The sequence below is a fragment of the Culex quinquefasciatus genome, chromosome 2 (genome assembly GCF_015732765.1).
Source record: "Culex quinquefasciatus strain JHB chromosome 2, VPISU_Cqui_1.0_pri_paternal, whole genome shotgun sequence".
Classification (NCBI taxonomy): Eukaryota; Metazoa; Arthropoda; class Insecta; order Diptera; family Culicidae; genus Culex; species Culex quinquefasciatus.
In genome coordinates this window covers 90,863,556-90,934,243 of record NC_051862.1, presented here as the reverse complement: position 1 = coordinate 90,934,243, position 70,688 = coordinate 90,863,556, and the positions used below count along the sequence as shown (strand labels likewise).

At 38.9% G+C, this 70,688-nt stretch overlaps 7 protein-coding genes across 9 annotated transcripts; 4 read left to right on the top strand and 3 right to left on the bottom strand.

Annotated features, from left to right (window-relative positions):
• Positions 1-12,434: 12,434 nt before the first annotated feature.
• Positions 12,435-24,336, bottom strand: LOC6041436 (RNA-binding protein lark). The gene is made up of 3 exons (XM_001850644.2): positions 24,178-24,336; positions 23,126-23,909; positions 12,435-13,365 (listed from the first exon to the last, which is right to left on the bottom strand). Exons 2-3 carry the CDS (start codon positions 23,792-23,794, stop codon positions 13,036-13,038), a joined length of 999 nt encoding a protein of 332 aa, XP_001850696.1. The 5' UTR covers positions 23,795-23,909; positions 24,178-24,336; the 3' UTR covers positions 12,435-13,035.
• Positions 24,337-24,446: 110 nt separating this feature from the next.
• On the top strand, positions 24,447-28,293 carry LOC6041437 (cytoplasmic tRNA 2-thiolation protein 1). 2 transcript variants are annotated; one of them, XM_038252499.1, is made up of 2 exons: positions 24,447-24,629; positions 27,205-28,293. In XM_038252499.1, the coding sequence occupies exon 2, from the start codon at positions 27,233-27,235 to the stop codon at positions 28,265-28,267; it is 1,035 nt and encodes a 344-aa protein (XP_038108427.1). In that variant the 5' UTR covers positions 24,447-24,629; positions 27,205-27,232; the 3' UTR covers positions 28,268-28,293. The 2 variants fall into 2 exon arrangements, with proteins under 2 accessions (XP_038108427.1, XP_038108426.1); XM_038252498.1 differs by having other exon boundaries at positions 24,448-24,629; positions 27,224-28,293.
• Positions 28,294-30,053: 1,760 nt separating this feature from the next.
• Positions 30,054-35,925, top strand: LOC6041438 (glutaredoxin-C4). Its single transcript, XM_001850646.2, has 3 exons — positions 30,054-30,274; positions 30,373-30,477; positions 35,631-35,925. Exons 1-3 carry the CDS (start codon positions 30,137-30,139, stop codon positions 35,724-35,726), a joined length of 339 nt encoding a protein of 112 aa, XP_001850698.2. The 5' UTR covers positions 30,054-30,136; the 3' UTR covers positions 35,727-35,925.
• Positions 35,888-40,768, bottom strand: LOC6041439 (group XIIB secretory phospholipase A2-like protein). Of its 2 annotated transcripts, none has more exons than XM_001850647.2 (4): positions 40,656-40,768; positions 40,011-40,264; positions 36,394-36,636; positions 35,888-36,341 (listed from the first exon to the last, which is right to left on the bottom strand). In XM_001850647.2, exons 2-4 carry the CDS (start codon positions 40,240-40,242, stop codon positions 36,043-36,045), a joined length of 774 nt encoding a protein of 257 aa, XP_001850699.2. In that variant the 5' UTR covers positions 40,243-40,264; positions 40,656-40,768; the 3' UTR covers positions 35,888-36,042. The 2 variants fall into 2 exon arrangements, with proteins under 2 accessions (XP_001850699.2, XP_038108428.1); XM_038252500.1 differs by lacking the exon at positions 40,656-40,768 and adding an exon at positions 40,356-40,636.
• Positions 40,769-49,350: 8,582 nt separating this feature from the next.
• Positions 49,351-51,517, top strand: LOC6041440 (hexamerin-1.1). Its single transcript, XM_001850648.2, has 2 exons — positions 49,351-49,438; positions 49,500-51,517. The coding sequence occupies exons 1-2, from the start codon at positions 49,351-49,353 to the stop codon at positions 51,476-51,478; spliced, it is 2,067 nt and encodes a 688-aa protein (XP_001850700.2). The 3' UTR covers positions 51,479-51,517.
• A 2,652-nt stretch (positions 51,518-54,169) lies between these two features.
• On the top strand, positions 54,170-56,453 carry LOC6041441 (hexamerin-1.1). Its single transcript, XM_001850649.2, has 2 exons — positions 54,170-54,315; positions 54,390-56,453. Exons 1-2 carry the CDS (start codon positions 54,219-54,221, stop codon positions 56,369-56,371), a joined length of 2,079 nt encoding a protein of 692 aa, XP_001850701.2. The 5' UTR covers positions 54,170-54,218; the 3' UTR covers positions 56,372-56,453.
• Positions 56,454-56,841: 388 nt separating this feature from the next.
• On the bottom strand, positions 56,842-62,062 carry LOC6041442. The gene is made up of 2 exons (XM_001850650.2): positions 61,891-62,062; positions 56,842-61,770 (listed from the first exon to the last, which is right to left on the bottom strand). Exon 2 carries the CDS (start codon positions 61,758-61,760, stop codon positions 56,922-56,924), a length of 4,839 nt encoding a protein of 1,612 aa, XP_001850702.2. The 5' UTR covers positions 61,761-61,770; positions 61,891-62,062; the 3' UTR covers positions 56,842-56,921.
• Positions 62,063-70,688: the final 8,626 nt, after the last annotated feature.

Genomic DNA, 70,688 nt, shown 5'->3' with positions numbered 1-70,688 from the left:
GATTGATTAAATGTAACATAAATTACTTTTTCAAGGTTTTTATTTTAATGATGCGATAATGGATTATATTGGATCAACAAGTTGGTTGAGTTAGTCCATAAGGAGCGACATGACATCCATTTTCAAAAGTGTGTCAATCGATCCTTGCGCTGCCATTTTGTACACGTTTTGTTATGTCTCACTGCTCACTGGGAAGTCGTAGGCATTAACCCCCCTCCATCGCTCATCATCCATCCCACTAATCAACCTACGGGTAGAGTTTTTCCAAGAAAGGTTATTATGCTTTCCTTTCAACAACTTCGCTGACGTCTGCGTTACAGTGGATGTTGGTAAGTTGTGGAGGTGTTGATAAAAATAAACCCTCCCTCCCACAACTCCATATTGTAGGGGGAACAGAACGACCTCGTTTGTCCTCGTGTGCCACGCGTCAATCAATCAAATTGACAAGAAAATTGGGTTTCCCCCTTGTTCGGTCCCGAACGTGATTATTTTCTACCCGACTTCGCGCAATCGACGCGCAGCGTGTAGCCGACGCATCGCTGCCAACCTGACAGCGCCGAAAGAGAGAGAAAGAGAAGAAGCGCGCAACGGCAAGCAGGAAAAGCGCGCGCTGTCAAAACTTTGCACACTCGCCTCGCGGACCGCGTACAGTGCGGACGTCTCTTTGTTTACTTTGCTTTAATATAGATTTTGTTTAGTTTTAGTAAAAGGTAAACGTGTTTTTCTTCTCCGGAACCGTCCCAACCAACAGTGTTACAGTCCACTAAATTCCGCCGTCATAATTCCACCGCCGCCCGAGGTGCGGCGGCAACATTGGTCCAATCGAACCGGATGGCCACCTGATTGGACGGTTCCAGGAAAAAGAAGAAGAACTGGCAAGGCAAACCGGCCTCTGCCACGGAACGTTCCCGATCCGCGAGTGACATCGTTCGAGGCAAACCGGCCTGCGAACCCGGACAGTTCCGCTGAGGCAAACCATTCTCAGAACCTGGAACGTTCCGGATCGCGTGTGAGGTTCGAAGCAAACCGGCTCCAGAACCTGTTCCGCGAGTGTCAAAGTTCGAGGCAAACCGGCCTGCGAACTCGATGTTCCGAAACAAACCGGCTTCGGAACCGTGGCGCGTGTGAAAGGGTGAGGCAAACCGGCCAAAAACCCCTGCCAGACGCAACCGCGCCGGAGGAAGAGGCAAACCGGCCTCTTAATCCGGGCGATTCGAAAGATTCCGGAGCAAACCGGCCCCGGATCTACCGCAAGAAGTGAACACGCGGCCTCCGGAAGTGACTCCGGCCGTAACCCGTGACACCAGCAACCCTGCTGCTGTTTCACGTTGTATGTGTGTGTGCTCTCGTGGTGAGCAAGAACAGTGCCGCTGAACAGAATCAGCCAGAAGTGAGAAAGTGTTGTGCGCATCGCCGTATCCGGAGTGGCACGGTAGAAGTCGACCGATTCTATCGTGGCCAGGTTGAATCTGCCCCTCAGATCAACCCACTCTAGGTCAGCGTACCCGTCGCTGTACCCTACATCGTCGGGCGATGTCGCGCAAACTGTAAGCCGTGAAGAACCATCCAGTGAAAAGTGTACTTAAAACAATGGCTGAAGAAGAGTTCTTGGTGTACAAGTGCGAGCGTGTACACGCACGAGTCGAGCGAATCCGAGCCCAGGCGAAACATGCGGAAGAGAATCCCCAGGAGGCGAACATGCCTCTGGTTCGACTGCTCTTGAAGAAGATTCAGGGAACCGTCGATGAGTACGAGGAGCTGTACATGGAGCTGATCGACGTGTGTGAACCTGCCGAAACCAGCGCGTACGAGAAGAAGCGAAAGGAGTTCTTGAAACTCTTCCGAGAAACCTTCCTGGCGATCGAGTCCATGGAAATCGCCCTGCTGTACCCACCGGTGCAGTACCAGCCCGCGCTCTACGTGCCTGTCCAGTTTCTGCAACCGCAGGAAACCCGCATCCATACCGAATCCGCCGTAGCACCAGGCGGCGGGCAGATCAAATGTTCGGTTGCCACGTGCAGCCAGGTCGTGGAGTCGACCGTAAACGAACCAACCAAGGTCAGCAAGGTAGGTGCCCCTTCTATACCACAACTGCTCGACGTCATCCCCGCGCATGACGTCCTCGATCAAGAGAATCCTCCGGCGGTCTCGGAGAAACATTCGCCGAAGGAAGACCCGCCGAAAACTGCTACCAGCTCGTGCGAACCCGCCGTGGCTGCTGAATCGGCGCCAAGTCCGACCATGTTGGACAGCCAAGTGACCGTAGCGACGAGTGCCACGACTGCTGCTCAAGCTACTCCGACGGACGAGAAAGGCTCGTCACGAAACTCCCGTGCATCCACCGCACACAAGAACCAGGCCAAGGTCGCAACAAATCCAAGCACCGTCCAGCGTGCCGTTGCGTCAACCATGGCAGATTTCCGGAAACCAGCGAGAGAAGAGTCTTGTCACGAGACTCTTCACCGAGATGATCTGCGACTCTACAATCGCGGGCCATCGAAAGAGCCAAGCTGCATCGGCTCCATGAAGCAGCAACGCCCACGAGATAGGAAGTGGCGTTACCAACCACCTCGAGCCCCGGACTCCACGACGACATCAGCTGCTGCCAACAGATACCAACCACCAGTTCCAGACTCCAACATTCCGAGAATCATCATTCGGCATCTCCAGCAAGCGAAAGAACCTCCTGATATCCGACCACTTCCGGAGTTTCCTGAAGCCCTTCAGCCTTCAGCCGGGGGAGGATGTTCGGTCCCGAACGTGATTATTTTCTACCCGACTTCGCGCAATCGACGCGCAGCGTGTAGCCGACGCATCGCTGCCAACCTGACAGCGCCGAAAGAGAGAGAGAAAGAGAAGAAGCGCGCAACGGCAAGCAGGAAAAGCGCGCGCTGTCAAAACTTTGCACACTCGCCTCGCGGACCGCGTACAGTGCGGACGTCTCTTTGTTTACTTTGCTTTAATATAGATTTTGTTTAGTTTTAGTAAAAGGTAAACGTGTTTTTCTTCTCCGGAACCGTCCCAACCAACAGTGTTACAGTCCACTAAATTCCGCCGTCATAATTCCACCGCCGCCCGAGGTGCGGCGGCAACACCCCTTGTCCCATGCTCTGTTGCTACTGGCAAATATGCTCGTTATTACTGAATCGTTAAGGGGGCGTTATGGGGGGTATTGCAGTAAATTGACTGCAGTTTGCTGCATTATTCTCACAAATACACATTCACATATGCGGGGATTACTTACTTGTTTTTCAGAGTTTGCACTGCAGTAGAGACACACGAATGCACACTCACTTCACCTTAATGTTTATTGATATTCTTGGTAAAATATATTAACTCACAATTAAAATAAACTAATATCAGCATCATCGTCTGTTGGAACTTCGACGCCACCATTTCTTCCTTCAAGAATCAAGGGATTCTGCCCCCTCGTTCCGGAAAAACACTGCCATACAAAAATCGATCGATTTCCTTAAAAGAACACTCCTCCTCGTCGACGAGACTCTGCCACCGACCGTTTCGTAACGCGAAAAATTTTCCACCCTTCACTGCAGAAGAAGTGGCTTTTGTCCTTGTTCCGAGAATCGATTCTCGGGACTCCTGGGCTGGAATGCTGTCCTTGGCTGTTTGCACAAGAACTTTATTTTTAGAATTTGGAAAACTGGGAATTGTTCAAACTTTTGGACAGGAATCGACAACTTAAAAACTATACTGAGCTGATGAGAAAAAGGCAAAATAATATTGGTCAAAATGTAACCAACTACGGGCCAGGAAAGCAAGACGCCTTAATGGCGTTGCTGTCTGTGAAAAACTGATTTTCCACAGCGCGAGAATAGCGACTAGAAGTCCAACTTTTGCTCAACTGATCGTTTTCCTCTCTGGCTCTGGCAGGGCTACTTATAGGGAAAAGCTATACAGGAGAGCAGTGGAAAGTTCGTGTAAACAAATCGTTTGTTGCCAGCCGGGACTGTTTTTTGGCATAGAACGCATGCGTTTGGGATTTCACCACCTTGGTCTGGTCTGATATCTGGAGTGGATGACCGTTGGTTTGACGAAATCCTTGAAATGATGCGTGTTATATCAGTACCGTAAGTTGGGGCAGCTGGTTAATGTTAATTTATTTTGATGTAATTTCAGTTGTAACGGAATATGTATCATAAAATTAGTGCATCGATTATAATTTTTGTATGTATGTATGTATGTATTAGTACCCCCGTCTTGGCAGGACTTGGCCATGACCACAGTATGTTTCAACTGAGACGGTTCGGTTAGTAACCGACTTATATCTTAAGGACCTTAAAAGCTTATCATTATCTATCCAACCATTTGTTATGATATGATTAAATAGACAATGACACTCATGTGACTTGGGCCAGGCTATCCACGACTCCCTCATCCAGTCCATAAAATATATGAAGGCCCTGGGATATTTTTTTTTTTGAGAGGGGTTAGTAATTTTTTTTTTGGGGGGTTAGGCGTTTGAAATATATGGAATATGGATATAATCAATATAATGAAAATAATAAAAAATTATATAATGTATTACAAATAATGGTTCAAATATCAATATATGCCAGAAGAACTTTACAAATTGTTTCGAAGCTTCTATCATATTGATTCAGATTGTCCAAAAAAGTTGAAATAAACCAACATAATTATATGGACAGACATATCTTGGGATGTAAATTTTATACAAATACAAATACAAGATATTTTACAAATTAAGATGATCATGAAACAAAACTTATCCAAAGCTGATGGAATTGAAGGGGCTAAATGACAAAAGCTTCGAAACAGCTGTCAAGGTCAAAGGATTTATTCAACTGACTCAATTTTGGAAGCACCAATTTTATATTGCCGTTGAAAAAAAAACAATATTACAAAAAACTAGACAAAATTCATAACTATTGAAAATGCTTCAAAAGGGCAATTCATCATATTGAATGATTTAATCTTGGAAAAATACCATTTAAAAAAAATATCAGTGATTCCAAAATGAAGAGATTACAAGAAATAACTACTGAAATATTTTTTATTGATGGTCTCCCAGATGGCTCCAAAACCAAAACTTGATCCTGTAACTGGATCAAAAAACTGTAAGGAAAGAATGTTGAATCGATTATCGAAACAAAAGTGATAGTTTTTTGGAATAAGGCTCAGATTAAATATTATGTTATAGACAGTTCCAATTTTGGCAGCATTAATTAATTTAACTTTTTGTTAAGAAAATATGAACGATAGAAAAACTAGGCAAAATCCTTTACAATTAGCCATCTAAAATAGTTCAAAAAGCGCAATAAATTTTATTTATTAGTGTGCTGTTTGCGCGTAAAATCTGTTTTTTGATGTTGGAAAACTACTTTTTGAAATATTAGTGATGCCAACATTGAAAAAAAAAATCATGATATAACATCAAATACATTCAATTTTAACTAGTTTCTAAGGTGGTTCCAAAAATTTTCCTAAAACTCAATGCTATAATTTATTTTGTAACTAGATAGAGTTCTTTTAAAAAATCAGTTAACTGAAGTCACCAGATGGATCCAAAACTATTGAGTTGAAAATTTGAATTATTATATATTTATATAAAAACAAAACAGAAGTGAAAAAAATAAAAGCAAAATAGTGCAACAAAAGGAGAATAAATTTGTGAACAAGAATGTTTAATGAGAATAAAACAGATTGGAGAGCTTAATTTAAAACTAATGATTTAGTATATTTGAAAAAGGAAGCAGATTGTTAAACCAACATTAAATGTTCGTCGCAAAAAAAACGAAAAGTAGGCACTTACAAATCTTAATGAAAGTTTTTGTCCCTCGAGCCGGCGAAGGCTGGAGTAAATATAAAGAGTTTTGGCATACCTGCTTCAGAAACAAACACCTCACAAGTCCATGAGCGACTAGCCGCCGGATACACAAGCCGCTTATCAATCGATCTGCCATCCTAATCCATTTTTGTCGGTCAGAGTTGATCGCCTGACAACTTGAAATCCCAGCAGGCGCTGTAGTGCATCGATTATAATTTTTACTTCTAAAGGCAATCAATGTTTCAATATTTGATTCGCCTTATTTTACGGTGATTTAGATTATACCAAAAAGAAGCCACGTAATCATAACGGTGATGTGTTGTAACTTGTCGTCCTGTCGCATGTAAGGATCATTGATTGGATACAAGTTATTAAACCCACAGGAAATTGTTATATGGTTATTATCCAAAGTTTGATTATCCGAAGGTTTGTATGGGTCTTCGAAAAGTTGAATCATGAACAATTTTTTCTGTATTTTTTTAATTTTCTTGCTTTTATTATCAAATTCGAGTTCAGCGACCCCAATTTGGCCAAATTTAAATAGTTGTTAAAAATCTGGAGATTTTTTTATAGGTCCTATAAACAAATGAAAGACAATAGCTTATAGGACCTTTAAAAAAACTCTGGAAATGTTTTGTTTTAATATTTTATTACCGCCATCTTGGTTTAAAAAATTCCTAATCACTCTAGAGTAGTTAAGGGGTCATATTTAAGCTCGACATTAAAAAATAAGATATCGAAACAAAAAAATAATTCGGTTATCCGAAGTGAAATTTACCAAGGCCTTCGGATAATCAAATCTGTACTGTACCTAGTTTGAAAAATACTTTATAATAGTTTTTTTTATGTTATGCAAAAGGCATGAATACTTTTTGAACACTCAACTTTGATTGAATTTAGATTAATAACCTTGTTAAAATCAGAACTTTTAATGGCTTCTAAAAAACTCATAAGTGAAAGTTCTCTGCCAACTCACATAGCAGTTCCACCAGAACCCTCTTCAAATTTCCCTGGAACTTTTCTCTAAAGGGTAATGTTGGTTCTTGATCACGAATCCCAGGTCCGCTTTTTTATTTGGAAGATGTGAGATCTTCTTTTTTTAACCCTCTACTGCCCAAATTTTTTTTTCGATAGTTTTTATTTTTCCCGTGTTCAGGAGGTCATTTTGAGCAACTTTTGTTCAACGCAAAACTTTACTTCTCTTGTTTCATGTTTTTCTTGTTTCATTTTTAGTATTTTAATTTGCATTTATCTTGTTTAGTTTATGTTTGTTTTTGGTAGAATTTGTCCTATTCTACCACCTCCTATCATTACATTTTGCCTATCTATTTTTTTCATGTTTTTACATTCACTTTTTCAATTTGTTTCTTGTTTTTCACATTTTCTGCTCTAGAATGGCACCATTATCATTTAATTTGTAAAAAAAAAATGCGTAGAGGCATATTCTGGGGCACTAGAAAAATTACTGCATACTTCTTTTTACTTAGAATATAGGAAATGTTAGTAAAAAAACACAGCCAAAGTTGACCCCTGAAAAATTACATTTTTCAACCCATAAATTTTCTAAAATTTTAAGAGTTCTTCTTTCCAATGCTTTTTAAGGATCAAAAATTGGTTGAAAAATTGATTTTTGGCGATTTTTTAAATCGAAGCCCGTCTAGAGGCGGGGTTGGGTTGTAGAGGGTTAAACTCTTCCCGCCCAGAGCAAAATCGAGATTTTTTACGGTTTCCCTTGCCATTTTTTACAGAATTGACCAATTTGGATGGAATTTGAATTGGAGGCAGTAAACATCTTAAATAACACTGTGCAGGAAGAATGACATCATTTAATTCATTTGTTTTCGACAAATTTCAATTTGAAGTGAAAAATAAGTGGTGCTCTGGTGCAACCATGGGCGTTAAAGGGTTAATTCAAACCAGTTGTCAAACTTCTGATTGATGGAATAAATAATAACAAGATTAACGTATGTTTGACTGTGGAGCTGGCCTGCACACCTGATAAACCCAGACGTCTCGCCGAAAAGGTAACCTGAAACTGGGCTGCAATCGTCCGAGAGAACAACGGCCTCGAGTCGAGAGAATCGTGATACCACTTACGGACACAAAGAAAAGTGCTCAAAATGGACGTGAGAATTATGCCCTCGAGTTTATTTTTCAATGAAAGTTCATCCGTCAAAACAAGTAAAAATATGTTATATGCGAGAATCTAACCAGAGAGCTTTGACAGACTAACTCAATGGCTTTACTGCCACCACCGCTTGGTAACTCAAGAGTGGCCAGAAATCAATGTTTGAACCTTTTTGGAGGTTTACATTTACAATTAACGAATGAACACATTTTTTGATGGTGTGGGTTGGTGGCATTATTCTCTAGAGTTAGCATTGGAGGAACTATTCTCACGATTCTGAATTTTGGGTGTTGGGAATTACTCTTTAAAGTAGTTTAAGACTACAAAATCATGCAAAATTAAATCGATAAATATTTTTGGAATATTTGGCAAAACTTTTAAAATCACTGTTTTTGGATACAAATTTTGGATTATTAGTATTATTGTTTTTTTTCACGTCTTTTTCCGGTCCTGAAATTTTTTATAATAGATTTGAAAGGCTTTATTTCCTTAAAAATGCACAAATAAACGTTACACAATGATCAAATCAAATTTTCAACTTTTTTTTTTAAGGAATATGGCTGGAATAAGGTTTTGTATGATATCAAAATCATTCTAAATCATAAATTTTATAAAAGATTTGGATTAGAAAATAAATCTTCGTCATGTGGTGATCATGGTAAACTATTATGAAGTCGAACTTTTATGTAAACCCTTCTCAAGATACGGATTTTCGAACATTTTCTAAATACTTGAATCTCGTATGGAGAAACTAAAAAATTGATGAACAAAGAAAAAAATACAGTCCAGACTCGACTATCCGAAGCCTCGATTATCCGAAGTTTGTATGGGACTTCGGATAATCGAATCACGAACAAAAGAATTGTTTTTCTTTTTTTATTTTTCTTGTTTTTAACATCAAATTCGAGTTCTGCGACCCCATTTTAGTTAAAATTTTAAAAGTTGATTACCTATTAAATAATAAAATGCAATTTTTCAATATTTCGTCACCGCCATATTGGCTGCCATCTTGGAATTAAAAATTCCAAATAGATTGCTCGACAATCAAAAGGAACACAATGAATTTTTCCCTTCCTCACCTCACTGAGGAAAGGCTATAAAATCACTCGAAAAATGAACTTCTTAATAGGCCTCGTAGACCCACCTTCACGTATACATATCGACTCAGAATCAAATTCTGAGCAAATGTATGTGTGTGTTGTTGGACGTAGATTTTTTTATTCTCACTCACTTATCTCGGTACTGGTTAAACCGATTTTGTCCGGATCTGTGTTTTTTGATCTGTCTTCAGGTCCCAAAGGTCATATTTTTATACCATTATGTTTTGTTAAGTACTTCAAAAGTTATGCTAAATACACGATTTTGACTAAAGTTCGCAAGATTGTAAAAAGAGTAGTTTTTCTTAGAAAAGCCGTCATGTTATACATTTTTTGAAAGGTATTTGAAAGACCTTTACAACGAGTCCAAAACATTGAAGATCTGATAACCCTATCAACAGTTATTAGCACTTAAGAGGCAGTATTTGTAGATTCTGCTCGGTTTGTTCTAGAGGTCGTATCGAGGTGCTCCGATTTGGATGAAACTTTCAGCGTTTGTTTGTCTATGCATGAGATGAACTCATGTCAAATATGAGCCCTCTACGACAAAGGGAAGTGGGGTAAAACGGGCATTGAAGTTTGAGGTCCAAAACACATGAAAAATCTTAAAATTGACCGCATTTCCGTAAAACTTCATCAATTCCAACTCTCTTAGATGCATTCGAAAGGTCTTTTGAAGCCCTTCAAAATGTGCTATAGACATCCAGTATTGGTTTAACTTTTTCTCATAGCTTTTGCAAATTACTGTTAAAAATGGATTTTTTTAAAACCTTAATAACTTTTGGCAACAGCCTCCAACACCCATACTCCCATAGGTCAAAAGATAGGTAATTTCATGGACTATAAGCTTACGGTATTATTTTTTTGGCCAATCGCAGATTTTCTCATAGTTTTACGATTTTTCTAGAACAAACATTTTACAACGTTAGTTTTTGCCCTGTAGACCAAGAAGACGGCACTTTTTGGTCTCAATTTTGTCATATTCGGAATCCTCGGTCAATTTCACGTAATTTAGAAGTATTAGAGTTGTAATTTTGATTTAAAAAATAATTAAATAAAACATTTTTGAAAAAAGAAATAGATCTTATTTACCCTATGATCAATACGTCAAATGCTGTATCAAGTAGGCGAAAACTTGTTTTACCCCTAATCCGACAAAATTCTAAATAATATTGTAATTAATTCTAAATGGCATTTTTTCCAATCAAATTCAAAATTCCAACACCTCAATCTAATGTAAAATTTTCTGAGGATTCCGAATATGACAAAATTGAGACCAAAATGTGCCGTCTGCTTGGCATACAGGGCAAAAACTAACGTTGAAAAATGTTTGTTCTAGAAAAATCGTAAAACTATGAGAAATCTGCGATTGGCCAAAAAGTTAATACCGTAGGCTTATAGTCCATGAAATTACCGTACTTTTGACCTATGGGAGTATGGGTGTTGGAGGCTGTTGCCAAAAGTTATTAAGGTTTTTAAAAAATCAATTTTTAACAGTAATTTGCAAAAGCTATGAGAAAAAGTCAAACCAATCCTGGATGTCTATAGCACATTTTGAAGGGCTTTAAAAGACCTTTCGAATGCATCTAAGAGAGTTGGAATTGATGAAGTTTTACGGAAATGCGAGCAATTTTAAGATTTTTCATGTTTTTTGGACCTCAAACTTCATTGCCCGTTTTACCCCACTTCCCTTTGTCGTAGAGGGCTCATATTTGGCATGAGTTCATCTCATGTATAGACAAACAAACCCTGAAAGTTTCATCCAAATCGGAGCACCTCGATACGACCTGTTTCACATCGGTGAAAAACTCGCTCTTAAAAGTAAATCTTTCCCTGTTCCTGGGGGGAACACCCGTGAAGAGTATCGGGGCCGGCATTTACAAAGCGGATTCAGTGGCAGTTTTTCACTCAACTCAATGTTAACATGCTAAGGTTAATGTTAACATTCCATAGGTTGTCTGCCTGAGGTGTCTTGATAAGGTCCAGTTTGTGACGATACACTACCTTCCCTTTACTAAGCAATCGAATCCAAAAGGGAAAAGATCACCAGTTGTGTTGGTCCGAGCCGGGATTTGAACCCCGATCTACCGCTTACTAGGCGGAAGCGTTACCACTGGGCTACGCGTTGGATGCGTTGGAACATCCTCTACCACATGGAGCAAAAACTCTCGATTTCGCTAAAAGTGGATAACAGCCGTTTCTTCAATCACGTGCAGTCTAGTATAAATTGGTAAACTGTAAATCAGTCCAAGTAGTCTGGTGAAATTCATCGGAAATCCGTCACCACAATGAAATTTCCCAACGTACCTCTCCTGCTTGTCATCGTCCTGAACCTTCTCGCTCCGACAATCGGAGGTCCCACCGGGGTCGTGACCCGGGCGGTGAAACCCTCCCAAACCAGCGTGGCTCGTTTGCACGAAATCGTCACCCGGCTGCAGGAATTCGTCGCATCCATAACGGACGAGCTGAAAAGCTTCGAGACCGAGTTGAAGAAGGAGTCGGCTAAAGAGGAAGGCACCGGAGAACCGCATGGAATGGTTGTCGTAGATGAGGAAACGGAAAAACCGGCCACGTCTACGGCGGCTACCGAGGTTGAAGAGGAGGAGGAGGGCGAGGAGAAGGAACCGGAAGACGAGTGTCACTGTGACTGCGACGAGATTGGCAGAACTGGAACCAGGAAGAGAAGGGCTGGTGCCAAGGTCAACGGTCAGCATGTTGCTGAGATTTTGAAGACCATCCGAGAGCTGCTGCATGAGGCTGACGGAAGGCGTTAAGTCGTAGGGGTTTGAATTAAAAATAAAAACAATATTAACATGTTTCAAAATAAAAAAGAAATCTAAAACACGGTATTTATTTTAAAGTTTTTTCAAACATGCGATTTATCTAGAAAAGCTTCAAAAATCTCTAAATATCCCGGTTCACGATTTCAAAAAATCAAGATGGCGGTGATGAAATATTGAAAAAAAATGCATTTTATATTTCTCGGGTGAGTTTTCAAAAAGCCGTAAGAGCCACCGTGACCTCTGAAACTTTTTGTTTGTTTTTCTCCAAAATTAAACAAAATTTCATTTATTTTTAGTTTGGGGACGTGTAGATGAACAATCTCAAGCATTTTTGATATTGGTTTTTCGTAAGTAGGTCGAATACCGATGCAAAAAGGACTTTGTTTACCAACGCCTCTTACGGCTTCTTGAAAACTAATCCGAGATTTTAATAGGCAATCAACTATTGATAGTTGACTAAAATGGGGTTGTAGAACTCGAACTTAATGTTAAAAGTAAGAAAATAAAAAATACGACACTTAACGTAGCTGGGCTAGAGTCTTGGATCTTGAAGGCGTCGCAGTCGAAAACGAAAATAAATAATTTAAGGATAAGGAATTTTCGAAAGAAAAGAAGTTACGTTGCTTGTTTAGTTTCATGACTTTTATTTTGTTCATCAATCGATAAATATTCAGAATAATCAGTAGAATAAGGTAGTAGATTTAATCTTCGTTTCTTCTCTTTTCTCAAGTCCTGCACTATGTTTAGAGTTTGCTGTTTTACATCAATCAGGTGGAAAATGTAGATCGGGAACTATTGTTTGTGTTGATTGTAGTTTTTTTATTTCAATTATTTTTATTTACGTTAAAAGGAAGGGGGCGAGGGTTTAAAACGAGCTTAATTTTACACAACTGTTGGTGTGTAAACCGTCTACACTATCGCTGGAATCTCTAACACAAAAAAAGAACTGAACATGATTAAGCAATGATTGGAACTTAGAATTAAGTGTGTCTGAAGAAATACTCTGCTACATTCTACCTCTATCCCTAACTTAGGATGCTTTCCATTACACATCGTAGTATTGCCGCGTGCTTGCTTGCGTGTGTGAGTGCTGTTTAATGTCCGGTTTTATGGTCAAAAATGAACGCTGAAGTTATCGCTTACAATTAATACGGTAAGAATTTAAAAAAAAATAAGATCCACTCAAAAGTGGAACAACCTGCGACCTGGCTCGTCGTCGTTTCAGTACGGAGCGTACCGGTGCGTGGGCGACGGTCCCCGCAGACCCTGGCGCCGATCGTCGAACGAGTCCCGGCTAAAGTCCTCGTACACGCCGAACCGGCTGATGCTGCTGCCGTTGCGGCTGGCCGGCGGGGGCGTCCGCCGGCTGAAGATCGAATCGTAGCCGCTGCTGCTGCGGCTGCTCTCGACGCCACTGCGGCGCATTAGGGGCGGAATCGGGGGCATCGGTTCGCGCGTCCTCAGGGGGGGAAAGTCCCGGCCGCGGATGCCGTACCGCCGCTCGAACAGATCGCGCGGGTCATCGTAGCGGTCGTAGTAGTCGAAGGTGTCCTGCGGGATGGAAAGAAAGAGGGTCGATTAGCATTTTGTGGTAAATTGTTGGTTTAAAACGCGAGAGCAGTGCAGGTAAATATATTTTGAAGATAATTTTGAACTTTGTGCGAAAGATAGTTTTGATTCACCCGACTGTTCAGCATAAAATACTACTAAAAGAAATATCAAATGCATGTTTTTAACTTTTATGGGGAATGGATTCTTTCGAGATGATACAACATCAATAGAGGCAATATTGACGAGGAACTTCTTAGGGCTATGGCCTCCAATCAGGGAAAAAAGGTTCCCACCTTTTCTTTTCCCAATCCTAATGTCTTCAATTCCACTTCCTTCTAAAAATAGAAACACACCTCAACTAATTTGGAGCGTTTGGTACGGTATGTCCACACATCCTTCCTGCCCTGTTGATTCTGTGAAATACAGAGCTCCAGAGATTTCAAAATTTCAATGGTTTACAGAGCGGATTTGTTCGAACGGGACTGCTTTCCAAGTAGCGAATCGTATCCGCAAATGCAAGGGCCCGACAATTTAATTTGAAAACAATGAGCCCGTTGCAAATATTTTTCAAAGTTTATGTCAAAGTTTAAGGGGGGGGTCTTTAAAATCGGTTCTGAAAATCAGGGGGCAAAAGAAATTTTTGTTCATAATGCTTAAAAATTTATTTTAAAGGAAATAGAAGTCTAACCAACTGAAAACCATTTTGAAATGCGTTTAAAATTATATTTAACATAAAAAAATCTCTTCAATTCTTGGATATTTTGAAAACTAATGATTGCAAAACAACTGGGCAGGTGTAAATGCATTTTAAAATGCTTTTTTTTTCATTCAAATGTTAATACAATGGCTTGTATTAGAATTTTTATAATATATTTTTTTTGAAGGAGAGATTTTCAAACATTTGGGTATTTTTCGAGCAATAGGGCCCTATAGCCCTACATAATTTTGTATGTACATCGGTAAAAACACGACTAAAAACCATTTCTGATAACTTTTTTTCATGTTTATACAAAAAATAAATTGATAAGACACCATTTTTTGATGGATCAACTATGGTCCCCTTGGAACTAGCTGTCAAGTAGGACTTTTTCTGTCAAGAAGGGCCATAATTTTGGCTTACCAACCAAATTATGTTGAATTTTCAAGCATCCTCTTAGTAAATATTTGTTTGATAATATGGTAAGTTTCAAAGTATAAATACTTTTAAAAAACACAAAAATCAAACGATTCGGTATCAAACGATTCGAAATTTTGCATGTATTTTAACTGTTTAAGAGGTTTTTGAATGGAAAAGCAGGTAACATTTTGCTTCGTTTGAAACCCATATTGCAAATCATGAAATTTTGAGTACTTTTAAAAAATAGGGGTTTTTTGTGAAACTTTGAGTATTTCATTAAAAAAAAACGTTACTTAATCCACCTTTAGGTAGTTGGTGCCTTCCTCTCATTTATAGAGTGATTCCAACCCCACTAAAGAGTCCACATGGTTTATGGATTGCCCCTAACGTGATCGCAGCAGCAAATAGGTCCTAGCAAAAATAAGTGACGAGTAAAAAAAAAACTGACTGCATACAGACTTTAGTCAAGATTGTACATACACCGCCGTGGGGAAATAGATTGAGGTTACGTAAATTCAGAGCATTTTTAAACTGCTTGTAATTTTAGATAGGTCTTACTTTAGATAGATCTGACTCTTGAACATTCTTAATCCACAAGAAAGGTCATTTCAGAACCTTTCTAAAAATAGGTAATATGGCAGGTTTTCATGCAAAAACCAGCCTTTTTTGCAAATTGTGTAACTTATACAGGGTTGTTACGGGAGAGTCGAAAAAAAATCCGCGCCAAATCCGCGCCGACCAAAAATCCGAAACCGCGCGAAATCCGCGCCACATAAAAAAATATCGCAACCATCATTTAAGAAAATTTATTTTTTGATGAAGAAAAACTTATTCAGAAAGTATTTTATAAAAAAAAACTCGTTTTATGTTTAAAGGCTCCAAAAGAATGAAAGCAATAAATCAATTTTTTAAAAAATACCTCAAGAGACGGTCAAGGTAAGGGTCATGAAAAAAATCTTCAAAATGGAAAACACAATATTTGAAAACCTAAAAATTTAAATTCAAAAATAAATCAAATATTTTTATATGATAAAATTTTAAATTTCGAAAGTCTAAAAATTAAAAATCCAAGAATTTTTATGCAGTTTTTAATCCAAAATCCTCGCTAAAATTTAAAAATCTCTTAAAGCTAAAATATGACTTCAAAAATTGTGGCATTCAAGAACTTAAGAATTTAAGAAATAAGAATTTAAGAATTTAAGAATTTAAGAGTTTAAGAATTTAAGAATTTAAGAATTTAAAAATTTAAAAATTTTAGAATTTTAGAATTTAAGAATTTAAAAGCTTAAGAATACTAAAATTATTCTAGATTTGAGTTGAGATTGAGATATTTTTTGTTGTTTTCTATAATGTTTTGAATTTGATATTGTTTAGTTTATAAATTTTGACTTTTTAATTTTGAATGTTTTTAAATCTTTAAATTTTTGATTTCCCAAATTTTTGGTATTTTGAATTTTAGATTTCTAAAATTTCAGACTTTTTAAATTACAGAAATTTTGACAAAAATGTAATATGTATTTTGATTTTTTTTTGTTAATAAAAACTATTAAAACAAAAAAAGATTCGAAATTTTGAATTTCTGAAGCTTTGAATTTGGAATGTTTTGATCTTTTTATTTCGATAAGAATGTTTAAATTTAGAAAAAAAATATTTCTTCCGATTAAATTCCATCTAAAATTCGAAAGTGGAGGCCAGCTTCTGTTACGTCCAATCAAGCTCATATTTGGCGCCCACCAGAACAAGCCCCAATAAAAGTTTTTGTTACACATTCTAATGTCTATATCTTCGGGAAAAGTTTGTAATATTTATTTAACAACATTATAGGGGAAATTCTCGTATGTTTGGCAGGTTAAGCACTCGCTCCTAACTCCATCCAATTTGCTGATTTTCACTATTTAAACAACTTATTCTGGAAAACTTTTGATAGAAACTTGCTTGCTCACTTCTTATTGAGCTATTTATCACTCGATTTCAGTTGAAAACGCTTTTAATAAGCTTTAATTTAATGTCAAAGTTCTGACCTGCCAACATTAGAGGCACGCTGGAATTAGATGCTGTTCCCCTAAATTGAATAAATCCAGTATAAAATTAAAAATAAATAAGATTAAAAATCATTACTCAAAACTCTAAAGAAATTAAATGTTCAGAGCCGGAGATGTTAAGAAATGACAAGAAACATATAAAAAATAATTTCTACATAATATTAATCCTAATTTTTCAACGTTTCATACTAAGAAAATACAAACAAACATTTTCAGAAAAAAATAATAAAAATATGAAATTCTTGTCCTCAGAGGAAAAAACAAATTATCGTAATTCCTGATAATGTTTTTCTAAATAACTTAAAAATAATTCGATCTCTCTTAATAAATTTATTTATCAAAATTGCTATCCGCGCGAAATCCGCGCCTGAGCAAAATTAGCCATCAAATCCGCGCCAGATCCGCGCCATCCGCGCGATCCGCGCCGTCCGTAACAACCCTGCTTATATGCAGCAGTTTTTTAACATAACTTTTGATGTTCTTTATTATTTCTTATAAATTTCAATAGGGGTTCATGGACCCCAGGACGAATCGAATGAATGAGGCCAATACGGTCAAAATCGGCTCAGTCAGTGACGAGATATTCCAGTTACATTGATTCGGTACGCATGTACACAGACATGCATTGGCACTGCACGCTGTTAGCACGCGTGCTATTTTAACGGATAGCACTGCGCTTTCAAACATAGCACTCATCCTGGCACTCGAACAAAAATGGTAACCAGGTTTTTTTTTTCATTTGTTGATTTCAAGTTTACTGTCATTATTGTCCAAAATGTGATGAAACTAACTACAACCACATTCATCTGTAAATTTGGTACAGCGCTAGTGTTCAAGGAATGTGAGCCGAAGATGCATGGTTCTGATCCCTTCAAGGTGAACTTTTTTTTGCTTTTATCAAGAATCGTAATTTTTTTTTTTAAATCAACGCAGATTATTACACAGGAATCAAAATAATAAGCTTCGTGTACCTAATAACCAAGTTGATCATTGGAAGTATCCGAAAATCAGTTCCAGGTGGCCTGGAGACATAAATGGACGTGACAAGGCTGGCAGTGAACACGGAGGATAGGAGCGTCGTGCCCTCAAGAAAAAGAGCTTGCCGCTCTTGGAAGAAACGTTATTCGTTTGGATAGTTCAACAAAAGAGTGCAAATATCCTCAATCCTCATCCCTGCTGATAGCGTTTAGCTAGGCGCTGTTATTTCAACCGTTTCCAAATTTTTAAAAGGAATTGATAACCGAGTCGGTTGCAAAAATGGAGCGTCTTCCCTTGTTTCAGTCCTCGGATAAATTTGATGAGGACAAGAAAGCCAAAATTTCAACATGTCGTGCATGTAGGAAGGTTCTTGCAACAACAACGAGTTCGAAAATACAATGTTTTTGATGAAACTCAATCTTGCCTCAAGATCACAGCGTCCTAGGAGTTAATGTACAATTAATCTCGAAGTCCGAAGTTGTGGTGCGAACTCTTGGTATGGTTGGGATGAACCGTGTCGCAACACGGCGACTAACATTGTGGACGAGATTCGTGCACTTTTAGCACTGTTCGGTCTCCGCATGTCTCAAGTGTATAGTTGGAGGGTCGGACATGGCGCCACAGATCGGGGCCGGTTTCAACCGCGGTATGCGGAGAACGCTGGAAAACCACGTCCGGAGGGTAACTGCGAGTTATCCGAACGTGTATACGGGTTCGTTGCTGTTGCCGGAGGTGCTCCCAAATGGAGCAAGCCAGTTGATTGTAAGAATGATTGGCGAGAGCAAGGTGGTCACGAATCCACATATGAGCTTGAGTGCTATTGCTTCCCGAACATCGAAGCGAAGCAAGCCTAGCGAATTCATCATGGACTCGGGCAATCCTCACGGCCGAATTGCCCTCAGCCCAGCAAGATCTGGCCACGGAGAGGGCAGGCTTTGATTAGAGGCCAAGCAGTGGAGCAAGGAACTCCACAGCTTTGTGAGGTGCTCTCATCCTTCGCACCGTTTTCGTTCAACTTAACTGCGGTAGTGCATTAAAAGCGAGCGTGTTGCCTCCGAGATTTATCTTACATCGAAAGGTTTGGCGCGATAAATTGTTAGCTGACTATGTGTTGAGCAGAAAAGTAAGTTACAAACTGAAGTCCGTATTAGAAGTGGTTATCGTTAAGCATCCCAAAGGGGTTTTGGTAAACTTTGTAGTCGAACCCAGAACCACCAGAAATTTTTTTTTCTCTAGGCTGCACTTGAAGTGGAACCCTTGCTTTGAGAATATCATACGGATATCCGGCGTGTTCCAATGTCAGAGCATTCTGCGGACGCTGAAGAAAAAAATATCTGCACCCGAGAAATTTTCGCACAGTTTCAAGAAAATGTGATTTGCTTGTGACAATGCAGATATTAATTTGGATATCCTGAAGTAAGTAAGTGACAGAAGCATGCAGGCCGGGTTTTTTGTTTTATGGCCGGACAACTGCTCCACCCAGATCAAGAATTGAAATTTAACAGTCCGTTTGATCCTTCTTTTCGTGAATTTTGATCTTTGGAAAATCAACGAAAGCATTAAAAACCCCGTTGCACAACCGCGGTTTGGAGCTCTTTCTGAAGATTCGATTGGAGAAAGTAATGGGCAGTTCGAAAAAAGCAAGCTCAACTCACACGACAATATAAGATCTGTGATATGCCAATCGGAGGTTTCATACGTTACTGTTAAACGAGCAAATCAACAGGTCAATATAACCCAGTGGGAGTTTTGGCTCGAGCCTCGAGTCGCTTTAGGCTCGAACTCGTCAATATTTAGGCCAAAATGTCGCCAATGTTTTTTTTTGTGGGTTCAACTTTGACTGTGTTTTCCACTAACATTTTCTATATTTTATGTAAAAATATTTTCTACAATTTAAATGATAATGGTGCCAATCTATAGCATAAAATGTGAAAAACAAGTAAAAACATGAATAAACTAGAAAGGCAATAGGTATTGAAAGGAGATGGTAGAATAAGAAAGTCAGAAACAAACATGAAGTTAACCAAACAAATGCAAATATAAATAAAATCAATAAAAACATAGAACACGAAAAGTAAAGCTTGTTTTAGAACAAAAGTTGCTCAAAATGACCCAACAAGCCTGAAAAAAATGTGGACTTTAGAGTTAACCAAATGCTGTTAAAATTTTACAGCTTTCACTAAAGGACGTATTAGACTATGACAAATAAACTCGCTAACAAACTTTTGACAGTTTGCCTGTATTTATTTACAGAAACGTCAGCCTGCATACATTTGGCTTTGTTTGCGAGTTTGTCGAAATGTCAAACACAAAAAAGTACGAGTTTGTTTGCCATAGTCTAATACCTCCTTAAGATGACTTTTTTTTGATAATGTAGTAAATTTTATAGTTTAAGTATTTATTTTTTACACGAAATACCAAATATTTTCTAAATATTAAAATTTTCATAATTAGATTCAAATAATCGAATAAAGATTTTTCTTTTTGGTGCCTCTTTCTTGATTGTTGAGATTAGGTTTGACCCCTAAACTACTCATAAAAGATTTTAAATTTTTAAATCCAAGATGGTGGCCAAAATGGCGGTTGTGAAAAATTTAAAAAAAATGCATTTGAGCAATTCTCAAAAATTTTGAGGTACTTTGGTCATAGACCAAAGAAGCCATTTTGTGACAATTTTGGCAGCTGTCCATACAAAAATGGTACAAATATTCGAAAATCTGTAACATTTGAAGGATTTTTCTGATCGATTTGGTGTCTTCGGCAAAGTTGTAGGCATCGGATGGACTGTTAAGAAAAAATAGGTGAGCAACTCTCTACGAAATCGGCCGATTTCGACCATTTTTATTTTTTGTATTTTTTGATTTGGCTCAAACTTTGTGAGGGCCTTCCCTATGACCAAATAAGCTATTTGGCGTCATTGGTTCACCCATACAAGTCTCCATACAATTTTGGCTGCTGTCCATACAAAAATGGTATGTAAATATTCAAACAGCTGTAACTTTTGAGTGAATTTTCTGATCAATTTGGTGTCTTCGGCAAAGTTGTAGGTATTGTTGAGGACTTTTGAGAAAAAAATAGGTACACGGAAAAAAAATTTTGCAACTTTTTTAATCAACTTTTTTTTCACTAAAACTCAATTTCCCAAAATACGTATTTTTGATTTTCGAGATTTTTTGATATGTTTTTGGGGACAAAAATCCGCAACTTTTGAGCCATAGAGAAACATGGTCAAAAAATCTGCCGCCGAGTTATGAATTTTTGAAAAAATAGTGATTTTTGGAAAAAATCGAAGTTTCATGCAAAAACAAGTTTGACATCATTTTTTAATGCAAAATGGAATTTGCAATCGAAAAGTACTTTACAGATTTTTTGATAAAAGGCTCCGTTTTCAAGATATAGCCACCGAAAGTTTGATTTTAGCGAAATATTTGCAGTTTTTCAATTTTTAAAAATAGTGACCATGAGTGACCATTTCTAAAAATATTTTTTTTTTTTAAAGTTCAAAAAATTTGCTATAAAATTGTTTAAGAGACATTGAAGATTGGACCTCGGGTTGCTGAGATAGAGCTGCTTTAAAAAAAAGAAACACGAAAATTGAAGTTTTCTAAATTATACCAAAACAACCCACCTCTTTCTAGTGAAGATATCTCAGCAACTAATGGTCCGATTTTCAATGTTAATACATGAAACATTCGTGAAAATTTTCGATCTCATCGAAAAAAATATTTTGATTTTTTTTAAATCAAGACTAGCATTTTAAATGGGCGTAATATTCAATGTTTGACCCTTTTAAAATGTATTAACATTGATATCGGACCATAATTTGCTGAGATATCGTCATTAGAAAATGGTGGGTTATTTTGGTGAGATTAAGAAAACTTTAATTTTCGTGTTTCTTTTTCTTAAAGCGGCTCTATCTCAGCAACCCGAGGTCCAATCTTCAATGTCTCTTAGACAATTTTATAGCAAATTTTCTGAACTTTTCAAAAAAAATATTTTTAGAAATGGTCACTCATGGTCACTATTTTTAAAAATTGAAAAACTGCAAATATTTCGCTAAAATCAAACTTTCGGTGGCTATATCTTGAAAACGGAGCCTTTTATCAAAAAATCTGTAAAGTATTTTTCGATTGCAAATTCAATTTTGCATTAAAAAATGATGTCAAACTTGTTTTTGCATGAAACTTCGATTTTTTCCAAAAATCACTATTTTTTCAAAAATTCATAACTCGGCGGCAGATTTTTTGACCATGGTTCTCTATGGCTCAAAAGTTGCGGATTTTTGTCCCCAAAAACATATCAAAAAATCTCGAAAATCAAAAAATACGTATTTTGGGAAATTGAGTTTTAGTGAAAAACAAGTTGATTAAAAAATCTGCAAATTTTTTTTTTCGTGTGCCTATTTTTTTCTCAAAAGTCCTCGACAATACCTACAACTTTACCGAAGACACCAAATTGATCAGAAAATTTACTCAAAAGTTACAGCTGTTTGAATATTTACATACCATTTTTGTATGGACAGCAGCCAAAATTGTATGGACACTTGTATGGGTGAACCAATGACGCCAAATAGCTTATTTGGTCATAGGGAAGGCCCCCACAAAGTTTGAGCCAAATCAAAAAATACAAATAAAATCCATTTCCGGTTTTAGTAGAGAATTGCTCCTGTACCTATACGATTTTTTGCCGATTTTTAAATTAATTTTCGTTTATTTAAATTTTCTGAAATAGTTTCCGTGATTGCATCCCAGATTTTTTTTTTCAAAAAGTTCTTAAAATTTCCAATAAAATAGAGTTTAAAGCCATGTGTAAATTTTTATGCACAATGGTTAAAACAGGATTAGAAACCATTATGATCACTTCTTTAATTTTAACGCAAAAAAAAACATGGTCTTCTTGAAATCTAGAGTTTTTTTTTATTAGGTCCTATAAACATATGAAAGACAATAGTTTATTGGTCCTTTTCAAAAAAAACTCTGGAAATGAGCTGTAAAGTAGGACATTTTCTATCAAGGAGGATCGCAAAGTTATTTATTTAATAAATGATCAAAGGGTCATTGTACTCAGAAAAATAAGCTTCAAGGTTGTGAACAATAATATCAGAAATGTAAGCTTAATTTTAGGACCCAATTGCCTACAAGATATTGAAGATTGGGCTTCTAGTTGCAAAACAAAACGCGAATAAAAGAAAAAGAACATGAAAATTTACGTTTTTAAAGTCTCATCCAAACATTTCAACATTTTCTAATGCCAACATCTCAGCAACCAACAAGAAACATTTGAAATTTTTTATCATTTTTCCGGAAAAAATATGTTGAGTATAGAATATTGTTATCGTTCCGACGATAACGGTAACCTTTAGCGTTATCGAATCTCTATCATTTTATCTTTAACAATCGTCAACCAGGACTGCGTTTTCCAGAAAGCCAACTTAATAATTACGAGTCCAACGTGTCTTTTTTGAAAATAACCCGAGTTGCGAAGCATGACCGAAAGAATCCATTTCCCGAAGGCGATACGAAACCGGAGACGTAACGAGAGCAAAATTTAATAAGAAAGTTAAACGGTAAAGGAGAAAATAAAAGCAATAAAAAAAAAATAACATAAAAAGAGGCGGTGTTACCCTAAATCCATCCATAATGCGATCGCGAAGGAACGGCGGCGGCGGCGGCGGTGGATACGGATCCCTGGCGTACATCGGTGGCCGATCGCGGAACCGACTTTCGGAAAAGAGCAAACGCGGACACTCCTTGGACCAGTGGCCGGAGCGACCGCACCGGTAGCACTGCTCCGGATCGCCCATGCCGGGCTTCGGGCGGACGCGACTCGTGGACACCTGGACCTTCATCGGTTGGCCGTCGACCATCATGCCGTTCAGCTCCCGGATCGCTTCGTTCACGTCGCCCTGGGGGTCCAGGTGGACGAAGCCGTAGTTGCGCACGATATCACACTCGACGACGGTACCGTACTTTTGAAAGAGTTCGCGAACCTGCGGAGCGCGCGTCACGTCGGTCAGGTTGCCGACAAAGATCTTGGTCGTGTTGGAGTTTGGCGCGCGACGGTTCCGGGCCGCTTCGACCTTGATGGCCTTCCCGTTCACCACGTACCCGTCGAGATTCTGGATGGCGTCCCGGCCCATGTCCTCGGTTTCCATGTGCACGAAGCCATAGTTCTTGACGACGTCGCACTCGACCACGGTTCCGTACTTTTCGAACAGCGGCCGCAAATCCGAGGGTTGCGTCTTCTCGTCCACGTTGCCGATGAACAGTTTGAACGTTGCGGAGGCCGGCATTTTCGTAGAATCTACTTCCGGTTCCCGTTCGGCGGCGACGTCGTTCGCTCGCGTTCCGTCCACTGTGACGACGATTTCCGGCCCGACAGAACCGAAACACGAGTGTTAAAAGAATCTACGGAGGGAGGGACACACAAACATACAGAGGTAATAAAAAAAAGACCACCTAACCTAAACACGGAAATAAAAACTCAAAAAATCACTATATTTTTCACATCTTTTCTCTTCTCCACAAAAAAAATCCTTCTCGAACAAAAGGAAAATGGCGGCCGGTCCGACGACGCGACGAACTTTCTTTCCTTCCTTCCGTCCCGAATCGCGTACAGGTTCCGCGGGTTAACACGCACAAAAACGACCTCGCATGAAAAAGCGGTTCTACTTACCAAAGGGAGCCCCCGCCTACGACCGGCTGCAAATGAGGGAGAAAATTTCACCTGAAAGTTGGCACTTTTCGGCGACCAAAAGCCGCGACACGCACGCACACGAGTTTTTCAATGGACGACGCTGCACAGAAGAATGAGGACTTTTGCTTCGGTCGTCGGCTGCGTCGTTTTTTGCCTGCTGCCGTCGTGTCGCTGTCAGTTGATGGGAGGTGGAAGAGTGCCGGTAGGAGATGTCATTTGATGGGGGAACTGGCGCGCCATCTGGTTTGAGTTTACAAACTAGTTGGTTTGTTTTGATTTGGGCTTTGGAAAACGTGTGAAATCAACAGAGAAGAAAATTGGATTTAAATTGAAGTTAAGTGAAAGTTGATTATTCAAAAGTGTGCATATGCTTATTGTTGAGTCCCTTCAAAGTATAAAAGTAAAATAGTTTGGTTCAGCTTCTGAATAAGGTAAGAAAAACAAATTCTACATTTTGAAAATCAATTCGGGGTGCATTCAGCAATCACTCAATTTAATCGTTGAAAACAAACCGAAGACTTCATTTGTACAGATGAATCATCGCACGGTTAATGTGGAAATAGGATCCTAAAGCCCTATGTAAATTTTTATGTACAGCGATTTAAAAAAAACACGATTAAACCATTTCTGATCACTTTTTGTCGTTTTTATGCAAACAAATTAATTGACCAGACAACATTTTTTCGATGGATCAACCACAGAGTGGATCAACTAATAATCCCCTTGGGACGAGCTCTCAAGCAGGACCTTTTCTGTCTAGAGACCCTAAATAGGGAGACTGGTCTAAGCTTCCTAAATCGATCTGGCAACGTATGTTTTGAGCTTGGCAACACTGATAAGTTTTGCTGGGCGTAAAGGCAAATGCTCGTTTGGATACGTCAAACTCGCGTCTGTTTGGGTACGTCAAATTCACTTCGTCCAGTCTCCCTATTTAGGATCTCTATTTCTGTCTCGATAGAGAATGAGAAGGTAATGCTGTTGAGCAAACGGTTTGATTTGATTTGTTCTTTTTAAATTATTTCGCAAAACGTCTCACTCTGATAAACAATCGACGCCATATTGCCAGTGTTGTTCGGTTCTGTATCAATAAGACCAAGAGGAGTCAAAAAGCAGCCATGGACAAAGCTTAAAATGTCAGTTTTATATGATTTCAGCAATTGGGTACTAAACCCCTATGTTAATTTTTATATACAACGGTAAAAAACACGATTAGAAACCATTTCTGATCACTTTTTTTTTCATTTTAAGGCAATTTTTTTTGACAAGACAACATTTTTTCGATGGATCAACTATGGTCCCCTTGGAACGAGCTGTCAAGGTTAATTTTTCAAAATCGGTTTAAAATACATTTTAAACACTTTGTTGTCGTACAAAGGGTCATTGTACTCAGAAAAATAAGCTTTATCGCTGTAAACAATAATATCAGCAATCTAAGCTTCATTTTAGGACCCAATTGGGTCCTAAAATGAAGCATAGATTGCTGATATTATTGTTTACAGCGATAAAGCTTATTTTTCTGAGTACAGTGACCCTTTGTACGACCACACAGAGTTTAAAAGGGATTTTTTTTCCTTCTTGACAGAAAATGTCCTTCTTGACAGCTCTTTCCAAGGGAACCATAGTTGATCCATCGAAAAAATGTTGTCTTGTCAAAAAAATTCTTTGCATTAAAATGAAAAAAGTGATCAGAAATGGTTTTTAATCGTGTTTTTTACCGTTGTACATAAAAATTGACATACGGCTTTAGCACCCAATTGATCAAAGGATTGATTCCTGTACCACAAAGAGAATCATATACAGCACTTGTTCGGTAACCGGGCTTTGTCTAACTGGGCCGTTAAAAAGCAGACAAACGTCAAAAAAACAAAACAAATCGAAATGACCGATGCAAAAATCATGTTCAATAAATAAATAAATAAAAAACTTATAAAATTTCAAGTCACAATTAAAAAAATATGAAAGGTAAGCATTTAGAATAAATATGAGTAACTTTAAATTTTATATTTCTTCAGGAAAATATTATGCATTGGTGGTCCCCTCGTAATTTTTCGTTCAGCCCAGTTAGCGAGCAGCATTCGGTGACAGGGCTACGTTTTCAGCCCAGTTACCGAACAAGTACTGTAGTACGGTGTCTTTGATGGGTCTGAATTCAGGGTCCAGAAATAGTACCTAATTTGAAATGAAAAAAATAATCACTTTATGTAATGCTTCTACCAACAACACAAAGAAAACCATTTTTTGATTGAAACATTCTGAATCAAGACTTGAATGTTTTTTTCTAAAATAAACATGGCCGTCAAATGGCCGACGCGGAATGATGCCTTTCAGAGTTTAAAAGAGCGTGTGTGACACATGAGCAAACATTGCAAAGATGAATAAATTGTGAGAAAAAGAAAATGATTACTACACAGAAAATTGACAAATTTTCAACAATTCAGTCTGTATGTCAGTCCTCAAATCGAGTTTAAGTTGCTGATTTTATTGTTCACAGCTATAAAGCTTGTTTCCCTTAGTGCGATGACATTTTGTACGACCACAATTTTATTACTACACTCAACACCCGGTGGTTGGTCACTTTTTCGTTTGACACTTTTTTAGTTTGTACCCCGTTGGTTGGTCAAAGTCAAACTAAAAAGTGACGAACTGTCACTTTTTACACGGCGCTCACGCACACTGTCAAGACAAACGTCAAATAGTGTGTGTGAACTCAGTGTAAAGAGGGTGTCAAACTAAAAAGTGACCCCGTTCGTTTGACAACAGTTGGTGTCAAACCATCGGGGTTTGAGTGTATATTTTTTTGGAATAGCTTCGCGGCCTACCGTGAATGTAATTTTTGACAACTCGTTCTAAGGAAACCATAATCGATTCATCGTAAAACGCTGTCTTTTTTAGGATGTTGTTTTAAAATAATAAAATGAAAACAAATTATACCTTTGCAAAAAAAAAATCTAAAAAGAGTTCATAGTAAAATAAGAAACCAAAAAAAGTATTAAATTTCTTTATCAGCCCAATACTATGTTTTCAGCGTGCCAAAATGCCAGTTATGTGCACCACCAGCTGTGGTCGCAGGGCCTTCCTGAAGCGACCGAAAACGGGGGACACACTGTGCAAGGAGTGCTTCTTTTTGGCGTTTGAAACAGAAATTCACAACACCATCGAGCAGGGAAAGCTGTTTGAGCGTGGAAGTTTGGTAGCGATTGCGGCAAGCGGTGGGAAGGACAGTACGGTGCTGGCACATGTGATGAAAACGTTGAACGAAAGGTACGACTACGGGTTGAAGCTCGTGCTGTTGTCGATCGACGAGGGCATTTCCGGCTATCGGGACGATAGTTTGGAAACGGTGAAGAAAAATCGAGACGATTATGGGATGGAGCTGAAGATTCTCGACTACGAAGAATTGTACGGCTGGACGATGGACAGCATAGTGGCGAAAATAGGCAAATCTAACAACTGCACATTTTGTGGAGTGTTCCGGCGGCAGGCGCTAGATCGGGGAGCGCACATGATGAAGGTTGCATGCGTTGCGACGGGACACAATGCGGATGATATCGCTGAAACCGTTCTGATGAATATCCTGCGCGGTGATGTGGCGCGTTTACGGCGATGCTGCGACATCAAAACTGGTGGTAACAGTCCGGACTCGATACCGAGGGTCAAGCCGTTGAAGTATTCGTACGAAAAGGAGATTGTGATGTACGCCCACTTCAAGAAGCTGGTTTACTTTTCAACTGAATGTATTTACGCTCCAAACGCGTATCGTGGCCACGCGCGTGCCTTCCTGAAGGATCTGGAAAAGGTACGGCCGTCGGCCATTATGGACATCATCCACTCGGGGGAGCAGCTCTCGTTCAAAACGGCCGTAAAGCTGCCCACGAAGGACGTCTGCAAGCAGTGTGGGTTTGTATCGTCGCAGCAGCCCTGCAAAGCGTGTGTGCTGCTGGAGGGATTGAACCGTGGACTTCCGAAGCTCGGAATAGGTAAGAGGTCCAAGGCGAACCGTATGATTGCCGCTCAAGTGGAGGGCCAAAGCTTGCGAATGAATGCTAATTTGGTGAAGAACGACTTTTAATAAATTGTTAAAGTTGAATACATAGAAAAATTTAATCACGTCTTGATAAATCACTCTTAAAGTAATCATTGAAAACCTCTCTTAATTCGCTGAGTGCACTGCACTCAACCCCCGGTGGTTGGTCACTTTTTCGTTTGACACTTTTTTAGTTTGTCACTTTCAATACGGGACTCACATTTACTATCAAACCAAACGTTTGGTAGTAAGTGTGAGCTCTGTGTAAAGAGGGTGTCAAACTAAAAAGTGACCCTGTTCGGTTGACAACAGTTGGTATCAAACCATCGGGGTTTCAGTGTATTTTCTTCTTTCACTACGTCAGTTACACTGAAAAAAATCAATTGGGTCCTAAAATGAAACTTAGATTGCTGATATTATTGTTTACAGCGATAAAGCTTATTTTTCTGAGTACAATGACCCTTTGTACGACCACAAAGAATTTAAAATGGATTTTTAAATCATTTTTGAAAATTTAACATCGCGGTCCTTCTTGACAGAAAAGCTCCTACTTGACAGCTCGTTCCAAGGGGACCATAGTTGATCCATCGAAAAAATGTTGTCTTGTCAAAATAATTTTTTGCATTAAATTGAAAAAAAGTGATCAGAAATGGTTTTTAATTGTGTTTTTACCGTTGTACATAAAAATTTACATAGGGCTTTAGAACCCAATTCCCGTAATTGTGAATAGGGTCCTAAAGCCCTATGTTAATTTTAATGTACAACGGTAAACAACACGATTAAAAACCATTTCTGATCACTATTTTTCATTTTAATGCAAAAAAAATTAGTTCACAAGACATTTTTTTTTTTATGAATCAACTATAGTCCCCTTGGAACGAGCTGTTAAGTAGGACGGTCTAGGGGTTAATCACTTCGAGTATACTGCATACGCGTATCATACGCACATTATATTCTCATTGTCTGCATACCGTATTGACGATATAGACCCCATATTCGTCGCATATGAGGTTATATCTACCCAAATATCAGCGTGGATATCATACGCGCATAATACTCGCGCAGTATTCCTTGGTTGCATACCGTATCGACTCCAATATTGGCTTCATATTGGTGCAGTATCAGAAGTTGCCCTTTGAGGACGGCCTTTCGTCCCAGTCAAAAGCGTGTAATGAAAGGCCGTAAGAGCAATGCTGTACCGCCACGTGTACCGCCCCTTTCAAATGTTGCTCTAAATTTGCACTATTTAAGGGAATATATTCCTTCTTGGTTCTCAAATTCATGAACACAATTATTGCACCACAACACAATTATTCACCCTTGAAATTGCAGAAATTCAGTCTCACATCTGTTCGTCTGTGATTCGTCAACTTTTGCGACCTGACGCCTTCTAACGTCTGAACGTGAGCCTGGAGATATCGTAATTTTCTAACGATCCCTTAGTTGACAGATGTTTGAAAGCATTAAATTTGCTTGCTGTCACTTGCGAGTGTATGTGTGGGTGCGCAAATTTGTTATGCATTCATTCAAGATTTCGCTGAATCGCGTAAACGTTTCGCCAACGAATACATGCGTAATTCTCGGACAAAACAATTTAAAGGGCCACATGAGAATTTGTAAATCAAATTTGCCTTTTAAAATAAACAGCACCTGATGGTTTAAATGAGATTTTAATATAAGCTTAAAAGAAAACTCCAGAGTTTTTTTTGAAAAGGACCAATAAACTATTGTCTTTCATATGTTTATAGGACCTAATCAAAAAAAACTCTAGAACTTATCTAAAGCTATCCTAAGCTCTTTCAAATTGTTCCTCTTGAACTTCATCGCAACCCACTGCTTGCTTTCTCTCGACGACGTCGTCGTCCTTTTGTAGCAAGCAGCCTCCTTCTTCTGTCCAGAACGCGCGCAGTGTAGATGGGTTCATTCTTCAGTAGATCATCGCCAGCCAACATGAGTGGACCAGTGGCCGAATTCGTCAAGGGCGCCATCGCCAAGGACAAGGTCGTAATCTTTTCCAAGACCTACTGCCCGTACTGCACGATGGCCAAGGAGGTAAGAAAAGGGGGTCTTCTGTGAATCACTTGAATTCCGTGGAGCCGCGGTTTGCCGGAAGTTGCGTGCTAATTGTTGAATCATGTTTATTTTCACAGCCCTTTAAGAAGCTGAACCATCCCGTCACTTGCTACGAGCTGGACCACCGAAAGGACGGGGGCGAGATTCAGGCCGTACTCGGTGAGATGACCGGAGCCAGCACGGTAAGTGGCCATTTGTTGGCAGCGTGATTGTGGATTTTGCCTATCAGGGTTACAAATTCAACTTTGGTTGAGGTGAAGTAGGCTTTGCGAACAAACATGCAGCCATCTGAAGGTTTGTTGTGAGTCACTGGATTCTCTTTGCATTAGCGTTCGATTTCGCAATGCCTACTACCTGCCTGTTTATGGGCGAATGTGACGTACATGACATATAAAACGTTTTCTTGGTTGGGAAATTCCTGAATTTAAACAAACATTGATCTTTGTTCGACGTCGCATTGGTGGCAAATGAGTTACTTTACGCTACCAGTCTCTGGTTTTGTTGCTCTTCCGGAACCTGTTTGTTTCTTCTCTTGTAGATGCTTCCACGTATAGGAACACCCGCTAGTCGTTCTCGATGGGTATCATAAAATTTAACTGTTCAAATTTTTCAACGTTTTTTTGATTTGGCATTTTGAAATTTTTGAAATTAAATATGTCTTTATTGAACTTTCTTATAATAATTATATTTCATTTACATTCTAAGTGGTATAGCTACATGCTCTTCATCTTTGTTATATTTTTCGTTTTCTTATTAACTGTTCATATTCATTTATTTACTTCAAATTGTTTTACATTTTTGCATTAAATCGAATACATTTGGGTAAAAAAAAAAAATCACTTTAACAACTAATCCTAACTTAAAACTAAAAAAGCAAATTCATTGAAATATACAAAATCATTAGAACGAGTAAACTACGAACTGTATTTTAAGATAAATCCTCCAAGCGTTCTTACTTGTTCCGCACGAGTTTTGCAACCACGCAGTGTTGTTGTCATCTCGATGAAAATGTTCATAAGTTCTTGTGGTGAAAACAGGTCACTACTGCCTTCATCCGTTGATGCTGGTTGATTTTCCTTCGGTTGCTGACTGAAACCAGGAGGTGTTGTATTCTCTGCAACTTTTTGCCGCTGATTCAACGGCAATGGCTGCAGATTTGGAACCACTCGAACAGATCCCGCTCCAGGTGACGCCAAAGCAAGAAAATCCACGTCCGTGAAAGTTGGTGGTGTTTTGCGACGATTTGGTTGGTGCCTCGTCGTCACTTGCTGCCGAATTTTCACAAACTCAGCACGTTTTGGGCAGCTTCGATTCTTGGTCGAATGGTCGCCGCCGCAATTGAAGCATTTGGCTTCAATGTTCTCGTTGATTGTTTCGCAAGCTTGAGTTTTGTGCTCACCTCCGCAGGTTGCACAACGACTCTTGATGAAACAGTTCCTTCCACCATGTCCAAACTGCAAACAGTTCGAACACTGCGTCACGTCACGGTGCACTGGACGATAACGTTCCCAAGTCACGATGATGTTGAAAATTGCCCGAACTGCTTTCAGCTCAGACGGCGTTGTCGATCCTCTCTCGAGATGAACCAGGTACAGTTGATCACGATACTTGATGTCCTTGTTGTGTCTCGTCATCTTGAAGACTTCGATCACGTTCAACTTAAGAGTTTTGAGCTCTTCTTTCAGCACACTCACATCCATGTCGTACAGGCCTCGGAGGACCTGTTTCATGGGCCGTTTACCTGGATCGTCATGGCTGTAGTATTCAATCTTTGTGTTGTTCAGGAAATCCCGAACGTAGTTGTAATCCTTTCTGGTAGGTAGCAGAATTTTGAGTCCATCAGCACACAAGCGAATGGAAGCTCGTAAAGCACCAGATTTGATAAACCCGGTCAGCCACTTTCGCACCGAATCCGATGACGATGTTTTCACAAAAATGGGTGGCAACTTTTCCCGTCGTTCAAAATCTTCCTTCTCGCTCACGTCCACAGGGAGGGTAGCGAACTGGTTTCCAGACGAATTTTGAGCGTCCTTGCTCAAACTGCCTGGCTTTGCAGGTAGCGCTTCGGCATTCTTTAGCTTCTTCAAATCTGCCGATCCTGCTGGTGAGGACCGCCTCTTTTTCTTGCCGTGAGGCATTTTTTGCACTTTTTAGCACTTTTTTGGTTTGAGAGGGACGCACGTCTGACTCGCTTCTCTGCTGATCGCAGACTGATTTGATTTGGCATATTTTTGCAGAAGTTGTAAAAATCCCAGATTAATCCGATTTTGAAACCGGATAACAATCTTGCTGAAGCTTCAAGCTATCGGACCATTAGTTTGCTTTCATCTATTAGTCAATGACAATGACTATCACATTAATGAAAATTCAATTTTCGCTGACGAGCAGTTTGGATTTCGCCTTGGGAATTCAGAGTTTCAAATTTAATTCGGAGCAACAAATCTGAGGGCTATTATGCTGTCGCTGCTCTTCTAGACATAGAAAAAGCATTTGACAGTGTTTGGCATAAAGGTTTGATTGCGAAATTGAACATGTTTAATTTTCCGATTTATATCGTAAAAATTATCCAAAATTATTTGAAGGGTCGTTCTCTGCCACATTTTCGACCAAAATGGTCTATGTCACAAGATAGCACAAAGCAGACGATATAGTTTATGAGTTTGTTTTAAGGTATGCCTTTTGTAAATGTAGGACCTATTACACTTCAATTCGCTGAATAGCAAAAGCTACAGAGAATCATCTATTGTGGTTAGAGGCATGCAACTACAACTCAGTCACGATCAGAGCATGTGGTGATACTGATAAGAAAGAACATGAATCTATGATCATTTGATTTTCGTTCTCTTCAAAATCCTTCGTAACGATGAGCTAAATGTGGGTCATTAGGTGTTTGGTTTCGAAGCGATAAATTGTGTGCTGTAACTCAAAGCATTGGAGCTGCGGTCAACCACTTTCTTCACATAGCTTGACCAAATGTTTCAGTAGCTTATCAATTATTGCGGTTCACATAGCTCAGGGGTGACCAAAGTAACCTTTTTGATTGTTTTGCTTTTTTTATAAAGCTGTAATAATAGCAAAAATATAAGCATTACATATTAATTTAAAAGTCATTATGACCGTTTCAATAAACTGAGCCTCAAACTTATTTTGCACTTAGAAACATTCCACCTCGGGATTCGAACTCATGACAGTTGGATAACGAAACTAATTGACTACCATCTGATTCGGACAGACTAAATTTTTAAATCGGAATAATAAGGCGGTTTCTAATATTTTTCAAAGCTTTTGTTATTTAAGTGCAATCAGCTGAAATCCATTTAAAATGCATTCCTCTGCGTTTAAAATCATTTTGGGCATGCTCGGGTTTATTCAAAAATAATTTGAATTTTAGTGAACTTTCGATAAACAACAAAAAGTGTTTTTCGCCAAAATGTATTTTTTTCGTCGAATCTTACATATTTTGAAAATTATGATTGCAAATCTAAGTGTGTTTTTCTAATATTTGCCAACAATTTTTTCATTGAAATGTTGAATATTCTGGCTTGTATTTTTCAATTTTCTTATTTCTTTTGATTTTTTTTGCCTCCCCTCGACCATGGCCAGAGTTGAGGGACAAAATCTTTTTTAAATATTTGCATCGGCCTTATTGTTGGAAAAAAATTTGAACCATTTTTCATGAGTGTAACAATTCAAAAATAAAATTATGCCGTAGCATAAATTGATCTGATTTTATGTTTTCATTTTCAAAATATAGACAATACTTAAAATTTAAATGAAAACACAAGTACATTCAATTCAGTACCTTTTTTCAAATACCCAAAACAATTATATCAACAAAACTGATGAAAAACTGTAATTTTCCGCTTTCTATTACTTTTATATAACGAAAATGATTAAAAAACAGAAATGTAAAGAAAAACTTCAAGTAATAGATGTAGTTTTTAGTCTTTTACATTTATATAGCGTAATTTCATTATATAAATAACCAATTTTATACACATGGCCCGCAAGCTTATTTGAGCTTCAAAATTGGCACGGCATCCAAAAACTTTGAGCACCCCTATACTGCCGCTCTAATCTGGTCCGTCCCATATGTAAAAAGTGAGTGCTGAGATAACGCTGTGAGAAACCCAAAAAAAGTGTCACCATTTTTCTCATTCTAAACCAACATTTTCTATATAATTTTTTATACAGTTATTTAGATATCAGTCTAAAAAACACCACTATCATAAATTTGATTAAAAAAATTAACAATTTGGAGGTAAATTTGAGAAATTTACAGCAAGAGACCAATTTGACTTTATTTGTCCATAAATAAAGGCAAGTCAGTTATGATATCAAGGTAGGCTTGAACATTTACAACACAGTTTCAACCTGGTTCAACTGTCATTTCCAGGTTTGTTTTGGTAGTTTTCTAAGTGAATAATTATAAAAAATGTTTATTTTTAGATTTATTTGTATTAAATAAGGTATTTAATAAAGTTCCTGGATATGAAAATGAGATCTGCAACGACACCAGGAAATTGGAAATATATTACAGAGGCAAATTCTCAACTGCTAAGCCCTTGAAAATAATTTAGAAAACTATGCTTATCGTTGGTGGAGTCTCTCCCAGAACCAGGATTAACCTTATTCATTCAAGAATAAATATAACTAATTTTATGGTTTAGATATTAGCCATAACGGTATGTATTTTATATTTTCTATCCGTAGTTGTACATTTCAAAAGAAAAAAGTCACTAAAGGTTTGGAGTATCTTGTTTTTAAAACTTCAAATATTTCTTCAGAAATGAACAATTAATGATATTTTCAAGTTATACGTACTCTTAAAAACATAATCTGTAGATTTCAAATAATTTCGCAGCCATTTAAACGATTTGCGAGACATTTCGATATGAGGAACTGACTTGCCTTTATTTTGCATATGGGACAGCACGAAAGTCATATTTATTTTGGATTTTTTAGAACAAACACTACTTTTTTATTCAATAGGCTCAAAGTACATGTAAAATTTAAACTTTTGTCAAGTTTATCTCAATTTTGACAAAAATACATATGGGACGGATTAGATTAGAGCGGCAGTATAGCTTGTTCAAAAAAGTTTGTTTTTCTTTTTGGTCGAAAAAGTTGATAAATTTAGCTAAATCTTATGGAGAGCCGGCTCCGTGGCTTGAAAGCTGCGTTCGTTGCTTTTGAAATTAGACCGATTAAGCTGTGTCAGCATAATTTCGCTGCCAACCAGCAGTTATTGAATAGGAAACACACGCAGCTAAAATTTATGGATTTATCCATCATTAAAATCATTATGCAATAATTTCTCCTTTTATCATTCCAGGTGCCACGTGTGTTCATCAACGGAAACTTTGTCGGCGGCGGCACGGACATCAAGAAGATGTACTCGGACGGCCGATTAGAGAAGATGCTGGCCTAAGATTACTCGCACAGCGCACAAATTCAGCCCTTTAATTTAATCCTCTATTCAGCCTCAAAATGAAGTTTAAGTGAATCACCCCCAGAATATGACAATACACCCAGCAAAGTCCTCGTTTATTTTCGGTTAGTTTTGTGTTTAGCAATAATAAATCAATAATGTTGGCTTTTTAGTTGTTAAAACCAATCACTCTCTAAAAGTAGCAACGTTTTTATTTCACTGGTGTCTCAACTACCCGTTACAGAATAATAAATATTAAATCTTCTTTACCACGGCACTGTCATGGTATTTCACTAAAATCTTACGCCGCCACCGCTCACAGATCGTGCTTCCAGCCGTACTTTTCGTTGGGCTTGTCCTTTTCCTTGCCCTTGTCCTTGCTGTAACCCTTATCGTAGTATTTGTTGGACTTTTCGTATGCCTTGTCGTACGGTTTGTCGGTTTTCTCGTAACCCGGCGGAGCTCGTTCGTAGCCGGGTTTATCCGACGTTTTCTCGTAAGCTTTGTCCGTCTTTTCCGGCAGACAGTAGCAGGATCGAGTTTGCGAATCTATGTACGATTTACAGCCCAGGGTTAGCGTGCCGGTGAAGAGCATCTTTGCGGCCGTTTTGCAACCTGAAATGACTCGTTATTAGTTGATTAGTTCCTTTGTCGAGCTTCAACTTACCCTTTACGACAAGTTCCCCCACGACGTTCTTCTCGTACTCGTCACAGTATTTATAAAGACACCGCTTAAAGTCCAGATCGCACAGCTCCTTGTCGCTGTTGCAGGTGTCGTAGCAGACGTCGTGCGCGTTGCAGCACACCTCCATCTCGACGGCCGGCAGGTAATCGGTGTCGATCTTCAGGCCCAGCGAACCGCACCCGTCCGACTGGGGAATGTAGAACTTGTTCTTCGACGGGGTTATGCCTGGAAGAGGTTTAAACACGTTAAAATGCTCCGGAATACGAAAGATGGGTTTAAGGTTAAGTTAAGGTCGTAGAAGGTGTTTTTCACTCTTGGGGCAATGACTGTCAATGATGGTTCTGAATTTAGGGTCCAGCAATAGTAAATTGAAATGAAAATATAATCATTATATGCAAAATGCTTTTACGAACAATACAATGAAAACTATTTTTTATTGAAACATTCTGAATCAAGATTTGAATGTTTTTCTAAAACAAACATGGCCGCCAAATGGCCGATCGGAAATTATGCCTTCCAGAGCCTTAAGATGAGCAACTTTTTTGGACATATCCGATTTCTTGCCTTGTAATTAAAACTAAAACCCTTGAACAAATTATGCCATTGGAAGCAACGCTTGCTTAGAGCGTATCCTAGACACCGTGGAGATTTTTCCTTGTCCTCTTAAAAAAATAAGATTCAACACTTCCCGTCTTTCAAATCCCGTTTCTTGTATTGACCCTGATGTGAGGTGGAGATGGGAGCGGCCGGCAATAGATGTTGAGGATCCGATTTAGTTGGAATTGGTTTAATTTCAATTACCAATTCCTGGAAAATCATCATATATACATGGCCAAATCCAGTCTGCAATCCGCTAAAATCACCGTCTTCAAACGAAGAGCGATGAGCTACTTTTTTGGAAACACAAAAATTCAAATGAAAACAGGTCTAATTTATTTCTCGAAAATGTGCCCATTTTTGTTATCATTTCGCCCTGTAACTTTCACTTTGGAAGATATAAATTAGCCTGTCCCATTTTGAGGTCATGTCGAGGAATTTCAGGTGCTCACTTCTGAAATGATAGATTATGATGTTAGAAACAATGTTTTCTTAGACAAGAAAAAATAATAAAATATTTTCTCGCACCCTCTATTTGATTTGCTAAAAAAAGACACTTTTTTGAACATTGTTTTTAAAATCGCTTAGAATCAATACAAAACCTGGTTCAATCTGGTGTGTATTTCACTTAACCGATAGGTTTTTGTCCATAGCTTAAGATTCACTATCAATATTAGACCAAAATTTAAGTTTTTGGCTTCTCCCAGGCTGATTTATAGCGAAAAAATCGCATTTTTCGAAACTTTTTTCAGAAATGCTCATTTAATTTAGGGTAGCCCATTTTCCCCAGCAAAACCAATGCATGCAGCTTGTTGGAAATTTTACGGCGAACATTTTTCCTTCTGAGAAAATTCAATTTCGCCACTCCAGTTCTGAGATATTTGAGGTTAGTGAGAAAAAAGCCAATTTTCAAAATTTCTCTGAATTTAGAAGCAAGGCCTAATAATAACACGACGTTGCATGTGGCGATTCAAAAATGGTACGTAACTTAATTTCCTTCTCTTGCCAAATCCATTGTTAGAATATCCAATTACATCTAAATGAATTATAGTGTAAACCATAGTTGAAAGGAACTCCAAAACTCTATTACCAGAGTTTTTTAGAAAAGGTCCTATAACCTATTGTCTTTGATATGTTTATAGGACCTTAGGTTAGGTTATAAGAAACACGAAATAGTAAATTGATTATTTACTAATAAACACTAATTGAATTGAATTGGAGATTTTTAAATATGTTTTAGGGGACAAAAACACACAACTTTTGAACCATAGAGAAACATGGTCAAAAAATCTGCCACCGTGTTATGAATTTTAAAAAAATAGGGATTTTTGGAAAAAATCGAAATTTAATGCAAAAACAAATTTGACGTAATTGTTAAAACATGAAACATTCGTGAAATTTTCCGATCTTTTCGAAAAAAATATTTTGAAAAAAAATAAATCAAGACTAGCATTTTAAATGGGCGTAATATTCAATGATTAGCCCTTTTAAAATGTTAGTCTTGATTTTAAAATTTCCAAAATATTTTTTTCGAAAAGATCGGAAAATTTCACGAATGTTTCATGTTTTGACATTGAAAATCGGACCATTAGTTGCTGAGATATCGACATTAGAAAATGGTGGGTTGTTTGGTGAGACTTAGAAAACTTCAATTTTCGTATTTCTTTTTCTTAAAGCAGGGCAGCGAATGACCAAGAAGGTTAAAGCTGCCAGAAATAAATGAATTAACAACAACAATTTTCTTAAAGCGGCTGTATCTCAGCAACTAGAGGTCCAATCTTCAATGTCTCTTTAACAATTTTATAGCAAATTTTCTGGACTTTAAAAAAAAATTAGAAATGGTCACTCACGGTCACTATTTTTAAAAATCGAAAAACTGCAAATATTTCGCCAAAATCAAACTTTCGGTGGCTATATCTTGAAAACGGAGCCCTTTATCAAAAAATCTGTAAACTTTCAAAGTCAAATTTGTTTTTGCATGAAATTTCGATTTTTTCCTAAAATCACTATTTTTTCAACTCGGTGGCAGATTTTTTGACCATGTTTCTCGATGGCTCAAAAGTTGCGGGTTTTTGTCCCCTAAAATATATCAAAAAATCTCGAAATCAAAAAATACTTATTTTGGGAAATTGAGTTTTTGTGAAAAAAAGGTTTATTAAAAAATCTGCAAATTTTGTTTTCCGTGTACCTATTTTTTCTCAATAGTCCTCAACAATACCTACAACTTTGCCGAAGACACCAAATTGATCAGAAAATTCACTCAAAAGTTACAGCTGTTTGAATATTTACATACCATTTTTGTATGGACAGCAGCCAAAATTGTATGGAGACTTGTATGGGTGAACCAATGACACAAAATAGCATATTTGGTCATACGGAAGGCTCCCACAAAGTTTGAGCCAAATCAAAAAATACAAAAAATAAAAATGGTCGAAATCGGCCGATTTCGTAGAGAATTGCTCAGTTTCGACTTGTTTCTATGGTATGCCACAAACGGTTCAAACGGATAGAAACAAGAGAAGTCATGTTTCAATCATGCTAAAACACTCATAGTTTTTGCTGATACGTGTCGAATGAAGTCAAGATGATCGAAATCCATAATAAAATCGAGATTTTATTAATGATTTACCCAAAATGTTCAAACTTCAACAGCTTGTAACTTTTGAACCCCGGGGTTTAGAGAGTTGGTCCAGAAGACTTTTTTCATGTCTCGGCGAGATCTTTCGAAAAAAGTTGGTCCCGTTCGTCCCATTCTTTTTTATGTGCAAAGTTGAGTTTAAAAATCAAATCAAATTGTTCGCGGGAAAGTCTGCGTATTTAGAACGAAAATTTTCAAATTCATTTCATGCTGAAAATTATTGTAATTTTACTTTACTTTAAAAGATAATTTAATTTTACTTTACTTTAAAAGAAGTAATTCATAAATGGAATATGTTAATTTTAACTACTGACTCACTTCTATGAAAGCACTCCCACTCCCACCTTTCCTGTAGTCGACTCACCTCCAGGGCATTTATACACGCAGTTTTCCTCCACGGCCGCGTCAAACACCTCGTGGACAACCTTGAACTTTTTCGCCACATGGACTACATTCTTCAGCACGTCCCCGAATACGGCCTCAGCCGCTATGATGGCATCTCGTAGGCTGGCCAGCATGTTGGACCCGTAGCCGGTGTACGCGTACGTCAGGAAGGTCAGCGAGTAGATCGCCACCTTCATGTACGGAATCTGCATCTTTGTCGGAACTCGATGGGTGCTAAAATGAGAAGCGGAATTGAAATTCAGAATGTTTCACAATTTTTGTCACTGACGTGGTTTTTTTTAAGCAGGTGACACAAACGCCTCACCTCACACGCCTTAGGTCGCAAGAATATTGACGTAGAAGCGTTCTCTGATCTTCTTGAAGCACATTTAAAGCAGGAAAGCGAAATTATTCCTAATGCAATGGTCGGACGTTCGCTATTTTTAGACTAAATATGGCACAAAGTTGGTACTTATGCAAAAATAAATTCGCACCACCACGGGGAAGGGGACTTGTTTTGAGTTGTTTTGCGGGATGCGCGCAAAGAGATGATGCTTATTTTATATACCAATTCGGCGTTCAATTGCGTATGGGTGGAGAAGTGAACATCTGATTCAATACATACCTGTAGACAGATATATACGAGGGATGGTTTGGTGTTCGATCGTCTACATCGTCTTCTCCGGCTGGCCGCAGAGCATAAACTGTGAAGCTTCAACCAACAACAAATTGAGCTACTTTGCAGGGGGAGATTTTTATAGCACCGAAGGTGGTTGAAATAAGCCGCAACAGATGGTGCTGGATGTGTTCCAATTACAGTCCAGAATCAAATATTCCACCGCTTTGGGTCAAGTTTCCGATTATTCAGTGGACCCTTTTAACAGATTTCCCAAAAAAGTGTCCACATGGTTTATGGATGGTCCCTACGCTAACGGAATACAAAAATTGTCAAAATATATGTTTTTTCATATAATGTTGCCCCCTGAATCTGATTCTGCCCACACATTCTCCGGGCTAGTATACCAGTGAAAATGTTTTAAACTTGATTTAATGGCGAAATAGATGTTGTGATTGGATTCTGTATAGTTTAAGTCTTGAGAACCAACTTTTAAAACAAAAAAAAACAACTTTACAATGAGGTAGAATTTGGTAGAATCACTCAATATCATTCTTAGACATCAGAACAACATTCTCCAATCATTGAATGTGCCACGGATTGTCAGCAGGGCTGCTTTTTTTTATATTTTATTCAAATTTCCGGAAAAATTTCGGGAGCAGTGCGTGGCCGAATGGTTACGCTGTCCGCTTTGTAAGCGGATGATTCTGGGTTCGATTCCCATCTGCTCCAACCTTTCATCGGATGAGGAAGTAAAATGTTGGTCCCGGCCTTGGTTGTTAGGCCGTTAAGTCATTCCAGGTGTAGGAGTCGTCTCCATGCCATAAGTACAAACAACACACCAAACCAAGCCTACTCCGGTGGAATCGCTGGCGGCGGTTGGACTCGCAATCCAAAGGTCGTCAGTTCAAACACTGGGGTGGAAGGTTCCTTGGAGTAGAAAGAGGTTTGGGTGCTCTCCCCATTCAAGCCTTCGGACTCCTAGGTTCGAGCAGAAACTTGCAATAGAGACCACAAAAGACCCGGGGGTCGTTAATGTGGATGGTTTGATTTTTTTTTGATTAAAATTTCAATTTTTTGTTTTTTAAATATTTATTAGCTATCTTTAATTCTTTATGGGGTAGAATTTGATAAAATAATTATGTGGCATCATTTTGCAGCAGAAACACTTGCTACATGCTAGGAATAATCAAAACTGCAGATACAGTATGTAAAAAAAGTATTTACACCCCTTGGGCACTATGCACATTTTGTGATAAAACATGTAAACAATTTAATTTTGACATAAACCTAGTACTACGTTTTGTTCAGAAACTCATGCCGAACATTTTGCTGCAAAAGCTCATGAAAAGATGTTTTCTATAAAAGTTATATAACAAATACTATTACAAAAAAAAAAGGTGCAAAAAAGTTTGTACACCTTTCAAAAATTAACATAAATAAAGTTATTTGTTGACAAATCACCATAAATCCAGTCTCCCAACTCCAAATAGGCATCCTTGACTGATTAAAAAAAATAATTTGGATTGAATATAAAGTTTACTAATTACTTAGTATAAAAGTTTATATAACTCTGGAAATTCTATATAAAACTTATCTAAACTTAATTTTGCAAACTTTCAATTTAACTAAATGTCAATATATTACCATAGAATTGCTAAATAAACATTCTGGAGTGGGTATTACAACTTTTTGGGGTTCCTTGTATCGCTAGAATAGATTTTTCGTTGGAATTTCGTACCAACCCGGAATTACGTCGTCGTAAAATCGGCCGGCATCCAAACCGGTCCACAATTCACAAGTTAACCTATGTGGCATCGGAAAGTGCATACAATTTCCGATCTTTTGATACCCATACATCTAGGTTTTCTATAAAACCCACGTTTTTAAATACCTGGGCAAAAAGTAAGTTTGATCCACGAGAACAAAAATTACGAAATTCCATACATTTTTGGCAGGTTGCTCAAACGAAACCATAACAATGTTTTTGCCTAGGTATTTAAAAACGTAGGTTTTATAGAAAACCTAGATGTCTGGGTATCAAAAAATCGGAAATTTTATGCCCTTTCCGATGCCACATAGGTTGACTTGTTAATTGTGGACCGGTTCGGATGCCGGCCGATTTTCCGACGACGTAATTCCGGGTTGGTACGAAATTCCAACGAAAAATCTATTCTAGCGATACAAAGACCCCCAAAACGGTGTTATACCCACTCCAGAATGTTTATTTAGCAATTCTATGGTAATATATTGACATTTAGTTAAATTGAAAGTTTGCACAATTAAGTTTAGATAAGTTTTATATAGAATTTTCAGAGTTATATAAACTTTTATACTAAGTAATTAGTAAACTTTATATTCAATCCAAATTATTTTTTTTAATCAGTCAAGGATGCCTATTTGGAGTTGGGAGACTGGATTTATGGTGATTTGTCAACAAATAACTTTATTTATGTTAATTTTTCGAAAGGTGTACAAACTTTTTTTGCACCTTTTTTATTTTTGTAATAGTATTTGTTATATAACTTTTTATAGAAAACATCTTTTCATGAGCTTTTTGCAGCAAAATGTTCGGCATGAGTTTCTGAACAAAACGTAGTACTAGGTTTATGTCAAAATTAAATTGTTTACATGTTTCATCACAAAATGTGCATAGTGCCCAAGGGGTGTAAATACTTTTTTTACATACTGTATATTGAACTTAAGGGTAAATTCTTCTGTTTGATGGAGACGCATGGTAGCTCTTTAATCTTTAATTTGCTCCAGAACCGCAATTTTTCAACTTAAGTATGAACTTTTATAGGTCAAATCGGGCTAGAATTTTCCAAGGAACACGATGCCGTGGTCAAAATCGATATATAAAGTACTTTGAAAATTAAGTATAAAGAAAAGTACTACTTGTAAGAAGTTTAGGAAAAATCTGATTCCAGATTCGTTAAGTAGAACGGAGGTAGACTACTTTGTAGTACTTCAGAAGTTGATTTGACGTCTTTTTCTTGAAAACATGTATCTTTCCAGCAGGGCAATGCTACTCATTGAACTATTGAGGTAGACTAAAAATCCTTCGAGGTGGACATATGTACCCATTTGGTAGATAAATTCTGCATACTTGGGTTTTTGATTTGGCCAAATTGCCCTGCTTGATGGATTGACATCAATGATGACATTCGATTCAGCAGTCAATTTTACGTTAAAAACGTTACTTAATCCTCCCATACGTGGTTGGTGCCTACCTCAAATTAAGAGGGTAATGCTATCCAAAATAGATACATACCTTTCAGTGTTTGGGTACACCCAAAGGAAAAATATATCTCAAAATCTGCAACAGTGGATTTGCTGCAGAAAATGTCACATTTTATAACATTTTTTGCAGCAAGCCCGTAGATCATTTTTGCCCGCGTGTAAAAATTTCAGCGATCTGCAGTTCTCACCAACACATACAATGCTGGCCCGTCCCCGAGCAACACTCCAACAAGAAGCATATGTTGGTGCTCTTTCACTCACTTTTCATCAAGCGTCCATGGCGCGGTGGTAGCGTGTCGGATCAATAACCAAGAAGTTGGTGGTTCAATCCTCGTTCTGGTAAGGGTTTTTTTTGTGAAATACAATCAAAAAGCCGTCGGGAATGTCGATAATTGTCGGTAACGGGCAAAAATGTCATACCCCTATATCGCAAAAAATGCATGAGGACAGATTTCATGCAGATTCTGATATACTTTCATGCCGCCATGCATCACAATCATGCGACTGCCAGTTGGGTGTAGTCATACCATCAGATTGGGTAGTCAGATCTTCATAATTCAGGGCACTTATGTGCTTATAACTTTTGATAGCGTTGTCAGATCTTCAATCTTTTGAACTCCTTGAAAAGGTCTTCTAATTACCTATCCAACGACAGGTCGCAACGTCTAATCAAAATATCTAAGATCCAGCCTCTAAAAAGTACATAAATAACACTTAAGTGCGTATATCTTTTGATAGGGTTGATAGGGTTTTTTGATAGGGTTGAAACTTGCAACAGAGACCACAAAGACCCGGGGGTTGTAAAAGTGGATTGCTATGCTTTTTTTTAGGGTTGTCAGATCTGCAATCTATTGAACTCGTTGGAAAGGTCTTTTGATTATCTCACCCAAAGGAAAAATATATCTCAAAATCTGCAACAGTGGATTTGCTGCAGAAAATGTCATATTTTATAACATTTTTTTGCAGCAAGCCCCTAGATCATTTTTGCCCGCGTGTAAACATTTCAGCGATCTGCAGTTCTCACCAACACATAGAACGCTGGCCCGTCCCGAGCAATACTCCAAAAAGAAGCATATGTTGGTGCTCTTTCACTCACTTTTCATCAAGCGTCCATGGCGCGGTGGTAGCGTGTCGGATTAATAACCAAGAAGTTGGTGGTTCAATCCTCGTTCTGTTAAGGGTTTTTTTTTTGTGAAATACAACCAAAAAGCCGTCTGTAATGTCGATAATTGTCGATAACGGGCAAAAATGTCATACTCCTATATCGCAAAAAATGCATGAGGACAGTTTTCATGCAGATTCTGATATACTTTCATGCCGCCATGCACCACAATCATGCGACCGCCGTTTGGGTGTATCCAACGACAAGTCGCATGACAGATCCGGACAACGTTTTCATCAAAATATATGACATCCACCCTATAAAAAGTACATAAATAACACTTGAGAGCTTATAACTTTTAATAGGGTCGTCAGATCTTCAATTTTTTGAACTCGTTGAAAAGGTCCTTTCTAAAAATGTATAACATGACGGGGTTTCTACAAAAACAACCCTTTTTACAATCTTCCGGGCTTTTGTTAAAATCGTTTTTAGCATAACTTTTGAAGTACTTAAGAGCGAGTTTTTCACCGATGTGAAAAACACACCATTACTCCCATAGGTCAAAAGATAGGTAATTACATGGACTATAAGCCTACGGTATTAACTTTTTGGCCAATCGCAGTTTTTCTCATAGTTTTGCGATTTTTCTAGAACAAACATTTTACAACGTTAGTTATTGCCCTGTAGGCATCCATAGCGGCACTTTTTGGTCTCAATTTTGTCATATTCAAGCAATTTTAAGATTTTTTATGTTTTTTCGACCTCAAACTTCAAAGCCCGTTTTACCCCATTTCCCTTTGTCGTAGAGGGCTCATATTTGGCATGAGTTCAACTCATGTATAGACAAACAAATGCTGAAAGTTTCATCCAAATCGGAGCATCTCGATACGACCTCTAGAACAAACCGAGCAATATTTACAAATACAGCCTCTTAACTAAACTTTATAATTTTCAATAGCGACTTATGGAACCCCAAGATGGATCGAATGAGACCAAAACTGTCCAAATCGGTACAGCCAGTGCAGAGATAATCCAGTGCATTTTTTTTAACCAACATCCCACCACACACACAGACATTTGCTCAGAATTTGATTAAGAGGTCGTTTTTCGAGTGATTTTATAGCCTTTCCTCAGTAAGGTGAGGAAAGCAAAAACATTACTTTATCCACCTTGAGGTGGTTGATGTTTTCCTCACATTGATATACTTTTGATAGGGTTATCAAATTTTCAATGTTTTAGGCACAACGCAAGATCTTTTGATTACACATCTTACGATGGGTCGCTTGATGGATCCGCTTATCTCTTATCAAAATATCTGAGATCCGGCCTCAAAAAAGTGAATGAATAACACACTTATGTGCTCATAACTTTTGATATGGTTAGTTAGCAAGGTCTTTTGATTACTTATCCATGATAAATCCGGACAACGTTTTCATGAAAATATCTAAGATCCGGCCTAAAACAAGTGTATAAATAACACTTATGTGCCAAAAACTTTGGATAGGGTTATCAGATTCGATGATTTGGGCTCGTTGGAAAGGTCGTTTGAAAACCTTTCTAGAAATGTATAACATGACGGGTTTTCTTTCAAAAAACACCCTTTTTACGATCTTAAAAAAAAAATCTTCATCATCCCGGTACGAGAATCGAATTCACGACCTCTGGATTGGAAACCCAGCACGCCGCTAGTCGAAACCCATCCCCTACCGGTCAGTATTCCCAGTTAGCATATTTACTCTTTTAAGGGAACTGACTTTGCCGAGCCAGACAGGAATTGAACCCATCACCTTCCGCTTACAAGGCGAAACCCGTAACCTCACGGCCACAGAAGCTCGACATCTTCCGAACTTTCTTCAAAATGGTTTTTTTTTGCATAACTTTTGAAGTACTTTACTTTCATAATTTTCAATAGAGACTTATGGGACCCCTAGACGAATCAAATGAGACCAAAAAAAAAAAAAAAAACGAAACTATTGGCACTACGCCCCCCGGGGCATGGCCTTCCTCTAACGTGGGATTTCTGCTCCAGCGCCTCTGACGAGACAGGAGAAACCGGGACCGACGTTTTACTTCACCATCCGATAGAAGCTCAGTGGATAAGGCGGGAATCGAACCCGCGTCTCATAGCATCATCGGGATCGGCAGCCGAAGCCGCTACCCCTGCGCCACGAGACCCACAAATGAGACCAATACGGTCCAAATCGGTTCAGCCAGTGCTGAGATAATTGAGTGAGAATATTTTGGTGCACACATCCACATTCAAACACACACACACACATACATTTGTTCAGTTTTTGATTCTTTCCTAAGTTAGGTGAAGAAGGCTAAAACAGTTTATGTCTAGTTTATGTTGATTATCAGAGCAGAACCACAGCCCTTTTTAAAAAAAAATATTGAAGGAACAAAATTCTCCACCGTTGCAACGTCACGTTATATATTCGCTCGTAGAACAGCAACCGAAACGTTAAATCCTTAGCCTATTATTCTTATGGCAAATTTTACGTACTTTCAGAATCTGTAAAAATGTTGCGGCGTTTTCTTTGAAATTTTCGAGTTAAACCAAAAAAAATCGGAACAAGAAACGTGAAACCGTTGTAACATCACGGCAGGATGTGTTCAAAAGAAAGCTGTAAAAGAAATTTGCGTCTTATCTAAACCATCATTCATGTCTCAGACGTCAGCCCAACTAGACCAGCAGCTACAAATCGTTCGAAAATTTGCCTGCTTTTCAACAAGCATCTTGCAAAGTTTTTTGTCATGCTGGTCGTGCGTAACATAACCACCTTTTTTGAAACATAGGGTATTTTAACCATTAGTGGACCCCCTAGTAGAGCCGAAGCACATTTTTCACAAATTTTCAATATTTTAAGCACTTTTTCATAACCCTTTGTACAAAACAATGAAATCTGAAGTCTTTCGAACAATTTTGACTATTTGTTTCATCAGTTATTTGTTTTTGAGCAGAAAAATAGCCAATTGAAAAAAAAAGTTTTTTTTGCCTGTTGTGGACCCCCTTTTCCTATAGTGGACCCGGGTCCATAATCCGATTGTGGACCCGGGTCCACTATAGGCAAACTGTTATTTTTATACCAAATTTAGCCGATATTTGATGTTTTGATGCATGGTGTAGGTCTAATGATAGATATAATGAATAAAAGATGGATTTTGCTCACTTTTCATCTTAAAACAAATATTTTTTGTTAACAAATTTGGCTTTAAACGACAAAAAACCTAACAGACATTTAAACACATTTATTTCCGAAAAAGATCAGAGAAAACGTCTCAAATACCACTGTAAACATAAAAAATAATTTAAAAAGAGTAATCTTGATGCAAATTTTTCCATATTAATTACATAAATGGTTGACCGATACTAAACAATAGAATTGTTTACAGTTGCTGATAAAACCACGCATGTTTATTGGAAAAAAAATGTTTTGTTATTGATTTATTATTATAAAATATCATTTCAAACTGCAATTATGGTTCTTCAGTTAAGTACAATTAACTATAGTATTGATTAATTATAAATTCTTACGGCTTCAGCATTATTGGTACTTTTAACATGAAAACAGCTATATTTATACTCATAATTGAAAAAATATGCGTTCAGGTTGATAACAACAAGCATTTATTGTATGTTTTAGAGAAACTTTTGCTTGAATACACAGTTTTCATCATTTTTGAAGGTTTAATTAACAGGGTCCACTTTTGGAAAAGTTTGGATTTTCGTTGTCCTATATTGGACCCCCATAATTTTTGCTAGAAAATTGCATTTCTTCGCTTTATTTTAGTAAATATCCTTAAACTTACATTACTTCGACTTGTTGAAGTTAAATAATCAGTCAAAAAATGATTGGATGGTTAATTCAATCATAAAATATAAATGCAGTTTTGTTGTGAAAACACTTATTTTGGTGAAAAGGACAATTCAATGTCTGTCATCATTGTTCTAAATGATGCTGAACATGCCAAATAAAAGATTTGTAAACAACAACACGCTTGGAATTGTGATTTTATTGAATTTTCCATTAAAAACCCTTCAGAGGGTCCACTATAGGAAAGGGGTCCACTAATGGATAACGTACCCTAGTTTTTGTGCCAACACATTTTGGAATGAGTCCTTATTACCTGGAATCAACGGCCTTGCTGATTTGCCTTTTACTACCTACTTAAAAAAAATACGCTTGGTACCCCGTCCACAATCTCGTATAGTTCTGGCAATTGCACAAATAAAATAAATAAAAACATATTTTTAAAACGCAATCAACCCAGCACCGTTATCAGCTCATATGCATTTCGCAGTCATCCTATAAAGGAAAGCATTTGCTCGCGACTTCAGTCTAGTCGCGTGCCAAGATGCGTCCGGTTGTGATCCTCGCGGGGATCTTCTCCGTGTTCTGCCTGCTGCAGACTTGCCACGGTGCAGCTGAGGGGGTTAAGTATGGTGAGTTTTGATTTGAGGATTGTTGGATTGGGGGTTTAATTGTTTGATTTTTAACCTTCAGCAAACAAGAATCTTCTGGTGAAGCAAAAGTTCTTTTTTGAGATCCTTCGCAACATCTATCAGCCATTGGAGTTTGAGGAGTATCTACCGTACACCAAATCTTGGGTTGAAGATGAGACCAAGTACACGGATTATGCAAAGGTGTCGGAGTTCTTCGCATTGTTCAAGACGGGATTCCTTCCGAAAGGAGAGATCTACACCATTTTCAATTATTGGTACATGAAGCAGACGAGGCTGTTGTTCAACTTCTTCTACTATTCCGCTGACTGGGACACGTTGTATAAAAATGTGGTTTGGGCTCGTGAGAATACCAACGAGGGAATGTTCATGTACGCGGTTACATTGGTAGTGTTGCATCGTAAAGATTTGCAAGGAGTTGGATTGCCGGCAGTGTACGAGCTGAACCCGTACATGTTCTTCAACGGAGATCTAATTCACGACGCTATGGTGAAAAGAATGTACGATTCGGAGTATGGGTTCCACTCGGTTGGCAAGCTGAATAGAGCTGTGAGCAATTTTACTTCGAAATTTTCCACTAATTATTATGGAGAAGGAAAAATGGCTTATTTCACGGAGGACATTGGAATGAACGCATACTACTTCTACTACATGATGGAATACATTAACTTCCTGGGAGGTGACGAATTCGGATTGAAATACGATCGTCGTGGAGAGCTATTCCTGTACATGCACCAGCAGCTGATGGCTCGTTACAACCTTGAACGGCAATCAAATACGATGGACTTTGTCGAGATGTTGCAGTGGAACTTCCCCTTAAAGGCCGGATACAACCCAATGCTGCGCTATTGGAACGGCGTTCCCATGCGATCCCGAGACAGCGAGTTCACCTTGAAGGGATACGATCCGATGAAGTTGCAAACCATGCTGGAGATCGAGCAACGTTTCAAGCGGGTTATCGATCTTGGATACTACACCTTGAGCAATGGAACGGTCGTCAGCTTCCGAGCTCCAGAAGCCGTTGATTTCCTCGGAAACATGATGGGAGGAAACGCCGACAGCATTGATCGGGATTATTTTAAGGCATACGGCGTATTTGCTCGCATGATCCTCGCTCAAGGAGACTTTTACGGATTCACGTCCGATCTCTGGCCGGGTGCCGTTATGCAAATGGAAACTTCAATGCGCGATCCAATCTACTACCAATTCGTGGAACGTGCGCTTGATCTTTACTGGCGTTTCAAATCCTACCTGCCGCCGTACACCAACGCCGAGCTGAACTTCCCTGGAGTTGAGATCAAAGAGTTTTCCAGCGACAAATTGATCACCTACTTCGAACAGTACGACGCTGACATCAGCAACGGACTACCCTTCAACTACAAAAACTCCCAACAAAAAAGCACCTGGGATTTCCGCGTATTCGCGCACAAAAAGCGAATCAATCATAAACCGTTCAATTACACCTTAACCGTTACGTCCGAAACCGCCGGCAAGGGAGTCGTCCGGATGTACATGGGACCAAAGTTCACCAACATCAAACAGCTAACCCTGCTCAAGAAGTACTTCGTCGAGATGGATCAGTACATGGTGGACCTCGTCGCCGGAGAAAATCTTATCAAGCGCAGCACACACGACTTTTACTACAACATCCGCGATCGTACGACCTACACCGAACTGTACAAACGAACCATGCGGGCGATCAACGACGAGGAGCCACTGCCCCTGGATCTCTCCGAAGCCCACTGTGGATGGCCGGATCGACTGCTTCTCCCCAAGGGACTGCCCAACGGATACGAGCTGACGTTCTACTTTGTGATCAGTCCGTTCCGAGCGCCGAAGGTAGCGCAGTACTCGACGTACGATGCGACGATCAGCTGTGGAGCGGGTTCAGGGTCGAAGTACACGGATGATCTTCCGTTTGGGTTCCCGTTCGATCGAGATTTGGATGTCGGTTCGTTCGTGACCAAGAATATGCTCTTCAAGGACGTGCTCATTTATCACTTTGATCATATGGGCAATTGAGTCAGATTATTTCCACTCATAGAACATAACTCTTAAGTAAAATATATGCTTCAATACAATAAATAAATATCTTAAATGAAATATATATATTTTTTTGCCAATCGTTGAAAGAATTGAAATCCCTGAACATGCTCCAATCAGAGTTACATTACACTACACGACAAAACAAAACTTGTATCATGCGCAGTACGATATCTCATCGGTTCCTCAGAGAAAAGGCTTCCCCGAATCCGATGCAATCGACAGAATTTGATTTTATGTCTACGCGGACTTTCACAAATTTGGTAAATTTTTTAACATAAAAAAATCGAACAATTTAAACAAAACCATGCATCTCCTCCAAATTATATGAGCCATCTACAAGAATAAGGAAGCGCCTGGTTCATAGAGTTATCTACGTGCGTATGTATTGCGTGTACGTACACGAAGGATTTTTAGGTTAAAATTTGTACCCGCCAGCAAAAACAAATGGTAAGCAACAAATGGTGTGCGTGAGATCGGTATTAGATAACTCCATAGCCATTTCCTTTAAGCACAACGGAAACAACCAATACAAATGTTGTCAAGTTCGGGGGTTCCACAACTAGCATTTTTTGTACGATTATCAAAATAAATATTAGAAGTTTAAAATTAATATATTTGAAAAAAAAAAGTTTTTTTTTTAAATTTATTTGATTACTTAAATTTTATGTATCTCATAGGTCTTTGTGTACTTCGGGATGTCCATGGTCATCCAAGGACTCCCTGGAGTTAAAATCTACGAATCTACCGCCGTACAAGCAAGAGGTCGTCGAATTTTTGCCCCCAGATCATACGCGTATAGCATCAGTGCATATGGTATGGATGAGTTTAGATGTCCATGGTCATCCGAGGACTCCTTGGAGTTGAGAACTACGGGTCTACCGCCGTAACAAGCAAGAGGTCGTTGGATTTTGACCCCGGATCATGTGCGTATAGCATCAATACATATGGTAGACTACTATATGAATGTTTAGTAGTCTAGTAGTCTAAAATTCGACGACCTCTTGCTTGTTACGGCTTCGGACTCGTAGATCTTAACTCCAGGAAGTCCTCGGATGACCATGGACATCCCAACACATTCATATAGTAGTCTACCATATGCACTGATGCTATACGCACATGATTCGGGGTCAAAATTCGACAACCTCTTGCTTGTTACGGCGGTTGATTCGTAGATATTAACTCCAGGGAGTCCTTGGATGACCATGGACATCCCGAAGTACCTACACAAATACCTATGAGATACATAAAATTTAAGTACTCAAATAAATAAAAAAAAATTCAAATATTTTAATTTTAAACTTTTAATATTTATTTTGATAATCGTACAAAAAGTGCCAGTTGTGGACCCCCCGAACTTGACAACATTTTTTATACTTTTGTATGTTTGGTTGTTTCCGTTATGCTTAAAGGAAATGGCTATGAACCAGGCGCTTCCATATCCTTGAGATGGCTCATATAATTTGGAGGAAACGCATGGTTGTTTTTTTAAATTATTAACAAAAAGTGCATTTTCGACCGTTTTTGGTGTAGATCAAGAAATTTGAAATTTTTGACATACTTTCATGAAATTTTCTGCTCTACAATTAAACCGAAGTCAAAAAACGGCATCTAATAATGTTAGATTTTGTTTAACACCCTGGCTGAAAGATCGTCACCCTGTATTTCAGTAAATTCAAAAGTTAGCCTTTATCATGTATACCAACTCTTCTGAAAACACCCTTTGGCAAGGACGTCAAATAAAGGAGTTGACAATTTATTCCACTTAATGTTGCCTTTCCGAGCACTGTGATAATGGGGACGCATGGTTTTAAATAAAAGTGCATTATTTTGAAGCCAAATCGTCACATGTGAAAGAACAAAACTTCAAACGCTTTTTAACATGGGACAAATAAGTATTTGTTGGAAGTTTTGATAGAGTAAGTAAACTTATTTTGGGGACATTTATAATACAAAGCATTTTTTTTTGTAATTTCGGTTAATAGGGGAACTATACCCTTTTTCAGCCTATTTCTATTATCGGCCTATCAGCACTTTGATCGTGAATTACAGCTTTCATAAAGTGTTTTTGACTGTTCCAAAGTCATAAATAGCTCAAATTAAAGTGAGCAAGCAACTCTCCATTGTTGATACATCTGAAAATGTTGATTTAATAGCGGAAAACGGCAAAAGTGATGAGAATTGGTCAAACGGCTTAGGTTGATTAAAAAGGGTATATTTCCCCTATTTATCATTAAAATAAATTAGATTTTAAATGACGAATAACTTAATAAAGTTTGGCAGATTTTAATAAACTTTGATGCAAAATGACTAAACGCGACAAAATCAGCAAGCACATGTACGCCGAATGAAACTCAAAGTATGAATGCAGTTTATTGAATGCAGCAGTGTTCCCGCAGGGCTGCAACTGCTGTTCCATTTTTGATAATTTGCCACAAGCCATCGCTCAATATGACCTCCCAAATCAATAGGTGAAGTTCCAACGTTCATTGATCCCGGCTATTCTGCCTAGAATGGCACAAAAATGCGATTGCAGAGCATTTGGCAACCGTTATCGGAAATGCACTTACATAAGAAGAAATTCGGTTCTGAATGAGAGGGAGCGCAGAATCACCTAGATTGATAACGCGTGGGGATCGTCGGACGGAAGGTATAAAAGCTGCTGGTCGTTCGTTTGGAAAAGCATCCTCAGAGCAGTGCTCGAACTGGAGAGAACAAGATGAGACTGACGGTTGCAGCTATCGCCCTCTGCCTGGTCGCCGTGGCCAGCGCAGCCTACGTTCCCGTGGACAAACCCGTGACCGGTGTCAAGTATGGTAAGTTGGCTGACTATAGTCTCAAGGACCTTCTGGGGGATACAACTAACTGGTTTTTGTTCTCTTCTACACAGCCGACAAGGAATTTTTGATTAAGCAAAAGTTCTTCTTCGAGGTTTTCCGTAACATCCATCTGCCTCTCACGTTCGAAGAGTACAAACCGTACACCAAGACCTGGGTCAGCGATGAGACCAAGTATGTCAACTACAAGGAGGTGGTCGAGTTCTTCGACTACTTCAAGTTTGGCTTCCTGCCCAAGGGAGAGATGTACACCGTCTACAACGTTGATTACATGAAGCAGACCTACCTGCTGTTCAACTTCTTCTACAACTCGGCCGATTGGGACACTTTCTACAAGAACGTCGTCTGGGCCCGCGAGAATGTGAACGAAGGCATGTTCATCTATGCCCTGACCATGGCTACCTTCCAGCGTGCTGACCTCAAGGGAATCGTCCTGCCGGCCATCTACGAAATCTACCCGTACTACTTCTTTAACACCGACATGATCCACAAGGCTCTGTATAAGAAGCTGTACGAACCCAAGTTCGGTTTCGCTAGCAACGGCAAGTACAACGTGGTTTACTCCAACTATACCGCTGTGTACCCATTGGACTATTTCGGCGAGGAAAAGATGAGCTACTTCACTGAGGATATCGGTCTGAACGCTTACTACTACTACTTCATGATGGACTATCCGTTCTTCCTGGGCGAATCCAAGTACAACCTGTTCAAGGACCGTCGCGGTGAGCTGTACTTCTATATGTACCAGCAGCTGATTGCTCGTTACTATCTGGAACGTTCTGCCAACTTCATGGGACCGATTGAGGAATTCACCTGGGAACAGCCCATCAAGACCGGATATTGGCCCAAGCTGAGCTTCTGGAATGGAGTGCCATTCTACGGACGTTACGATAACTTTGTCATTGCCCCGAAATACTTCTACAAGTTCGACATGATCAAGGACTACGAAGCCCGCCTGCGCCAGACCATTGACAAGGGATACTTCTACCTGGAGGATGGATCCAAGATTGACCTGCGCAAACCCGAATCGATCGACTACCTCGGAAACCTGTTCAACGCCAACCCCGACAGCCTGGACAACGAATACTTCAAGCACATTGAATTCTTCGCCCGCAACATGTACAGCAACTCTGACATGTTCTACTCCGGATCCAAGGTTTGGCCGAGCGCTCTGATGCAGTACGAGACTTCGATGCGCGATCCCTTCTTCTATCAGCTGTACAACAAATTCCTGTCTTACTACTGGCAATTCAAGAGCTACCTGCCCCTCTATACCTTCGAGGAGCTGAGCTTCAAGGGACTCGAGATCAAGAACGTTGTTTTCGACAAGCTGATGACCTACTTTGAATACTTCGATGCTGATATCAGCAACGTCATCCCGTCTGGTTTCACCGGAGAGAAGTTCTGGGACTACTCCATCTTTGCCCGTCAGAAGCGCATCAACCACAAACCGTTCACCTACACCATGGATGTCTACAGCGAGTTCGCCGGCAAGGGTGTTGTCCGCATGTACATGGGCCCGAAATTCTACGACGTTAAGCAGCTGCAGTACCTGAAGAAGTATTTCGTCGAGGTTGACCAGTACATGTACGACTTTGTCGTTGGCAAGAACAGCATCGTCCGCAACTCTCGCGACTACTACTGGAGCGTCCGCGACCGCACCACCTACAGCGAACTCTACAAGAAGGTCATGACCGCCTACAAGGGTGAGGACAAGTTCGCCATGGACATGTCTGAGGCCCACTGCGGCTTCCCTGATCGTCTGCTGTTGCCGAAGGGTCTGCCCAGCGGCTACGAAATGACCTTCTACTTCATCATCACCCCGTACTACGCCCCCAAGGTCGAGCAGTTCTCCACCTTCGACTACTCGTACAGCTGCGGTGTTGGATCTGGCTCCAAGTACATCGACACTCTGCCGTTCGGATTCCCCTTCGACCGCGAGATCGACTTCAGCTACTTCTTCACCAAGAACATGTACTTCAAGGATGTCATCGTGTACCACAGCGACGACATGAAGTTGAATACGTCGTACTAAACACTACCGACCGACTGATGATGGACCGTTGAGCTATTTCTGTAGAATAATGAAATCCAATAAAATCAATTGACAACCAAAATACTGCATTTATTTTGCAAACTATTCACTGGCTTTGAAGAACAAATCTTAATGTTGTTTAAACTTTATTTTGTCAAAGTGTTAGACATTAGTTATCAAACTCTTTTAATTACGAACCCATACTAGCCTCACACTACGGATCAAGTCTCCTCACTCTCCCCTGAATCAAGGAGACGGTCCACGTGGTCTATGCATCTCCCCCATATACTCTGATGCTACACGCACATTATCCGGGGTCAAAATACGACTGCGGCAGACATGCAGATCTTAACTCCAGGGAAGTCCTCGGTTGATCTTTGACATCCCAACATACATTGATTGTCGCTGGAATATCGGGACAATTGCATTATTCATGAATTTCTTTTCTGCTAAATTACGAAAACAGCTGGTGTTTTTTGTACTTTTTATTAGTCCATCATGAAAATACAGTATGATTTGAGAAAACCGCGTTCTCCTTTTAAATTACAAATTATATTCCACCAATTTTCTTGAAAAAATCAATGGTCTTGTTGTGACGCTCCAGTGCTTGGTTGATCTGTGTATCCTTGGTGGCGCCCTCCTTGTTCATCAACTGCTTCCTGGAACGCGCCAGCATGTCGTAATTAACCGAAAAGTACTTGATCTCATCGGTAACTAAATTTAGCTTGCGCAGATGTTCAACGCAAATGATCAGCTCGTAGCTTCCCAGGTTATCCTTGCGGGCAGTGCGTCCCTTGATTTGCGTTTCCTCTTTAAGATCATACGAGAAAAAGGTTTGAATGACATGGATTCCTCCGTTCTTCTCAACGGCAACGCTCGATTTGTAGTCCACGCCACGACCCATGTCACGAGTGGCCAACGTAACCGTCTTGGCCACTCCGGCGTCGTTGATGAAGACTTCCATGTCGTCTTCGTCAGTGTCGGCGGTCAGAACGTTCAGCCGATCCAGCTGCGACGAGAATTCCTTCTTGAACGCGTTGATTTTGATGTCCGTTTCGAAAAACACCAGCACCGATCGCTTCTTGTTGATCGTTGCGTTGATGTTGGAAAAGATGGCGTTTATCCAGTCATTTTCCGTTTCGTAGCAAACAAAGTTGCTGAACTTGTTGAATTTAAGGTTGGAACCACCGAAAAACGATGGCATGACTGACGAGTTTAGTATTTGATAGTGTTCTTTCACCGCCTTCTGCTCGTACTCGTTCAGAGTTGTGAGAGTTCCGGTAACTCCAAGGATCAGTGGATAGTTTTCGGGAAGTTTTGCGTACGAAATGCTTCCGGTGTCGAGCATCATGTATCCGTAGTTATCACTCTCTGGGTTGGAACAACCTCTGGTCAGCTTCAAGTAGATGAACGCATTGTAATAACCAGCTTTTGTACGATCACAGTACTTGCCGAGTGAAGTTCTACAAGTTATGTTTCCGTCGGAATTCAGTCGGAATCTGTTCAGGAAGGGATCGTCAATAACTCTTTGATTGACATCCAGCGCCGTTGAAATCATCTTATCCAAATGAGTGATGTACAAGGATTTGTTGGTGTAAGTTTTCTCTTCCAAATCCTCTCCAGCAGCTTCAAGCAGAGTATAACATGCCGGCTGATTGATAAATTCCACCAACTTTTTCATTTCTGGGTGGTCACTGTACCCCTCAAACTCCTTAATCTTCCGTTTGATGAACCCTGCGCTCCAATTTCCCTTCATAATCAGATCCCAAATCTTATCTTGAATCAACGTCAAGCCCGGAAGTTTCGGGCAAATCACTTGACTGTACGATTTACCATAGAATTTTTCAGTGAAAAACACGTCCACCTCGTCGATCAGCAGAACCTTCTTCTTAAAGTTACCAGCGTCCATCGATTTACTATGGTTTCGGACCGTTGGCATTCCCAAACACTGCAAAATGTAATTTTCGGCATTACCAGCAACATTTGCTAGTTGCTTCGTGGCTACTTCAGCGAATGTTTCGTACTCTATCTTTTCATCCACCGAAAAGTACTCATAAAACTCTTCAAAATCCTCCGAATCCCGCTTCGCCAGGTACTCGCTGTAGCACATGATCTGAACGGAGTGGCCAAACAGGGCTAGAATAGTTGCGGTTAGTCCAAGGATGAGGGATTTGCCCTGTCCGGTCAGCACCTGTGCCAGATGCTTCTTGACGCCACCGTTTTCACTGTCTGCGCTGAGCAGTCGCAAAACGCACAATATCTGGATGCAGTGCGGCTTCAGATATTGACCCGTGCTAGCGACATCCTTCGATGTGCTCAGCGCCCAAACCACCGACAGTCCTGCCAATATCTGTGGCAGCTTGTTTTGCTTAAACTCCAGCGTCCATTGCGAGGTCAGAACTATCTCTACCTTACCTTCAACATCGCTCACAATCTTGGTGATCTTGTCATCGCATTCAAGATCCGAATATATTTTCATGTACTCTTCAAACTGATTCACGTATTTGGCGTAACCTTCACGCAAAAATCCTTCGTCAAAATCTTCGTTGTTGCCGGCTCGACACAGCTCAAGCGCTTTGTCAATGTTGATCGCGTTCATGTTGCGAATATACCAGAACGATTCCTTAATCAGCAGAACTCGCTTCTTAAAGTCCGCAAACGATACACTTTCTTTGATCACGGTCAAAAACGGCATGGTACTTTCCTCCAAAAATCGATTGAAGGAGAGGTAGTCCGGTTGTTCTTTGAAATACATCAACGAACTTCTAACCGAAGTAATCAACAGATTCATCGCTCCAATCTGGTTGCTTTCGGTTAGAGCGCTTCCATCGGTCCATGTTGGTTTCGCTGCCAGCTCGTTGATGTACCCGAGTAAGGTTTTTATGGTATCGACCAGATAGTGCTTGGGGACCTCTGCCTCTTCGTTCAACACTTGGTACAGTTGGGAAAACTTTTTCACGTTCGTAACCTGGTAGCACTTCAAGTCACTGTCCTTCCACTTGTTATCCACCAGAAGCAGAACCTTGCTCATGAGGAAAATATCAATTTGCTCCTCACCAGGCATTCTTACGTACCAATTCAACGGAATGTCGTGAAGATCGATGAGAAACTCGTCATATACGCGACAAAAGCTGATAAACTCGACCAGCTCAACCTTTTTGTCCAATGCCTGACTCATGCATTGTAGCAGATTGGTTTGAATTTCTTGAACATCTTTTTTGAAATAGTCTCCAGGAAGTTTAGTTGAAACATTTGAAATTACTTCGTTGCGTTGCTTCCAGTAAGCGGTAAAAACTTCAATCAGATCTCGGTAATCGTTGAACGCCATCCGGTTCTCGAGGATGGCACTGTTCATAAATCCGACTTGCTTCAGCAGGATATCATTATCGATGGTGTTATCAGTGCAGATGAACGGACCAGCCTGGGCGACGTAACGTAGTGTGTTGTGAGTGATCACACGAAGTGACTCCAGCGAATCTCGCTTAAAGTTTCCAGAAAGACAGAAGTTCATGTACAGCTTCAGCAGACAGGTGAACATTTGCATATTTTTCTGATCTTTGGCAAATACATGAGCTATGGTGTCGTCTAGCAGACAAATCCAAACGTGCAGTTCGTCCGGTAGTACTGTATTGTCCTCAACTTCCCAGCTGTTTCCAAGGGCTCTGTTGGTCTGCTGAATGACGAGTTGCATCTCTTCGGTTGGCTCCAAGTCACGGAATACTTTGAATGTGTACTGAAAGCGATTATTTGGCACGTATTTTCCAGGCTCGAAATGATTGACCAAATTCAACAGCAGTCCAAGTTGTTGCTTGAGGCATGAATCCAGTGTTGAATCCGGTTTCCATCCGGAAATATCACACATTTTCCATTCATTGTCGTCATACTCTAACAATTGTTCGATTTTGGCTTTGCCTTTCACTTCATTTGCAAGCTCGAGCAAACTCTTGCACAGGAAGAAGTAAATATGGTTCGTTACTGGTACTACGTTGCGCAGGTGGTCTTCCTTGATGTTTGTTATTTTCTTGAAACATCTTTTCATGAGAATGGGTAAAATTGGTTTGAAAATATTCTTATCCAGTGCGTTGATTATGTCAGCGAAAAGTTTCAAATCGTTTGCGGTTACGAAAAGAAGCTGTTTTTCCGGCATCTTGGCTAAATCCTTCTTCATAGCTGTTGGACATTTCTCAAGCAACTTTGTTTTATGCATCCGTACACCTTCCCGGGTGCAATTCTTGAGAGTATCCGTCCAATTTGATTGCGGTCGTCCGAAGAAGCTACTTAGAGAACTGAACACGTAGTTCCTGACGTTCATCTTGTTCTCTTTTTCAGCGTGCTGCGAGATTATGTTCTTAAGTCGAGTAGAGAGGTATTTGTTTTCGTTGATAGCTGACATCATTTTGCCTGCGTTATTCTTACATTTTAGTACAATGTTGTACAGTTGCAGCAAATCTTCTGCGTTCTGCAGGTTGGTTATAGTTTCACCGCAAACCTCGTTCATGACGGTTTCAAAATCATTTTTGGCTTTCTTGCTCTCTTGCAAATCATCGTCGAGCAAAACTTTAATAATTTTAATATTCTTCCACAAAATCTCGCGTGCCTCGCGGAAAGAAGTGGCCTGATCCAGCGCACTAATTTGGTTTAGTTCAACTCGTGCCACATAGCTCAAACCTGAGGTCAACAGCGCGCTTTCGCGGTGCAGCTTGAATTCCACCGAACCAGATCTGAACCTACCGGAGTAGGCAAGTTCGCCTTTTGCCGACAAGTTTGGGTGAGCCTTGATGTATTGTCCATCGTAGCTTACAAGTTTTGTTCTAAGTTTTAAGCAGTCAGTAGACAGTGGAGTGGGTTTATTCAAACCTATCTTTCGGTTATCATTGCTCGTAGAAGGTCCCTGAATGATAAACTCCGGAAGAAAGGTTTCTGCTGATTCTTTCCAATCTCCAGCTGGATGTACTTCATCGTCCGAATACGTTGACATTTTAATGTCTTCCTCGGGTTGTGCATCGGAAACCGGTTCTTCTTCATCAATGTTTAATATTTTACCTGCTTCTGGTTTTGTTTCTTCCCCGTCTTGCAGTCCACTAGGGCCAGCTTCGTCGTTATCTTCCCTCTCGGATTCATCCAAACAAAAGTTCAGCATGTTTGACACCAGTTTCTCCGTGAATGATTCCTTTTTGTCCTCCTCTATGTTTGCCTCTTCAACATTGTCCACCTCATCTAACCCATTCTCCTCTGGCAAAATTGGCCCAGGGGCATTGTTTTCGACAAACAGCCAGTCAGCTCCATCCTGGGGACCTCCCCCAATTGGCAGCAGGACATCGGAAGTGTTGTCCTCGTCCCCGCTGGATTCGTTGATCACGACACCATCCTTGATGTTGCGAACGCGCATTATGCAGATCCTAGAGAAATGTGATCTTTTGTTACAATTCAACAATACAAAATGGCTGAGAGTGAACACGTTCGTTCGCGTTTTGGAGAAGCGTAATAAGTTTGAAATTTTCACTTTTCGGACATCTTACCTTTACAGTGGCGTTACGTCGACTACGACGAGCTGGCACAAAAAGTGCCTTCAGCCAATAGAAATCAACAATAAAATAATAACACTTGGCAAATTTTATCTCTCGTGAAAAGCTGAACCGAACACTTCAAGTTCAGTTTTGCATTTAAAACATGTAAACACACTGCGACTGGAAAAACAGCACTACTGGAATGGCACCAACACTCGTTTGTGCACGCCAAGTTAGCCCTTGCTTTGTTTATGTTGGCTGTCAAATTATGAGCAACTGTAAGTTAGGCGCCAAAAGGAGAACTGTGCTCAGTTAGCAGTAAGGGCAAGGGTTTTATAGCAGCAGGCAGTTGGATGTGTGTAATTAATTTCTGTACCGATTTTGTTCGATTTTTTTTGTAACTTGAAGTTGCTTGATTTACCTGTTTCTATTCAGGCAACAATTAGGTAGGTTAATAAATATTCGGGCAGGGAATGATCATGAAAGTTAAAGCTGTCAGAAATAAATGAATTAACAGGTTAAAATCCTGTTTGTTAAATAGGTAGACATTATTTTAGAGATGTTCTGAAAAGATATTTGATATTTAAAAGCTGAGTGCTGTTATCAGAAGAGTTCCTTAGGATTAGCTAAAGTAAAGCAGTTTTGAAATCAGGAGTTTTGGGTTGACTCATCAGCCATGAAGGAGTTAATAGATATTAAGATTATTCATTTTTTAATTTTCACATGCTGCATGGTCCAACTAGCTTTCATATTTTAAACATAATAGGCAAGACAAACTCGAGCCAAACATTTCATTAGGGCACAAAACCAAAACGTAAACATTTGGGATTATTCCACTATTCCATTCATTAGTACACTCCCTACATGCCCTCCAAGAATGAGATTGAAAGCAAACAATTTCCTATTGAAAAAATCAAAAACACAAAAGTGCACATAACAATGTTCACTCCAAACCAGAAAAAAATGTTCAATTGTGCCCTTTTCTTTTTCGTTAGTTTTTCATGGTTAAGGAACTTTCTATATTATAAAGTGAACTTTTCATACATTCTTAACACTAATTCACTTCAAAACAAAGTTTAGTTTACGTTTCACAAAGGATTCATGCAGAAAAAAAAATCATCGAAATACAATATTTAATAAGGCCCGCGGATACTGTTTAGTACACTTTTGAAGAATTTTTATGTTTCACATATACCTTATCTACACCATTCGATCACAAAACTTCACCAATTGGATACTAAAGCCCTATGTCAGTTTTTATGTGCAACGGTAAAAAACACGATTTAAAACCATTTCTGATTACTTTTTTTCATTTTAACTATGGTCCCCTTCGAACGAGCTGTCAAGTAGGACCTTTTCTGTCAAGAAGGACCGAGAGGTTATTTTTTCAAAATTGATTTAAAAATCCATTTTAAACTCTTTGTGGTCGTACAAAGGGTAATTGTACTCAGAAAAATAAGCTTTATCGCTGTAAACAATAATATCAGCAATCTAAGCTTCATTTTAGGACCCAATTATCAAAATTTCCGCTGAATTCCTCATTATTTCTAACTAAACAAAAAGGCCCATAAACATCATTAAAAACAACAATCAGGTGAAATCGCTTTAGTGCCCTTTCAGTTCTCTTCGAAATTGCATTTAGAAAGGGCCCATTATGAACATCAGTTGGAAAGTTAAAAGGGCCCAATAACGAGAACTGCGATAACTTGAAAGTTTCAGCGATGATCTATCTATATGATTTCGTAATTGAAATACGCATCTTTTGGTACCCTAACATGTACCCAGGTTTCTAAGCGAAGATGGCGTTTGAATGGCGAACGTCCGAAATGTCAAAATCACGTGGTGGTACCAATATTCCGAAAAAAGTGTGCCATGGCATGACAGCCACATTTGTTTTCTAATGTTGGTGCTACTGCGTGATTTTAACACTTCGGATGTTCGCTATTCTAACGCCATCTTCGCTTAAAAACCTGGATAGGTCATCACTGAAACTTTCTGGAAAAAGACGATTTTTTGCCGTATTCGTCATTTTCCCATTTTTGCGCGTGGTGCGTCGAAAACCCCAGTTTTTATTTTTTTTAAATCGTATCTCAGAAAATTGGAAACATAGCTTCACAATTTTTTGATATGTTATTTAAAACTTTCCGAGGAATCAGGTAAACATATTTTCAGATGTAGGTTCTTTGGTCCCGATACCTTAAAAACAGCATTATAAGTTTTCATACGACCTTTTCAAATGTTAAGCTAGATTTTTGAAACTTCTTACTATTTTTCCCAAACTGCCAAACTAATCACCTTTCTTTTGCGTCTAAGACAGATAAAATCGGATTGTATGGTGCGGAGATATATTTTCTTGAAAAATGTGGTTTTTGCGAAAAATGACGAAATAGGCAATTTTTCGGACCACCCTAGCACGATGTAGGTCTCCCTTATGGCCAAACAAAAAAATACGGGTCTAATTATTTTGGCCAAGGAACCCCCAGAAAAATTGAGCCCGATCGGAGAACTTTTTTTTCGAATCATGCTGTTTTCGTGGGGAATTGCTGTATAGATTTCTTTTCAAATAGGAATTGAAACAAGTTGTCCACTTTTTGCCAGCGATTTTCTCGAATCGCGGTTTTTGGTTTTGTGTCCTTATGAAATGTTTGGCTCGAATTGTCGAGTAAATCGCTACTTTGCTATTAATCGACTTTTTATAACGTCCGTCCGATGAAGCCATTTTGCTTATTATTCATTCATACAAGCTCCGTGCGAATTTTAGGGAAGTTTAAACAAAAATGCTTTGAACTTTTTGTTAAATAATCCTTCAAAATTTGACTAGTTAGTTATAGATTATGATAAGGAATATCAAGAAAAAATGTTTCACTATAAAAACACAAATTTAAAATTTTCTTTTTCAATCGAATGGAATAAATAAATACATTTTGACTTAATTTACCCCTTTACATAAGAAACTCGTTTTTGGAAACTGTTCTCTACAACCTGGTTGCCATGTTTAGTAGGGACCTATAAATAGAGGGAAATGAAATGTTCTGAGAGAAATTTCAAACACCCAAAGTCATTCAAATTTAAGGTTAAAAATCTTGAAATTTTTCTTTAGTGCTGGCAAGATTCGTGTACCGAACAAGCACAAACATAACAAAAATTACCAGATTATAATAATTAACAGTTTTACAATGCTTGTGACTGTTATAAATCTCGTTTTTTGGCCAACATTATTTGAAATTGATTCCAACCTTGTTCTTCCATGGTCTTGTTGCTTGATTGGAACCCCGATTTGACAGTTCGATTGGAACCCTGAGAGTGACATTCCGCCTCTCCATATAGGTTCTCTAATGTTTAGCATTGTTCCATGGTCCATTTTCCATGCTGCATGTTCATGACACATTGTACAAGGAAGTGATTTTTATTCAGTGTTTCTTGGTTCTTTTAGCTTTGATGTTAAGGTAATTTCAGAAAAAAAAGCTTGAAATCTGCTAAATTTTGAATCAAAAGTTTTAATGCGAGGTCAAATTGGTTATAAAATTTGATGAATCCATCGATTTTCAGCAACTTTTCTGAAAAAATATTCTTCAAAATGAAAAAAAAAAAAAACTTTCAAAAAAGTCTATCATGGTGCCAAACATCAGATTTCAGTACATAGGTTAAATGCGTCATGCGTCTCCATTATGATCCTATTGAATGCCTAACGTATAATAACTCATAAACATTACAATTCTTTTACAAAGGATCAAGTTCCTGTAGTTGTATATTTGTCAAATTCTTCCTCATCCTCATTCCTCAACCAAAAAGTTTTACTGGAAAAGACATAAAACTCAAGTTTGAAACATAAACAAATTGAAATGCAAATCTCTCCACAAATGGTACTTTTCGCGGCTCGTTCCATCCCGGCAAATCGGGCAGTTGGTCTTTCCCACCACTTGAAAACATCTTCGCCATTGCAATTGGCCACTTGGCCTCCTCTAGTGCCACAGTATAATTTCGCGTTAATTGGATTTATGCCTGCCGAGAATAAGGGCATTACCTCCTCTCGCCGTGGTGATGCCTGCTAACAAGATTATCCTCACCATCCCTCCACCCTCAGTTGGACCCAGCATGATCCACCAAGCAGCAAAAAATGTGGGAGGGCACGAACAGAATGAACTTTTAAAAACATAGCTTTTAATTTAGTTTTCCTGTAAAAATTTCAAATTCTATATTTTTGGAAGAAATTTTGAATTCGATTAACTGTGTAGATTTTCCTCGTTCCACGGTTTAAAACACTCACCCTCACTGTGAGTGGTCCTTAAAAAGATTTGTGCTACAGACTCACCTGCTGGAATGCGCCCCAAGCTGCTGTGCAGAGAAAACGATTGCCGCCGGGGAGATTTTAATTTGAACGTGGGCGAGATATGCTTATACACCATGGAGATTTTATGAAATGCCCCGGAAAACATATTCCAGCGATAAGCATTTGAATGTCGCTCTTTCTTGGAGAAAGACGAATGTGTTGTTGACAGGACCTGGTGTGTGTGTGCACGTAACATTTTTGAATTCATTCCTCGGAAGAGTGAGCAAATTTAAATTCAATAAGGATGTGTGCAGACTTCTTCAATATGGCTGGCTTCAAAATGTCCAGATGAAGTGGAACTTACGATACATGTAGTTCTCAAATTACAAGTAAATCAGAGAATTTTATAGTAAATGGCTTCCATTAGATCAGATCAGAAGAAATATGTTATTAAAAACTTTGTGTTTGAACAAACACCAGTGATAACCCAGACACGGATTTTCTTTCGTCGATTTTCCTCTTTCATATAGCATCTTCTACGCCCAAAGATATCACGTTTTGTGACTTGTGTATTAAAGCAAGATCTGTTACTTGCTCTATCGACGAGGGCTCATCACCTTGCGAACCGGGATGTACGTGCGTTCGTAACATGTGACCGCACTGTGTTCACGTGATTTATGGATGGTCCATTTATTCAAAAATTATAGGATCACAGAATAAATTATTACAGTTAGAATTTAATCATTCTCCGCCAACTCAAACAGTTTTTGCACAGACCCCTCTTCGATTTCTATAAAAAAATTGCTTTGATGGGCACTTTTTTAGTGATTTGTAGCTCGAAACCGTAAAGGCATGTGTAAAATTGGACGCCCAATTGGATAGCGTATTCAAAATTTAGGAAAAAAAGGTTTTTACACAAAAACGTTACTTTATCCACCTTGGTGCCTTCCTCACATTCAAAAAGTCAATACATTCAGTAAAAATAGCAACATTCCACCTTACCAAGTTTAACAAATTATCTTTATAACTCATTTCTTTTGATAGGGTTCGCAGACCTTCAATATTTCTGGCTCATCAGCAAGGTCTGATAAAAAAACCTATCCAACGATAGTTCGCATAAAAGATTCAGACAATATTTCTATCACAATATCTAAAATCCGGCCTCCAAAAAGTGTATAAATAACACTTAAGTGCTAATAACTTTTGATAGGGTTGTCAGATCTTTGATGTTTTAGGCTCATTTGTAAGGTCTTTTTAAAACCTTTCTGAAAATGTATAACTGATAGGTTTTCTTGCAAAAACCACCCTTTTTACAATCTTCCGGACATACGCAAAAATCGTTTTTTGCCTTTCTCACAAAAGAAAGGTTTAAGGTTTGCTTTTGGAAAAACGCTTTTCTCAGAAATCTTAAAAAATTCGCGCACAGCGGGGAATCGTCCCAGAAAAAAAATCCTATGTCTAATTTGAAGGTTTTGATGGGCTCTTTCGATTGAATTTTAGCCCGAAACCCGGATCTCAAAGCCTGATTTTTGAGAGCTCTTTTTCTGAAATACTTGTGCGATGTCTGTATCCGCTCTTAAAAATTTGGAATTGGGGTCGGAGACGAACATTTTATTTTTCGATTCACAATTTTCGACCAGTTAATGTGGTCAAAGACATTTTTAGAGGTATTTTTTGGCCTATTTTAAAGATAACACTTTTAAATTAAAAGAATTCAGTTTCAAACCAAAAGCCATTCGAAAACATGCGCCATAAACTGCTTGGGCCCAAAATTTGAAGCTTTTCCAAAATTTATTTCCAGAGATATAGCCATATTAGTGTTTTACGTCTTATTTTTACCCTATTTTTTCCTATTAAATTTTTGATTTTACACAGAATCCTAACTGAACATCAAATTCGAAGTCCCGGTGCGTTCTCGCTCGAAAGATCGACAAGTCGTCAAGTCGAAGCATAAACGCCAGCACATTTACGCTTGCGCGTTTTACGCTGCGCGTGAAAGTGTTCTTTCTGGCTTCTCATAATAGATGGACAAAGTGCAATATCGATACATATTTTTTTAAGTTAATCATAGACTAACATTAAAGACTGATTTTTTTTTTCTTATAATGTCAATTCAATATGTTTATCTTTATTAAATATAATTATATTGCGACCCATAATGTACCTCTGAAATTTAAAAAAAAGATTCGATGTTTCTGGAAAAATTATTGCACCAATATATTTGTCAGAGTTTCATCATTTTGTAAGAAAGGCTCTATTTCACCTCTGGTGAAATTAAATCGGGTTTTTAGCATAACATTTGAAGTACTTAACTAAACTTGCTGATTTTAAATAGAGACCTATGGGACCCCAAGACGGATCGAATGAAACTAATACGGTCTGTTGGGTCGCGGATCCTATTATGACAAATTTTTGTATTACCCCCCGGTCACGCAGTGTTTCTCTCATTGACCGCTGGGAGCGCTAGTAGGTTGACAGTACAGACTGTCACGTTTGTTATTGTTTATCTTCGTGATGTTATTTCTGTGATTTAGATTTAAGACTTCGTATTTTGTATAATTGTGAAATAAAGTTCTTCTGTGTTGAACCTCCGAGGAGGCAGGAAGCCTCTCGGAGCCTGAAAACCACCGTGTTTTATTTGTTCGGTGAGAAAAGTCTGCGTCCGCCGTCGTCCCCGAAGCTCCACCGTCGTCCGTGAGTTGTTGGTTCCGGCAGTCCCGCAAGGAGTTAGAACACAACGTAGGGACTGGCCGATTGGGCCGAACACGGTCAAAATCCGTTCATCCAGTCCGGAGATAATCGAGTGACAATTTTTTTGTCCACCCACCTACACACATCCACACAGACATTTGCTCAGAACATGATTCTGAGTCGATATGTACGTGAAGGTGGGTCTACGAGGTCAAATTAATAAGTTCATTTTTCGAGTGATTTTGTAGCCTTTCCTCAGTAAGGTGAGGAAGGCAAAAAGGGGAGTGAATGGTTATGTCAACCCAAGAGAAGTTTGGGGCGCGGACTTAGTAATCTGGATATGACTCTCACCAGATTGATGTTATTTTTGGGGGTGTGTATTATCTATTTTTTTCATCCGTACATGCTTTTTGTGTACACGTTTTCTCATACAATATTACATGCTTTTGCTCACAAAGGTGATGTGTATGCTTTTGCATGCGATTTTACACAGATATTTTTTGCGGTGAACGTCGACTTGTTGAGGTTTTGCTGACCGTATGATTTTGCGTTTTTTTTGCGATATGCATTGCCCGAAAGAAGCGTTATTGATGACGACGTTGAATTCTTCAGGCGGGGAGTATTGTAAATTTGAAACTCGGGTTTATTTATTTTGGCCAATGAACTCCCATGCCAAATTTGAGCCAATTCGGAGCAATTTGATCTGGATCCTGCTGGTTTAACGGAACAACACAAGTTGATCAAAATGACCTCCTCCTGAACACGGAATATGTTTTTTTCTAATAAAAAAAATTTGGGCAAGCAAAATAAAATGTACAAAGATCAAACATTTGTCAAATTGAAAATTATAACAAAAAGAGCGAGCTGCCTTTATTGACAGAAAGTATCATAGTTGTATGCAATCAAATTGGCAATCAAAACTCCTATTGACATCCAGACCTTTCTGTATATTCTTTATTCCATAACATTCTGGCACGGTGGAATATACTGCTACCGTCATCAGGGTTGGATCTGGGAGGGGTGCGATCTCATCCTCCAGACCCAATGTCACCCCTGATGAAGGTAACAGATTTCAACAGCTTGATTTACAAAATGTTGTTTTAAAATATTTTGTTGATTTTTAATAAAAACTTCACCTAATCCACCTTCAAGTGGTTGTTGCCTTCCTCGGATTCACATAGTGAATACATTCAGTCAGAATTGAATAATCCCCCTTAACACATGTTAAATTCTTGACTTTTTTTTGATAAGGTCCTATAAACAAATCGACGGTAACATTTCAAAAGGCATCATGTACATTTTGACACTTTCTGGGTTATTGCATATTCTGAAAGTACTCCTAATAAGCTTCCTCTCCACCAAAAATGAGCAAAAGTTACTTCAGTAAAGTCTGTTTAATCATGATTTTAAATAAAGTAACATAAACAAAATCACTGCCATCAACAGTCCCTGTTTATATAGCCCTGTCAACCTGTCAAACAAAAGACTACATGAACCTCGTGACGAAAAAAAAACATCATGAAAAAAGCGCCATGTACATTCGGCGAAGAAAAACGAATCATAACAAAGCGTCCCCCTCAATGACAGCAGGGTGATATAGACGTTGGTGATTTCAAAAGAAGTTATGTTTGTTTTTCTCAAATAAAATTACGGAAATAATGTTTTATTGAATTTGGATGATCAAGTATCAATAAAAGCAAGATTTTTCATTGTTTGTTGTGATTAGAACATCTTATTTTGCTTTTATATTAAAATGGGAATTAAAAATGGATGCTCAACATTCAAATGCGTTTTTCTCAAAACGCATGGTTTGTACATGATGCTTTTTGAAATGTTGGCGTCGAAATGT

Coding starts and splice junctions, on each gene's coding strand:
- LOC6041436 (XM_001850644.2), bottom strand. CDS start 23,794: ATGCCGGCCTCCGCAACGTTCAAACTGTTCATCGGCAACGTGGACGAG. Junction 13,366..23,125: donor GCATTATGGATGGATTTAGG/GTAACACCGCCT, acceptor TCCATCCCGCAG/GACACCTTCGACTACTACGA.
- LOC6041437 (XM_038252499.1), top strand. CDS start 27,233: ATGCCAGTTATGTGCACCACCAGCTGTGGTCGCAGGGCCTTCCTGAAG.
- LOC6041438 (XM_001850646.2), top strand. CDS start 30,137: ATGGGTTCATTCTTCAGTAGATCATCGCCAGCCAACATGAGTGGACCA. Junction 30,275..30,372: donor ACTGCACGATGGCCAAGGAG/GTAAGAAAAGGG, acceptor TTATTTTCACAG/CCCTTTAAGAAGCTGAACCA. Junction 30,478..35,630: donor AGATGACCGGAGCCAGCACG/GTAAGTGGCCAT, acceptor TTATCATTCCAG/GTGCCACGTGTGTTCATCAA.
- LOC6041439 (XM_001850647.2), bottom strand. CDS start 40,242: ATGCAGATTCCGTACATGAAGGTGGCGATCTACTCGCTGACCTTCCTG. Junction 36,637..40,010: donor CGTGTATAAATGCCCTGGAG/GTGAGTCGACTA, acceptor AACCTCTTCCAG/GCATAACCCCGTCGAAGAAC. Junction 36,342..36,393: donor GGGGGAACTTGTCGTAAAGG/GTAAGTTGAAGC, acceptor GAGTCATTTCAG/GTTGCAAAACGGCCGCAAAG.
- LOC6041440 (XM_001850648.2), top strand. CDS start 49,351: ATGCGTCCGGTTGTGATCCTCGCGGGGATCTTCTCCGTGTTCTGCCTG. Junction 49,439..49,499: donor AGCTGAGGGGGTTAAGTATG/GTGAGTTTTGAT, acceptor TTTAACCTTCAG/CAAACAAGAATCTTCTGGTG.
- LOC6041441 (XM_001850649.2), top strand. CDS start 54,219: ATGAGACTGACGGTTGCAGCTATCGCCCTCTGCCTGGTCGCCGTGGCC. Junction 54,316..54,389: donor CGTGACCGGTGTCAAGTATG/GTAAGTTGGCTG, acceptor TCTTCTACACAG/CCGACAAGGAATTTTTGATT.
- LOC6041442 (XM_001850650.2), bottom strand. CDS start 61,760: ATGCGCGTTCGCAACATCAAGGATGGTGTCGTGATCAACGAATCCAGC.